At 38.7% G+C, this 60,948-nt stretch overlaps 1 protein-coding gene across 1 annotated transcript; it reads right to left on the bottom strand.

Moving 5' to 3' along the window:
• Positions 1–401: 401 nt before the first annotated feature.
• Hey2 (hes related family bHLH transcription factor with YRPW motif 2) lies at positions 402–11,204 on the bottom strand. The gene is made up of 5 exons (XM_048354027.1): positions 11,050–11,204; positions 9,065–9,143; positions 8,850–8,933; positions 6,434–6,515; positions 402–1,266 (listed from the first exon to the last, which is right to left on the bottom strand). Exons 1-5 carry the CDS (start codon positions 11,130–11,132, stop codon positions 578–580), a joined length of 1,017 nt encoding a protein of 338 aa, XP_048209984.1. The 5' UTR covers positions 11,133–11,204; the 3' UTR covers positions 402–577.
• Between the last annotated feature and the right edge of the window lie 49,744 nt (positions 11,205–60,948).

Genomic DNA, 60,948 nt, shown 5'->3' with positions numbered 1-60,948 from the left:
TTCAACTTGGGAATTATTTCAGCACTCTTCTTGACCAACATAGTCTGTTGGTTTCAACAGAGTCTTCTATCCTGGCATCCTATTATGTGTGGTCAAATCTAAGACATCTGCCACTTTCCTTTCTTCATCTAAAGTCTACGCTCTTTTTGACTTGCTCAGTGACACATATCCAGAAGAAAACCTTCTTTAGCTCAGCACTTAGAAAACACAATTTCCTCCCCTTCTAGTTGTAATAGACTTCAGTCACAGCCTTTTTTCTTTCCCAACTTAGATATATGGATGTTCTACTGGATTGTACAGTCTACACATTCCCAGGAAACTTAGATGGAAACAATTGTTAATTTTTTCTTAAAAAAGCAGAGAGAGAGAGAGAGAGAGAGAGAGAGAGAGAGAGAGAGAGAGAGAGAGAGAGAGAGAGAGAAAGAGACACATTTCCATGTGTGAGGGTTTGCATCTCAGCTTTATTGTTCCTTTGTGGATCTGTAGGCATCGGCATGGCTATCTTGAGGGCGTAGAGGTTTGCAGCTGACTCTGAAATGAAGGACATTCAGTTACTATTTGCAAGTTCAAAGATAACTTAAAAGGCTCCGACTTCTGTCCCCCAGGGTCGGTAGGGTTTACTGTTTGTTCCGCTGCTGGTCTGCTGAGGACTGGAGGCGGCTGACACGGTTAAGGGTGGGCTGATGGCTGTGGCTGCTGCCACGGCTGCCGCGGCGTTGGGGGGCAACATGGGGAAGGCCCCCGCGAAGGACAGAGGGAAAGTGTGTGCGGCTGCGGTGGCCGCTGCGGCTGCGGCGTGCACGGTGGCAGAGAGGGACAAGAGGGAAGTGGACAGAGGTGGCACGCAAGGGGCGACGCTGCCCGTTGATGGCATCCTGAGGGCAGAATCTGCATGGGCGAATGTGGCCGTGAGAAGAGCAGAGCCATGGGCAGGAGGCACTTCTGAAGTTGTGGAGAGGCGACAAGGCGTTGACTCCGATGCATGTAGTCCGTTGGGTTGGAGCAGGGCTGCAGGAAGATGGTGGAAGGCAGCGGCCCAGTGGTGAGGATGCAGTGGGTGATGATGGTGATGGGCCATGGAGGCTGTCATTGCGGCGGCTTCCCGCTGGGAGGCGCAAGTGCTGAGATGAGAGACGAGGCGCACGCGCAGTGGGTCAGAGGAGTCCAGGCCCTCCACTGAGCTCAGGTACCTGGCCACTTCCGTTAAGCACTCCCGGAATCCAATGCTCATGAAGTCCATGGCCAGAGCATGCGCGTCAAAGTAGCCTAAAGAGAGTTTGAGAAGAGTGGAGGAAAGCAGAAAAGAGTGAAAGGGAGAAACTTACACAGTTTTGAAGAATAATGACTCACGGAAGTTTCATGCTTCAGGAAACATAAGGAGAATAATAATCTTTTTTGGAAATATTGCCAGTGACTATAGGTTTAATTTTTGCAGATGAAGGTGTACTTGTAACTTAATGTGTATATTTGTAACTTGAATGTGTAACAATTTGGCAACACATTATTTTACAATTGTTCTTGCAACTAAGTATCACAATAGGGAAAATGACAATCCTATAGCAAATGTTTGCAGGGAAAAAGAAAAGTAGCTTGACTTGAGTATTGTGGGATAATGACTTTCCCAGTAAACACTTTCACTAAAATAGAAAAACTCTCACAGATACGGGTGTTACACAGCTTACTCAAAGTATTTTAAACTCTTTTGGAATTATAAAGTATAATTTAGCAGCTGGAAGAGTTTTCCCAGATATATGCTAGAATCTGAATATACATATATGTGTGTTTCTTGATTCACAATGTTTTTTCTTTAGCAACAAAGTGAAAACATCTTGCCATTACTTTATAAATAATAAAAGTATATATAAGTAGAAGTATATATACATAGTATATTACACAATATTATAACATATGTTACATATGTATATATGTATGTATATATATATATATAATCCCTCATTAGCTAGTTTATATTTTTATGGCATCCAACCAAGGGACAAAAAGTATATCAATTGTATCTGTATGTAGGAATGAAAATCATCCATTTACGATTACCATAAAAATGACTAGATCTGGATCGCCTTTATCAGGGTTTCATTTTGTTCAGAGATAACATATTGGAATAGAAAATAATAATAGCTGATACTTATAGTATCAATAAAGTACGTACTAATAGATAATTGGGGACAAGCACCCTCCTTGAATGGGGACCTTGTGTAAGTACAAATATGTCCTTTCCAGCTTTTAAAAAATTCCATTTAAAATTTTTTATCGTTAAATAGAAAGTAGAAAGTGCTTGCCACATAACAAAGCAATTTATGAATACAATACATCTTGATCAATGTCACTGCCTTCAGCCCCTTCTTCTTCTTCCTTTTTTCTTTTTTTCCCTGTTGGCTTGAACTCAGGTCCCAGGTTCTGTCCCTGAGCTTTTTCACTCAAAGCTAGTGTTCTACCACTTTAAGCCACAGCTCCAGTTGCAGTTTTCAGGTAGTTAATTGGAGATAAGAATTTTATGGACATTCCTGCCCAGGCTGTCTTTAAACTGCCATTCTCAGATCTCAGCCTCCTCAGTAGCTACAATTACAGATGTGAGCCACTAGTACTTGACAACAGTAAGTTCTTTATAAGTAATATTCTTTTTTTTTCAAGTTGTGGGATTTGAACTCAGGACCTCATATTTTCTAAGCAGGCATTAAGTCACTAAGTGACATCCTCTTCCCTTTTTAAACTGTAATAATAATCATTATTATAAAGGTATTGAGCAGAGAAGTTATCATTTCATAAGTCAAGTAATGAGTACATTTTTTTTTCACTTTCCCCCAGTTTCTACCTCAACTAGCTATTTTTGAGATAGGATCTCGGTTCCTGCCTGGGGGTGTGCATGGACTACAGTCTGCTTTGCTATGTGGCTGGAATGACAGGTGTGGACCATCCCAGATTCTTTCTATTTAGATGAAACCTCACAGAGCTTTGTGCCCTGGCTGTCCTGGAACCACAATTCTTCTGATTTCTACCTCCGCTATAGGATGACAAGTATGCACTATCACATCCAGCTAACAGTACAGAACTTGTGCCTGATCTTGCCTTGACATGTCATTTTCCATTCTCAGATTGCTGAGTAGTTAGAGTTATAAGTGTGAGCCACTGACTGGTGCCTGGATTAAGTAATCTTTAATTAAAAAAATATTTCCCAGATCTGTATGTACGTGAATGAGAAATAACACATTCATTATTTTTTATGTAAGGCATTTACTATACTTTTTTATTTGTCTTTTTTGCCAGTTGTGGAGCTTGAACTCAAGGCCTGAGCACTGTCCCTGGCTTCTTTTTGTTCAAGGCTAGCATTCTACCTCTTGAGCCACAGGACCACTTCTGGGTTTTTTCTGTGTAAGTGGTGCTGAGGAATCAAACCCAGGGCTTCATGTATATGAGGCAAGCACTTTTACCATGAGACCATATTCCCAACCCTACTTTTTATTTTTTGCATATCAAAATATTACCTATTTTCTTTATTATCTACTAAAAATTAGATAATTTTAATCTATGATCAAAGCTCAATGAAAAAAACACACATGACATAAATTTAAAATACTAAAACTAAAACTCTAACAGAATTCTAGATGTTGAGAAAAAGATGTTTAGGGAAAATATATCCACCACTAAAACAGAAACAACAACACAAAGTTGATTCAAGGAAACATCCTAAAAGGTAGAAGATGAAAGGAAAGCTAAGGAATCCTCCCAGGACTTGGGTATGGTGAGCAAGTCCCCTGGAGTTGGGAGGAAATGCTGTTCCTGAAGATGATGAAATGATGATGAAGATCATGAATCATGAAATGATCTTCATCATGGAATGATTTTGATTCTTAGGGTTCTGGGTAGGGGCTTTACAAGCCTCTCTTCTGACTTCTATAAGTAGAGGAGGGTCTGGGTGGTTGTAGCTCATGCTTATAATTCTAGCTACTAAGGAGGCTGAGATCTGAGGATTGCAGTGGAAGCTAGCCCAGGCAGGAAAGTTCAATGTGCTCTAATCTTCAATTAATCACCACAAAAACGCAAATGGAAATGGCGCTGTGGATCAAAGTGATAGTGTGCTATCCCTGAACAAAAAGAGCTCAAGGACAGTGCCCATGCTCTAAGTTCAAGCTATAAGCAACAACAACAAAAGAGCAAGAAGGAGGGAGTTGATAATCAAAGAAGACAGCAGAAATCCAGAGAGGTTTGAAAATTTACATTACTCTACTAAATCTCCTTTACAAATGACTGTAGTATTAAAATAAGACTGTAAGGAATTAATCAACAGAATTGGCTCACCAGGAGATGCTACATATTTTCATTGTTGGTCATGAGATAAATAACTTTGGTAGTTTGCCAGCCAATTTACTAAACATGGAAGAGAATTCTGATCCATCTGATGGGATATAAATTATGTAATGCCCAGCCCATTGTTGAATGTAGAAGGGATATGGTGAGCAGCTGTCTCCTGTGAATGGATCTGGGGTCAACAATAACATTGTCCATAGCCACTTCTTCTGTTCCAGCGTGCTTTGATGAGCTTTACATTAAGTAACCCACAACAACCTGTGAGGTGGATGCTATAATTTCCCTCATGTTGCAGATGATGAGGCAGGTCCAGAGAGGGCTACTAGTTTAGTCCAGGTTACAGAGCTAATAAATGATACAGCCAAAAGTCACAGTCAACCATTCAGAGTTCATAGCTCATGCTGCTAGATTAGGCAGCAGTTGAGATTCTGAAATCTTATCAGCCCAAATCGCCAAGCCCCTTCTTCAAAGCCTCCATATTCTTCTGTGTGATGACCTGGCGCATGCTAGGGAATGTCTGCTCACAATTCTGAGATGAATTTGGGGGATGTTCAAGAAGCCAAGAATAGCAACCAAGATGAAATCCAGTTTTTATTATAAAGCCAAAGAACAATATTTACTCTTTGGAAATACAACTCACATCAAATGTTTGAAACCCTGATAACAATTCTCAGCCTCATATTTTACAGTGTTAAGGGTAATAGTGCTGGCACACAACTTTTTGCTTTAGCACAGTTATTCATTTTCTCACACTCTCAGGAAGCAGATGCTGAGATAGATTCACCAAGTTGAAAGGGCTTTAGGGGGTCATTCTACTAGTTTAATCCTCAGGCTGTTTCTGTAGGTGGTCAAAGATAGTGGCCAGGCTGGGAAGGGCAGAAGGTTTGTATTCTGTGCTACTATTTGTTTTCAGGAAGATATGACTTGAGGTACATTAGACCAAATGAGCTTCCTGCTCAGTGATTACCCAATCACTTGACATAGAGAGAAAATTGTTAAAGTCAAGGCTGTGGTCCCAAGAGCCTTCATTTTTCTCAAAAGTGACTTCTTTCCAATGCCCTGCTCCCCTCTGATCTAAGGATCCATCAGTGGGTAGTAAAAGGCTCATGCTGAGCAGAGGAAGCCTCAGCGATTCAGTTGTACACTTCTTGGCATAGCCTCTCTTTATTCAGTTGCTAAATATACTGAGTAGCACTCTTGGATGAACTGAATATCAATAGTTGTCTTGCAGAGTGAGAAAGATATAAAAGGGGAAAAAAATCAAGTGAGATGGGAGGCAACGTAGTATAATGTAATATGAATAAATGAATGAATATTATGCCTTTTACTATCTTAAGTATATTCTTAGTATGAGATGAGAGTCCCTTCCTGTCCTGTTGGACAATTCTTCCCTAGAGTACTACTGAGTAGAGATGACAACTTCTCTAAGGCCCTGGAGCCATGGCACCTGTCCTGTCTCCTCTGGTGAACAGTCAGTCTGTTCAGTTCAGAGATTCACTATTCGAACTTCATGTGTTCTATTTGGTCTAAAGCCAAAACCACTGAAACTCTGACAACAACTATAAACATCATTCTGAAGTTACTTCCTTTAATGGTTGCTAAATTATTTGAGGCCCAGCTTTATTTGATGAGAGAGAGAAAGAGTAAGTAAAAGAGACAGGCAGACAGACAGACAGAAAAAGAGACATACAGAGAGAGACAGAAAAGAGAGACAGAGTTAGAGGTGGGGCATGGAGAGTCTAAAAACCTGTTTATGTTTGGATGTTTGTGTATTTGTTTTGTCTTTCTGTACAGATTCCAGCATGAGCTTCTCAAATCCCAAACAAATCTCTGACCATGCTGTAGTGAATGAAGCCTCACTCCCACAGTATTATGAAAGCAAACACAAGCCCAGGGTCAAGTGCTTCTTTTGTTCCAGAAGTTCTTTCCCACGAGTTCAATCCTGCCATTAGCATTGATTTCCAAGGCTTTAATCTGGGGCCGCCTATTTTAGCTTGTTAGAGAACTGTTCAACTATGACTTCCATACAAAATTAGAAGGAAAAGATAAAAAGAGAAAGGTAGAAAGGGGTAAAAACAAAAACCCACACAAAATGAAGCTACCTACTTACCTTTACCTCCTGTTGCTTGAAGCATTTTCAAATGATCCACAGTCATTTGCAGTATTTCAGCTTTTTCTAACTTTGCAGAACCCTTCAGAAACAAATAATAAAGTCTCATAAATTCTATTCAAACTACCTTGGAACCTTATAACTAGTATTTAGAATTTAGTATTATGGTTTTCATTTTTTCTCTCATTAGAAGACTCTAAGGTTAATTCCTTCATAGAAAAATCTAAATTCTGTCCAGACTTATATGAGCTTACTAAGCATTGCTATATTACAATGACTGAGGTACTTCTCATCTGAACTGAAACACTAAAAATAAGTTATTTGTAAAATAATAATTGTATTTCTAGTATCACTTCACAAAACCCATTCTAGCTGTAAATTCTCAAATTCTATGTTCAGTCTGTCTTAGCGATAAAGGGATATTTAGTAGTCACAATGTTTAAGTCTAGAACAGTTGAATAGTTTCATTACTCTGAAAAATAGGAACCAATTTTAGCAAATTATAATTAAAAGTAGATTATTCAAAAATAGTAAATTCTAATACACCTTTAGAGTAATTCATAAAGTACTACTACAAACCAGAACCCAAAAGAAAAAAGGAAAAAAAAATTCTTTCAAGGTTACCAGCAGGTGTCACTGTGAATGCCAAGATCACACTCAATGAAAAAAAAATAAGGAAATGATTTACAGCTTATTTAATAAGCAGCCTCAATTCTTAAGCATTTCTGAAGCATTACAAATAGTTCTTAATAAAATGGTCTAGCAAATATACTTTTATTGTAACTCTAAAACTATTTGAAACACAAATCCAACACTTGCTATGTCTGTAGGCCTGTGGGTGGCTTCTAATATCCTGAAAGAGCTAAATAATTACTGCCCCTCCCCCATAAAAGAAAGTTTTAGAAAAAGATCCAAAAGTTTATTCCAGGTCTCTATGCTTTGTTTGCCTTTTGAAAATTACTAGCACCCAGGACATGGCAAGAGTGTCAGCTATTTAACTGTGCTTAAAAAACACTCTCCTAATCATATTGTAAATGGGCCAGCTAGCTAAGGTAGGTAGCCAAACTCTGCAAAAGGGAACACTTGTGTTTATGGTAAGTGACTGCCAAAAAACTCAAGTTTGCCCTTAAGATTTGTTTTAAGTCAGTATTTAAGGAAAAAAAAGGCTACCAAAACAAGAAATAAAAAAATGCCAAAATACCAAGCTTACTGCTTCCCCTAACTGCAGACATTTCATGACACAGATTTTTTAAAAAACAACACATAAAACATACATTATTGACATTTTCATCAGGAACGAATTGTCATTGAAGCTTCTACAAATCAAAAGGATAATTTCCAATGTATTTAGCTTATCAGACACAGTCTCAGCATATCAACTGGGTATCCTTTTTATCTTAAAAATACATAATTAAAAGCATATTGCATCCTGTGCTTTTGTCGCTGTTCAGCATTTCCGTGAAAATGTGTGAGTTAGTTCCAGTGAAAGTGACTAGTAACTAAATCTGCAGTTTCTGGACAATCTCCAGGGGCTTTGTAGGGCTTGTTTTATACTGTTTTCAGATTCACAAAGTAGAAAAAAAAAAGGTGGAATATATGAACAACTGAGGTCTTGTACCCTATGTGGAGTTCAATTGGAAATACTTTTAACAAGCACATGCTACTGTATCCTCTGAAAGATACTTTTAGAGATCTCTATCATTAGCCATTTGGGCAGGACTAGAGAACAAATTTCCTAAAACTCCAAGGCAGATTAAAAAATGTATCCTTTACTTTTCTTAAATGCGCAGAATCAACTCCTGCATCCTATAAACAAGTACCTGAACTCTGAAAATTGCCATATGACTTTTTTATGTGGTTCAATTCTTTTATTTTTTTTTACCAAACTTCTCAAATATGCCCCAAATGTAATATTTTTCTATTACAATCCAGAGCTTAAAAATGAAAGTAAGTAGTTTGGTAAATACATTGCATTAATACTATCATTTAGGAAAGGGAACAAGAGATGTCATTTCGTTGGATTTGACTTATTTTTTAAATCAAAGAGTACTTTTTAAAATCAGTGAGAAAAATATTTTTCATATATGATACATATTTTTTGAAGACTGCTACATACAGAACAGTTTTAAATAAAACCACTACTGGTATTCATAGAAAGAACAGAGAAAGCATGAACATTGTTACCCTTAAGGGGGAAATAAGCTAAAGAATGGAAATGTTTTTCAGCTCCATGATGGATTATGTTTTTAATAGTTTTGCCACAACAAAGCATTTTATTGAAATAGCTGCTCTGTGCCAGATCAGGGCACATACACCATTATTTTAATGAGCTCTAACAAGAAACCACATTCCCAGATGAGAGAATCAGATTCTTTGAGCTTTTTAGGGGGTAGGGAAAGAGGGGGGAGAAGCTTACTTGTTTTTCAAAAGCCGTTGGCACCAGGCGTCTCAACTCAGATAAACTGTTATTTATCCGATCCCGACGCCTTTTCTCTATGATCTATCCCAAAGAAAGCAAAACAACAGAAGTTTATGGATACATAAATGAAGAAATTACATACAAGAGCAAAACACAACAATTACACATTAGGCTCGATTGCCATGAAATAGAAAGGGAGAAAAAGCACATACCCCTCTCCTCTTCTTTCTTGCCATAATTTGAGATGTTGTTGTTGGAGAATTTGATCGAATCACAGAGCTTGTACTCTGCCTATAAAATAGGAAGAGTTGTTGGTCAAGTGTTGTACTAATATAATGACTGTTTCTTTTCAGTGTTTCATTGAACTCATTAAATATCCAGCGTGATTTCACCCTTCATGTCTGTAATCTTATTCTTAATTTCTATCCTTTGGTTTTAACATAGTTCACTGCCTGTCAGTCTTCTTCAAGCAGGAGTTGTGGTGGTTAGAAGATAAACCTATTGGGCATCTAGATATCCATTCTGTTGCCATGAGTTTCCCTAAAGGTTTATGAGTATTACAGTGAAGTTAATTATGGGCAGTTGGGGTGGGAGGTCAGCTATTAATATTTCCTATTTCCACTCATATATATTTCTTAAAAGTCACCGAATCTCTAATAGCATCCATGCTCCTCCTGCTGTTAGACATCAACATCACTAAAAAAGTAAATATAAAACACCAGCAACAAATAGTCACCCTATGTTGAATTATAGTCCTGAGATTCAGCCTTTAAAAAGAACAGAAATGAGCACACCATTTTGAAACTTCAGTTAGTTATACATTACAGAAGGGGGAAAGGACTTTTTGTACACTAAGGGACTATCCTAAGATTCTGTCAATGGTACAGAAGTTTAATTTCTGTCATCGGTACAGATATTAAAATTACTGGTACCATGTACATGCTTTACGTTGAAAACGAAACTGTGGTGTCTCTGCCTTCACACTCAACTTATATTTCTAGAAGCAGAAAGGTACCTTGAATTTCCTTGATGGAAATGGTACTTTAATATTAAAAGTCCCATCAAATTATTATTTGGTCACATACGTTGACACTTCTTTCTAGTTTGGATATATTTCCCTTGGTAATTCAAGGATAATATGCCTCCTTATGGTTTCAAATTCTCCAGGTCGTGTTATTTGTTCCCTTTCATTGTAGAAATGTTGCCCACACCAGGTTCCTATTACCTCACCTTCTCACTTCTGGATCTTGTTTCTGAACCAACTATCCCCTCCATTCTCACCCCTTCCCTACTGGTTTCACCTTTCAACTGAGATCTTGCGTTCTTCAGACCTCCTTTTTTTTTTTTTAAGATGACACAACAGTTTAATAATTCTTTATAAGTAGACTTTCATGACTTTGCTCTTGATGTTTCTGGATGGTTTGTACATGCTAGATTTAAGAATATGTAAGAAAACTAGTTTTCCAAACGCAGGAAGAATTTCGCTCTTTGAATGACAGCTGCAGATAAATAATTAAGGTGCTTCTGGGATACCAATTAGAAGCAATTATCATTTGACCCGCCTTGCCTCTAAAATGCCTCCGTAATCTCCCTGTCACCAAGGGTCTGGCGTCTGTGATCACGACGCCGATCTTTTCCAGACTTAAGAATAGACCAGTCAGAGAAACGATGCTCGACTTGATCCTCACATCTGTCACTCACGCGCGCGCAGCTGAGCCCGAATCACAGACGCTGAGACCTGCACAGCTCAATCTACTAAGCGCAGATCACTCCAACGTCTCGAAATTTCAGGTCGTGTTCTTAGCCTCGCTACAAAGAAAAGCTCAACTCGTTTCTTTTCTTTTCTTCTGCCCTATTCTGGAAGTGCCCCCAAATACAGGGTCCCCAGCCTACGAGATGCACCTCCTATCCTCGAGTCACTAGCTGACAGCCGGGACTCTACGGCGCCAACTCCCGCACTCTCCCTTTCAATCAGTCCCCGTTCCTCTCCGCCCCACCCCGACGGCGAGCACCCACCATTGTCGCCAAACCCCAACTCTTTCTTCCTCCCTCCAAACACCCTCAACTCAAAGCTTCTCCAGTCAAACTTTCTTCTCTTCATCCGGAAGTTGCAAAAATAAACGGGGACCCCGGGGATGTCCTAGGAGCTCCCGGATACCTTCCAGCGCCAGGCATTTCCAACCCAACCCGCGCTCACCCCGAATAATTGTTCTCGCTTCCCACGTCGATCGTCTCGTCCATGTCGCTTTCGGAGGTCGTCTCCTCGCAAGGGCGCTTCATCGCGGCGGACACGGCTGGAGGTGCAGCCTGGAGGCGAGCCGTCGACGCCGAGGCTGAGCGGGGCGCCGTGCCCTCCCCGCCCGCCCCCTCCCTGGCAGGCGCGGCTCCGCCGGCGGCGCGGTCGGCTCCCCCAAGCTCTTTCCCACGCCGCGACCCAGCTCCGGGGCCAGAGCAGGCGCCGGCCACGCCCCCCTGCGCGGGCGGGGCTCCCTCTCCGGACCTCCGCGAGCTGGTCTGAGCCATCCGCCTGGTACCGCCTCCTCAGGGGCCGGCGTGGCCGGTGATAGGCTGGAGTAGAGAGGCGGGGCAGAGTTCACCAATGTTCGCGCGAGGCTCTGGGAGAGGCGTGGGAAACGGTGCGGGGCACCAGGGACTAGGGAGCCGCTCACTGGCGTGGAGAGACAGCGGCGAGCCGTTGTCGCGGGTTTTCCCGCACCAGCTAGTGGGGCGCGGGGCGCGAACGGGAGCTGGTGGGAGAGGGGCGGGCTCTGGACTTGGGGTTCCGTCTCTTCTGCACACCCGGTGGTCTCGCCCCGAGAGTTTCAGTCCTGTGTTTAAAGAACAACCCCAGGCGCGTGGCTGAGCGCGATCGGGCGCATGTGACGTCGGGAGGCACTGAGGCTTAACTGAGCCGCCCAGCTCGGTTGTCCTGCGTCCCGACCCAAACCCACTGACCTGCTGGCCCCAGTAGTCACATTTATTCTCCGTTTTTGTTTTTTAAATAAACCTTAAATCAAATTTGCTTTCCACACTAACAACTCGAAGTTACTTCATGTAGTTTCTGAGTTGTGCACAGGGTTTAAATAATTGTAGTTCTCCCACGAGGTCTTGAATTGGATGGCGATCGTCGGGTCTGCAAGATCGGCCAGATGAGATCTGTCACTTGCTACAGCTCATTTAGTCCTTGAGGGTAGGAGTGCGTCCCCTCTAATGCTAGGAGGGGCTTAGAGGAAGGCAGCCGGGATTTCAGAACATACTTCCACCAGGTATTCCACTCCGCATTTATCGGGCTTGGATTATCCGAATAAATGTCTCAGTTCTCCCTCATCCCGGGGTCTTGGCAACCACCACCGCCTGGGACATGGAGGTGTCGTGCATGAAAACTGAATTTGTAAAGTACGGATTCCTGCCGGGTTCTCGGTGCGCTGGGGACGCTGTGGGGTGGCTTCCACGTCTAGCGGGGTTTACATACCGACGTCGGAGCTGCTCTTTCCATGTTCTCTGGGATTTCTGGAGAGGCCTCGCCGCTGTGTCTCCACCGGGACAGGAATTGAGCGAAGTCGAGCCCGGGAAGCCCGGGGGGGGGGGGCGGGGGGGGAAGGAAGGGGGGAGCCGGGGTCCGCGCGTTGCTGTATTGGCGCGTTGATTGGAGTCGTGTTGCACGTGGACAGCTCCGGGCTTGGGATGAAAAAGAGGTGTCCATCGATCGCAGTGACGCCCCGCCGCGGGCAGATGCGTACCTTCCTGGGGAATGAGCCTACAGCATCCCTTTGAAACTGGTTCTCTCCCCCACAGAAAAGAGGCGACTGGGAAAGACCGAACCCGGGCGCGGATTGAGCCAAGGGAGAGCGCGAAGGAGTCGGGACCACACCGGGGCTAAGCTCTCAAAAACAAAAACAAAAACAAAAAACACCAGCAAACCCCTTTCCTGTACGGCCTGGTCTCCCTTTTTTTTCCATCTGCACCGCGATGCCTTTAATTGCCCTGTGAACAGAGATCCGAAACCTTCTGTCCTCACTTCTGAAACTTAACCCCAGGCAAATCAAACAGTTGGCCAGGACCAGGCGGGGTCTGGCGGGGCCTGGTGGGTCAGGATGGGGTCAGTACTGGACCGCCAAGCTGCAGGTGGCTGCGGCTCTCCATCTTCGGGGTCAGCCTCCGAGCCGGTGCCTCGCCAGCCCTGGACTCCCAGCCTATGGCCCGGCCGCTGCGCTGTGGCCCGAGAGCTCGGCGCGGGCAAAGCTCTTGGCCGCCGCGCTGCTCATCTCGGCTCCTGGTACCCTCAGTCTGGCTGGGGGTGGGCTTTGAGTCCTTGGGTTCCATGCCAGACTTCCCCGTCGCGAGTTCAGCCTTCAGAACTCAGCGAGGGCTGGCAGGTCCCCTCCTCCCCCCAAAAGCCAAAGTCCACACGTGCAATTAACGTGTGCCACACGAGCAAATTAGCGGGTGCTTCCATATGCCCTAGGCAAAACCTGAAATCATCATTGGAAAAAACCAACACCTAAGGCCCACCCTCCCCCATCACTGTACTTGTGTATTTAATTATAACGTTTGCGAAAATTTGCAGCGGGAAATGGTGTGCTTGTAATAAAGTAGCAACTGGTTGAAGTTTTTCCATATTTGTCTTTGAAGATTTAACCGCTGTACAGTGTCATAAAGAAAAATGCAGCAGGGCGTTCGAAAGCACACAGGAGCTTAATGTCAGTTAAAATGTATTTTTTTTTCTAAAGTAAATGTGTGTGTGTGTGTGTGTGTGTGTGTGTGCTTAGAACAGTGGCACGTTTTAGGTCTGTTAAAGAACGCATATGGCAATACATACCATTGTGAACAGTTTCAAAAGAATATGTTCATTTATCTTTAAAATATTTAATCTCAATTCGAGTTTTTTTTCTTTCTTTCTTTCATTTGATCGTTTAGTTTCATTAAGTATTCCGTTTGTCTACCCGGTGGCTAGGCATGCTGCCCGTCTTGGGTCTGTGACTGGGTTAGGAAGCAAAAGGGAAACATTTTTAAATCTCTCCCATTTCTCCCTCCGCATACTTGAAAAATGGTTACTGACGAGAGGCGGGTGGTGGAGGGAAGTTGTAAAGGTTCCTAAGGCTGGGAGACAAAAAGAGAGGGGAGTGGACGGGAATTAAGGAATTAGAGGACCAAGGGATTTGAAGACTCATTCCCCTTGGGCCCCTCTGCAACAATCAGGGAAAGTTGATGGAAAGTTTAACCTAGGACCAGAGCAAAAGTAAAGATGTCCACACGCAAAGCAAACGGCTGTTCTTTGTTTTTGGGAGATTTGAACAATGAAACAATTAGGCCGGTAGACTCAGTGGAGTGGAGTGGAGTGGAGTGGAGTGGGGTGGAGTGGGGGAGACCGACTTAAAAAGGAAAGCCCCCTGAGAAAGGCCAAGAGGACTGATCTAAAAGGCAGAGAGGAGGGAAAACCCAGTCTAAATTATCTTCTCTGTTTTGTGCTTGTGTGCTTTAGCTCCCTTAGCGGGTTGTGATATGGATATGACATTCAATGGTTCGGATATTTTCCCCACAGGACTCTTTCTCTATCTGCTTGTTACAGTTTGCTTTCCTGCCTATAGTGGCCACCTTGACCAAATCTTGTCCCACAGAATTTTGAGTTTTGTTACACAAACTAATGCAGTGATTGCTTGGCTGAGATTCTAAAAATGTTGTAGCATTTTGGAAATGAATGGAGATACTTTAAAAAAATTCTTGATCTGTTTCTTCCTGCATGTTCTAGAACCTTCTAGTTTGCTTACCATCTGTTGGCACACTTTGGCTTATTGCTTCTGTGTCTTCAAAATTATTTAGAAAATATGTGCTACTCTAGCTTAGAAAGTAATCAAACCAGGACAATACTACTTTTAAGCATTTAAACTTATTTTCTCAGTGAAATAAGTGCAATGCTATTACTTAGAGACCTTCATGTTCTGAGTAGTCTAAATGAACATACTGCAAATTGAGAAGGAAGTCTAATATTTTGCCCCTTTTGAGATCTAACTATTTACCCTGGCTTTTTTTCTGGCAAAGGGAAGACAATCTGATTGCTCTGACAAGTGCTAGTCTATTTTCAATTGCAGGTGATAAGCACATGTGTATGTGTGGGCGGGCTTAGACTGTCTTCCATGAGTAAGAGGCTAAGGAGCCCTAGAAGCATTAAGATGTGAGACTGCTGCTGTCTGGGAGAGGAGGCCAAAGGCAAAATCCCTGTAAATTTCAATACCTTTCTCCAAATCAGGCTGGTTGCAGGCAGGCTAATCTAGGGTAACTCTATGAAACAAATGTGCATGCCAGTAATGTAAAACAAAGCTGACACACAGGGAAGATTTAGGCCTACCAACCTTAATCTGAAAGAGAGTAGCTGTTCAGTTCACAAATTATTCTTGCCTGGTCAGCCATACAATGTGCATATTTCTAGGCTGGTCTTCATAGGAACGGCTTATGTGTTACATCATTAACTCCAAAGGAGGAAACCTTAACATTCAAAACTTCTTTTTCAGGAAGTAGCACTGTCTAAGTTGATCTCTGGGGCAGTTTATTTCAATGCTTTTATTTTGGCATTATTAATGTTCTTAGTACTTAACACATGCCCAAGGATGAAGTCTGGTTTTATTGCAGGACCCGGGAGAAGAGGGTTGTGCCACAAGGAACTAGTTTTCCATACCCAAGTAAGCAACAGCCATAGATATCAGCACTCACTGAATTAACTGAAGTCTTCATGGGGGGTTAAATTGATGTTGACAGGCTTTCTTTTAAGGAAAGTTCTTAAATTTCCATATTTTTGAAGTTGGTTTGAATGGCAGTTCCCCCCGCCCCCTTCTTTTAAGGATACAGTGAAACACATTCACCACTTTCATGAAAATGATCTTTTATCTAACTATATCTTATGATGCCTGGCATAAATGGTGGTTTAGAATGAATTTTGTGCTAAAATGAATGAACACTCTGCTCATTTACATAAATATAGTTTAGATACATTGTCGAAAAAAATAAAACTAAGTAACCTAAATGAAAAAGTCATGAAACTATGCAAATAATTTATTTAAAGACGAACAGGAAAGCATTTATTTTGATTGGGCCTTTAGTTCAGCTCCGATCTTCCTGAAGGCCAGCTAAAAAGAGAAACATTGTAAAATGTCTGGTTTTTGTAGTATGAAAAGTGAAAGCATGTAGTTCTCAAAAATAAATAAATAAAAGAAAAAATCTTTACTCAGTCACTAAATTCCACAAGGCCTACATTGACTTGGTCACAGATTTTTAAAAGTTTATTTTAATTATCTGAAACAATTACTTTCTTTGTGTAAAACGCTCTCCCAACCATTGTGATTAATTATAACAGGAGAAAGTAACGTTGCTGAATGCATAAATGAAGACAATAGTTTATCTCCTTATAGCTAAATAAGCCATCCCCTAAGCTGTCAAGATTAATTAAGTGACATTAATGGGACTAGAGTTTCACTGTGTTCCAAAATGTAGATTCTCTATTAAAACGTTTCTGCTTTCAGTTTCAGAGAGAAGAAAATTTAAATCAAAGGATCCAGAATCTGCTTGGCTCTCATTACTTGATGAAAGTGAAAAACAGAGAGGGTCTTGATATGTTTGAAATATCAAATGCTGTGGAAAGCTTTAAGACTAAAAGTATTTGCCTAGAGGATGCAAGTGAACATGTATAGCTGTTTAACTCTTTTATTAGAATATTTTAGAGCTATAGACACATTTATGCCTAATTCTTTGAATTTTTAATTGTTAGAGATTTTTTTTTAAAAACCCCAAACTTTAAACGTTGTAAATAAGAACTTGCTAATTTTAGATTTACTCTGGAAAAAATACAAGCTATATTTGGACCTTTATGTTTTATAAACCTATCCTGATATATACAGTACAAAATAGAAAAATAGCAAGTTTTTTTTTTTTTGCCTCTTAGACAGTGCTAACTTTATTCTGCCACATAAAATTTTGACTAGTTCTTGGTACCTATTGGTTGAAAGGCAAAGCACAGAAGTTATGTTTCTTTCTAGGTTTATTTAGCCTTCAAAATAATTTAATGACAATGTGTTGGGAACATTGGAATAACCATTTTTTTTACTTAGTTTTTGGTCTTAGGTAATAGCTCATCTTATTTCTATAGAATAAATCAAAAGCACACTGGTTTGCTGAAGAATCATAATATCCATCTGATCAATGTACTCTTTGGAAACAGAATGTCATGCAGTTTCATAGAGAGCAACAACCTCGGCTGCAGTACAGAGAAGGCCAAGGTACTATGTCTTATGTAAGAAAGGCACATTGGTGTCTCCATGACACTTTCAATCTAGGTCATTTTTTGAATTATGAATCAAAACACAGAGCAGTGCAGGATTAACTTGTCAAGGCTGGCTATGAGGACTTTCTGAGAATAACATTTAAGAAGCATAGAAATAGAACAGAAAATATGAATAAAAATAAAGTACAAATATAAATGATGCATGTAGACACATACGTATAAATCTATCTGCAACTAGAAGCATCAATATATGGATGCATACAAAAGGCACAGAATGAATATAGATTATGATATTGACATGACTTGGATGTTAATCTAGAAAGGTTCTGTTGAAGCAGCGGCCCAAAGATTTTCATCTGAAAGTTCCATTGATGTAACTAACACACGAATTTACTTGGATATTATATTTACTGAGATATCCTTATGTGCTTATCCTAAGCACAATAGGAAGTGCATATCTAGCTCATTACCTATCTCCCAGTGCTATTATGTGATTACAGGGAAAAGTGGCATTTAAGCAGAACCTTAGAAGATATATAGAATAGCTACAACATCACATAGATCTTCTTAGAGAGCAACTCGCAAATACTGGACCCTCTTCACCAGGCCTGACGAGTACATATTAATTCTTAGGGAAAGATGGGATCCTTGGCTGCAGTTAAGGAAAAGAAAAAAAAGTGGGTGGAGGGCAGAGACCTTCCTTAAAAAAATGAGTTGGGCTCTAGGTGAATCATGAAGAATTGTCATCTGAGATGAGCATCTTCTTAAAGTCATTTGAGAGCCACCCAAGATTTAAGAGTGAAGTAACAAGCTCAGAGCTAAAATTCTTTAAGTATACTTGACCAGTAAGTCAATTGTCTTTCTTGTTCTAGTTTGTTCTTATATCAAATTGAAATCATTGTAGTAGGAGGAGAATGTTTGGATAAATCTTGGGAAATAAAGTTTTTGACATTGTTTCTTTCTCAGTGCAAGGCTTTCAGCTAGTAGAAGAATCTATAATTTGGATCTTGAATATCAGAGGCCCATGTTTTGAAAGCATGGCTCCCAGCTTGTGGTGCTCTTGGGAGGCTGTGGTTACTTTAAGAGGTGGGTGGAGCCTTGGGAAGAAAGTTAGGTCTTGAGGGTGGGTGGGGTGGGGATATGAGAACCATGCCTTAAGTAGGGAATATTGAACTGTAGCCTTCCTGGCATTTTAAGGTTACCTGGTCTCCATTGTACTCTCATACTAAGGTGAACTCTGCCACCACAGAAAGTTCAGGGTTAAGCCACCACAGAGGGAACCATCTAAAACTGAGCTAGAATAAACCTTTCCATCTTAAAAGTTGTTAATGTCAGTGATTTGTTCCAGTGAGGGAAAGATGAGAGACTCAAAAGAGCATTATCAGGTAGGACTGTGAGTGCAACTTTGTGTGTGTGTGTGTGTAAGTTTGTTGTTTTTAGGTCTTTGGGTTTACTTAATAGGAACCGTTTTTTTTTTAACAAACAAACAAAAAAAAAAGGTTTACTGCCTATTAGTACTGGGGTACTAACATAGCTATGCCAGGACTTGCCCATCAGGTTTTACAGATTTGTTTTGTCATGTCATAATTAAAACCAGAAAGCAGTTATACTCCCAATGATTAAGAGAACTTTCTGAAGTGGGATTTTCAGCTTCATTGACTTCAAAGTAACACATAGTAATAGAACATTGCTAGCTATCTCTGGATTTGTTCAGATTAAATACTTTTTCAATGGAAGATTGGGCCATGACTGTTTCTTGCTACTTTCTTGCTGAAAGAGAGGTCACTGTTATCTTTCTATGGGGTCTTATAAATAATTGTTCAGGGGGGCTGGGAATATGGCCTAGTGGTAAAAGTGCTCGGCCTCAAATATGTGAAGCCCTGGGTTTGATTCCTCAGCACTACATATGTAGAAAAAAAAAGAGAAAAAGAAGTAATGGTTCAACAAGATTCAAATTTCTCTTTTGATATTTCCTGACAAATTACTTGTCATTTTAATTAGGTCAATTTATATACCTGTTAACAATATGGTAAGTACTCATTTCACTGAGTCCCTTGCTAGTCTAATCATTGACAGTCAGGTCAATAATTTTTATCTTGATTTTCAGAATTAATAAGGTTAAACATCTTTTTCATAGTCTTATTGCTGATTTGTGATCTGTACGCTACTGATACATGTAATTTTTCTCTTGCAGATATTGTGTTTTTTTAAGAAAACACAATTGAGATATATATGCTTAACTTAAACCAGGAACTTAATCTTTGTTATATATCATGACTATAGATAAACGTTTAGTTTAGTGATAATTTTTATTATTAATTTTCTTTTCCAAATTTTCCAATTTTGTAAATTGGAGTGATTTTCAATCCATTCTTTCAACGAAATATTAACTATATATCTACAAAGTACCATGCAACATGCTTTTTCCTGGTGAATGATCAGTATATAAGGCAGAATTCCTGCCTTCAGGAAGCAGCTGCTGATTCAAAGGGTTCATTAAGTGGTTCCTGAATTAATTATTTTATCAGTCCTAATATATTTTCACAGGCTGAATTAAGTGTTTGCTCTGTTGCATACCAAATACAGGTGCATAATTGAATCTGCCTATAGACTTTCTATTTGAGTCTGTTTTCTTGTTAGAACCAAGTTCTTATGTTGACTGCAGTACAAGTCATCTTAAAAGATTCTTGCTCTCTGCCCCCCCCCCCCCAAAATAGATTCTCTATTTCCATTGGGGAACCTATTGGTTTTCTTTCCTTTGGGAATTGCTTATATGTTAATGATATCAGTTGCCCCAGTAATGGGAGAAGGAGAAAAATGCTGACTTGTTTGTATGATTTGCAGAGGGTAGGTGTGAATCACGCACTACTTGAAAAAGATATTTCCTGTGAATAGCCACGGTTCCAAGATGGAAAAGAAAAATACAGTCTGGCATGAATGTAATAGTATTTCAAGAATAATTTATTTGGGAAAATCAGTTATGTCCCTGGGTTTTTGTAAAAAGTAGTGATGAAATTGTAGAAGAAAGAAGCTTTTTCTTCTAGTCTGTATGTATAGCAGATAGAGGATTAACTCAGGTTAAACCCTTGAGTCTATTAGTTAGTAAGTCTATGCTACCTAAGCTATATAATAGTTTTTCTCTGTTAGTTTCTTCAACCCAAAATTATATCTCATGGTGTTGTTTTTAAGTTCTAGTAAGTTAAATGTGAAACTTCTAGCACTATATGCACTATATAGTTTTACTGTATATACCCAAAAAGGTTATAGTAGATCCATCTGATACCCTTCTCCTTTCCTTTCTAAATAACAACAAAAGTCATCTGTTGGTAAGAAAGAGTTTGTAATGACAAATCCCAATTTTGCCTGAAATAATGATTTAATAAAGATACTGTCTTAATTTTTTCATAATGCCTATAGAACACACTGTAAGCAGGATGCAATGTATATTATCTGTGTTCTATAAAGTACTGTAGGTACATTCTCCGTGGTTGATAGGACACATGTGCATATAGTCCACATTGCCCAGTGCTAAATAAAATGGTCTTATCTGTCATGTCTTTAGCTTTCCCTAAGTGAAAGGAAGCCAGGGCAATGTAATATCAACAATCTTTTCTCTTTAAAGGAATCTTTCAGATGAGGTTATAATGACCCCTTACAAATATTCATTATATAAACTCAGTACGCTCTTTTTTGTGAGGGTCAAATGATCATTTGAGCTGAGGTTGGCTGTGGCAGAATGGAAATGTGACAAGTGGGCAGTGGATCGCAACCTGCTTTCATTGTTAACACAAAGTCAGCTGTGCTGCTGGCTGGTCCTGTGAGTACTTTTGCTAGGGTTTCTCACATGCATGCTATTCTTTGTTATACAAAAAGCTGTGATTCTTAAGATATTATTTTTTTTCATCATGGTCAAACATTCTTTTTAAAATTAGTGTACTTTATTATTATCATAAAGGTGATATACAGAGGGATTACAATTATGAGTCAGGTAATGGGATATTAATTTTTATAATTAAAAATAAATTTTATAGTTATGCATACTGTATATTTGGTTCCACTCAGAAGGTTGAGCTTGAGGAGCTCACTATAATGAAATGAAGAAATAATCCTTACTTAAGCTTAGCCTGATACCTATATTAAATACGAATCACCTAAGATTTATATGACATTATTTATTGCTAACCTATGTACATAAATGTCAAAATTTTATTTCATTTTATATTAATCATAGTTCCTAATCGAAATTCCTATTTCACTAGTGATCAGAAAGGTAGTAATATTTTGGGTAATATCAATTACTTCTAAAAAGTCTAAGAGAAATTATATGCATGTTATTTATCCAAATCTTTACTGATGCTCTTGGGACAATTGTAAATAACATATGTATTTATTTATATCATAATGATACTAAACACATTGATTAAAAAATGTCAGCTATCTTCAATGGTTTAGCTCTAGTCATTTTTTTATTTTGTAGGATTTAAAAAATTGTATGTATTTAACAGTCTTTAAGATGGGGGAACAAAGTGAAACAATTTTGTTCTTTGACTAATAGGCATCTATTTACAAGTAGAATTAGTGTAGAGAAATAAAAACGAGGTCTTTGGTAAGTCCAAGTCTTATCATCATACCTGGCACATATAAGTGCTCAATTAATATTTGTTAAATGATCCAGAACCATTATCAAGAACTATTTTCCTTGGCTAAAATCCTTGCCCATATGCTCCATGGACTGTTTTTGATAAATTCATGGCTTATTTATGTATTTAGGCTTTTTCTGTAATTTTAATTGGATGGATTCTTTCTTTCAATTCTTATTTCATAGTTACACTTGTCTATCCTAAGAGCTGCAATGAATAAAATGAATGCTGTAGATACTATCTTCCTATTACTGTTTATTCATTATCTTTCTCTCTTTGCAGTGCTCATATTTTTTGTTTATTTTTGTTCTTGGAATTCTAAGGATGGACCCATGCCTTTTGCATACTGAGCAAATGCTTTGTCACAGAGCTACATCCCTGGCCCACAGTTTCTTTTGAAGCAACACCCCTCCCCATTGTAGTAGCCATTAGTGTAGGTGGGATTGGCCTGACCCCACCCTTGGAGTAGATGGAGAACTGGTTCTAACCTGACAATCAAAACATTCCCCTCCTGCTTATTATTGGCTCATGATCACACATGTGGCAGTTCCTAGGCCATGAGAATTGTCTCACCAATAAGCAGATGAAGAGCTTGGTGGAAGAACATATGAAACCCACCTTCCTGGGAGATTCCTTTTGGAGACAGGAGGAAAGACTGAGGGTGACATTTACCAATGAGAAAAATGCAGAAAACTAGGAAAACAATAACAGATCCCTGCACTGAAACCAAGACCTACCTGGGGAATTTATTGGTATGTGAGCCCTAATGTGAGCTTGTATTTGACTACCTGTTCATGAGGAAAAAAATTTTTTTAACTGATTTTAAAGATCTCTAGAGTCTCTAAAGAATTTTTTTGTTAGATTTTCATTTTTACAGAGGGGCAACAGCTAGTTCTAAAAGTATATTGAATTCTCAGTCTAAAGGCAATATATATTAAGTAACGAAGTCACTAGAAATCCAGGTGGATATGAAAGGTAAATTTGTAAATGCTACCTTTTTTTGTTGTTTTTTTTCAAGAGCATTCAAGACATACCATAACAACTTCCTCTATATTTACACACACCTAATAGTCATAATCATACTCTATAAACACAGTTTCTCTGGAAAAATTCTCAATCACTATGGACGTTAGAAAAATGTCATTACATTAACAAAATCCATTTAGGAAATTTCTGCAAAGCTAGTTTTTTGAAAATTCCCACCAACAAGTCTATTGCTTTGTTTTCTGCCTTGACTCCTATCATTGTTCATTTCCAAACCTTCCCAGCTCAAACTTTCTGTGAAGAGTCATCTAAAACTGAGAGTACATTGGGAATTCTGCTTCTCATGGCCAGTTCTATCATGAGAGGGATCAAAGGGGGTTTTGTTCTGTTTCTGTAATCAGCTATTTATTTGAGAGGGCAGATTCATAAGGGTTGGAATTATGATTAGAAGTGCATACAAGGCAAGCAGCTACATGGCATTTTAATTACCTCTCCACTCCAGTGGAAAACAACTCGAGGCACAAACAGATGTCTAAGGTTAAAGTCAGTGATTCTGATTCTTTTTACATAGCAAATAATTTGACTATTGCCTTTCTTCACAGGCTTTTTCGTCTCCTCTCTGTCCCACCCCTGGATTTAATCTGTCTCCTTTGTCATTTCATTTACTTCCCAAATATATACTTTCTGCTCATGTTAAGACAACTTCTATTTGACAAACTGTTCTTGCTGGATTCGTTATGACATAACACTAATAATACATAGGGAGTGGACTCCTACCTTTGGAATCAACCAGTTGTAATATTTTAATTTGAATTGGTTTATTAAAACCTTCAATTTACTGACATTAATAATTCCAAATATTTTCCCCCATAATTATTTCATGATATAGTGAGTTTGCAAATGAGCTATTAGAATATTTTTCTCCCCCCCCTTGTTGTGGGGTGACAACCACTAAAAGAAGGGAAATGGACACACCTAGGGATTTATTGAAACTCTTCAAAAACTCAACCTTTAATGTCTAGGATTAATGCATATTAGACTTAAGTTCCTGTATTTTCAATATATGCATCTCTAATTTTGAAAGCTAAGCAAAAAGCCCAGAGGTTAAACCTTAGAACCAGCTCATGTATGCATGCATGCACGCATGCACACACAGCATGAAAGATTGGAAGACTATATAAGTCTGCAGAAATCTTTTAGCTTTCAAGAGTGGATAAAAGACTTTCAGTTCTTAGGAAGAGAAAGATAATTGGAAAAGAAGAAGGACTTCAGGCAGTTAACATTGCATTTTCCTAAAAATTAGAAAAATATAAGATTTAAAAAATACTTATTTTTATTGTGAAGACTTTGTACAGAGGGGTTTTGATTACATAAGTCAGGTAATGAATACATTTCTTTTTGAACAGTGACACCACTTCCCTTGTTCTCTCCCTCTTGAGCCCCTCCTGCACAAGGTATATAGTTCATTTTCAACATAGTGTCTAGTGAGTATCTTTGCATTTGTTCACCCTTTGTCCCACCATTTCTGTGCTTGCCCATACTCTGCTCCAAACAGATAAACTTACATACAAGACAAAAGGAATGGACATAGCTATTGAGGTTAACACATAAGACGATTCTAACTCCAAGTTATGGAAACGGTGGTTTATCACTGTTGTTATTTTCAACATACCATGTGAAATTATGCCCTTTTTCTTTTGTCTTTCTTCCCCATGGTTTTAATCCTGATATCACTGGATATAGAATATACAAGTATTGGAACTAGGGAAGGAAAAGGGAATACCAAAATCAGAGACAAAGGATAAAAAAACAAGCAAATGAAACAGCAATACTTATAAAACTATATGGTATAAACTAATGGTACAACTCATGACGGGGAGGGAAGTGGGGAGAGGGAGGCAGGGGAAAATGAAGGAGGAGGTAACAAGTTGGATAAGAAATGTACTCACTACCTTATGTATGAAACTGTAACCCCTCTGTACATCACTTTAACAATAAAGAAATGAAAAAAAAAGACAAAAGGTACAGGAATCAAACAATAACAAAGGTGAAAAAATACCAAAGCTAAAACCTAAACAAAAAAAAAAAAAACAAAAAAAAAAGCATGCCTCATTTCCGTTTCTTGGAATTTGTTTCAATAAATAAAAGGTCAGATTTTAGTGGCTGAATTAAAATAAGGTGTTTTCCTGATTGACTCTTTCACAGGAATAGTGACCACACATTTGTACAAAGGCAAAGGTCCCTCCTTCATCCAGTAGTGTTGGTATTCTGCCAAGGGTCTTGACTTTTCCTCATTCCAGCCTTTCATTTTTTCAAGCAGTGTTCAAACCACAACACTGTATGAGGCATGCTTCCTTGTGCATTCCTAAGAAACAAGGTCCTCTGTCTACCTCTCCAGTGTAGGTGAACTTGGTAGGGCAGAGACATAACTCTAGGAGGTAGCAAGATTGTGACTACTTTCCTAGTACATCCTCAAGAAGTCATATTGGCAAGATGCAGAAGAGATGCCAGTGATACGGCTCACTGGACCTTTGGCTCTATCTCAGGATTTCCTCTATCTTGGTTTGAGTAGGATGACTGGAGAAGGGCAAAGAGGAAGAAGTGAAGGCCATACTTTGGAAAGGGAGGGCATAGCAAGGACCCTAACATAACGAATGGGTTGTGAGACACCAGCATTGGTAGGGACAAAAACAAGAAAGGTTGTCTCCTTGAGACAATCTTATACTGAAACTCATTTGCAACTCCAGGGATTAACCTTTATTCATCACAGAAAAATGGAGATTAAACAGGAAACAACTTCATTATTTTATAAAGGTCATATTTCTCGCATATATAAGTTATAAATCAAGATTCAAACTACATGACTATTGTATCATTAAAATAGTATGCTGATGCAACATGATATATTGAAAACACTCCCATTTCAGTACAAACAAACCTATCTTCTTTCAAAGAATCCATCATATGACACAATATAGTATTCTGTTTTTAGGCTGGATGTTTAAGTTGTAAGTGTTTAATTCTTACGAATGTTGCTACAGCAAAAAGTATTCTTTTACTGAAACAACGGTTATTACCAACATTTCTTTGTGCCTAGATGCCAGATACCAAAAGATTTACACTCCATTCATGCACACACACATTCATACACACATATACACACACAAATAAACACACTTCAACACAACAAATCACATGCTAGGATTCATGCCCAATATTTTAGTGCTATTTTCATGATGAAATGATGTATGACAAATCTCAATGTTGAGAAAGTGGAGACTACGTGGAAATAAAGAAAGAATGGGTAAGAGTTCTGCTTTCTTGGTCTGCTTTCTCTCCACCTAGTGCTCACCTTTCCCCAGCCTCTGCTTGAACGGGTTCCAAGGCCCAGGGCTGGTCAGGAAAAACACAGGCAAGATTTAAGACTGGGGTCTGGCAAAGGCAGTTGGTTTAGGTGTACTTTATGGCTGTTTTTTGATTTGTGCTTCTGTGATTTATTGCCAACTACTGGAAGGTAAGTTGCATTCTCCTTTGTTTTTCCCTGATAGGGTATATAACTCAATTAGAGCACTTACCACATTGTTCTTCTCTGGAGATACTGTTGCAAGGGAGAAACATTTCCTTATTTAGCTTTGAAATATACAGAATTTACCTATAAAACTGGGCAAAGGAAAATGTTTGCCAAGACATTTCACTTTTCTCCCTTTGAAAGGAACATCATTTTCATAATTATTTGAACCACTGATAGATGAGTATTGGACACAGACAAAGTTTAATAGAGTCTCCTCTGACTAATCAGTCAGTGCTAGTCAGTTTTTCACTCTTCACAAAGTTCTTTCCCTTCACTTGAGTTTTACTGGCCTGTGACAATCTTCCTGCTCCTACATCTGATGTGCATGTAGTGGCCATTGAACAGGAAGATGGCCAACATGTTGGAATGCAACAATTTGGTGATCTCATGATCCATGACTTAAAGGAAAAAAAATAGTTTGTCAATAATGGAAGAAGCATTTGGGTGGAGGGAAAGTTGGAAAAGTTCTCGCTTCTGGAAGAATGTTAATTTGCCATAAGGATTTTCCAAACCAATCACCGACTGGTGAAAACAAGGTAGATCAAATTTTTGAACAAGAATATTGAAATAATCACGGGTTTAAAACTTCACTCTTCAATCAGAATAGACAGCATATTTGAACCTGGGGATCTTGGAGCTCCCTATATGAATGAATCATTCCCACAGTTTCATAGCTGCAACTGTTCTTCATGACCACATATAATTATAGTGCTCTCAAGAGACTTTTTTGTCATTATTTGAAGGACAAATTACAAATTACTATAAGCATAGTAAATAAGTTATACAATAAAATGTGAATGTCTTTCAACTTTCATGATCATGTTCCTGTTTCACTATACCCACTAAGCAAATATAAGAGGTAAGAAATGTATGGATTTCAAGAGGACAGAGCATTATCTGTTTGGTGAGTTTCTTTGTTTTGTTTTGTTTTTGTTTTTGGTAAGAGGTTTGGAAAGCACACTCAATTTTTTTCATACTCTACTATAAAGATACAACTTTGAAAACACCACTAAAATACCCATTTATTACAAAGCACACAAACCCTCATAGCTCTTTGACCCACTCTGTATTTCCAAGAGAATTACAAGGTTTATACTTCTAATTCTGCCAAAAATAATTAAACAAAAATAAAAATTATAAAAAAAACTGGGCAAATACTACTTCCATAACTTCTTTGAACACATGACTCACACAAATGTCTACAAAACTTACATAGAGAGAAGATGAGCTCACCTTCAAGTATATAGATATTTTAAAATGCATGTGCATCTTTTTTTCTTGTATAGCCCTTTTTATACTGAGTATGTAGATCTCTAAGTGTCCTTCTTTGATTTGGTCAGTTCTCCTTATTTATGTTTATACTAGAAATTTTAAATTGTTCCAAATGTCCATAACGTATTCCTGTAGCTCCCCTTGGTAGATGAGATAAGGAAACTACCTGCTACTGTGTATAAAGATAGGGTTGGTAAATCTTGACTAAAAATGAAAATGTGTCTGCCTTTTATGTCTGAAAGTTAGGAGAATCAAAATTCCAACATTTCAAATAGAACTTGTCAGGTTAAGTATATGCACAACCCTACAAAATGGAACACAAAATGAAGTAAATGGAGATCATGTGGTAACTGTCCCCCACCCCAAAATGGGGAGATCAACCACATGAGGGTAATACATTTTTTTCTCATAAGGTTTTTAATTTGGCATAATTTCAAACTTAAAATTGAAAGAATTTAGAGGAGGCTCACATACTTTTCTCCCCAATCCTCATAAAAAAGCAACCCCAAACGGAAAGCTGACATGATGCTACCTACCCTTAAATATTTCAAGTGTGTATACTAAAATCCAGAACCTTAAAAAGGTAATGCTATGTGAAAAGTTTACAAATACTGATGCATCAATGTGACACGTAATTATTATCTAACATAATAGTTATCTAACATACCAATGTATTTTAAATTGTTTCAACGACTTTATTTATAGAAAATAAACAAAAAGCAACCAAAGCTGTTTTGAGTTTCAAGTTTTTTGAATACTAACACTTAGAATTTGGAAATATTGTGTTGAGTCATCCTCAGCCTGAGCTTCCTGGGATATGAGCTATGCATGTGGGTAGGAATGGCACAGGAGTACCTTTTGGGCCTCACGTGAGAAGCCAAACGATGCTAGTGTGGACTGTCACTGATGACGGCTGACCATTGGCCAAGGTGGTATGTGCCAGTCTTTTTCCACTGAAAATTTGTTACTAATTTTTTCATTGGAACTAGTAAGTATCTTTCAGGTAATAAATTTTGAAGCTATATATATATCTTATTGGTCATCAAACTAGATTACAGTAGATTAGTGTCCATTACTGATTTTTCTTAAGCGTATTAACATGGTTCCATAAGCCAAGATGATACAAAAAGAAGTGTTGTCTCCTTCTGATGCAATTTCATTTGACTATTTTGTGTTTTTCTTTATGCATAAATGAGTAGATACCAGTTTTTATTTCTCAAGTGAAAATAGCTTTCTGTATATATGCTTTAATTTTTCCCCTTTATATCCTAGAAGTTACTCTATATTCATGGAGAAAGTTCTTACTCATTCTTTGTTTCAGCTATGTAGTTATCCATTGTACAAACATTATTTAATTACACTTCTATAAATCAGTATTTGGTGGTGACCAATTTTAAAGCTATCACCAATTATCTAGTGCGAAAGTTTAATTATTATGTGCAGGTATATTTTATGTATTGTTAGAAGTATATTTTCTGGATAAAATTAAATGAATGATTGTCAAATATTAAAATTAAGAGTCTCTATCCATGAAATTTTGTACATACCTACCAGGAATTTATGAAAGTTCCTATTTTATACTTTTGCCAAATGAAAGATAGAAAGTATCATTTCATTATGATTTTAACTAACATTTATATATCTTGTTATGAATGAAATTGGTTACATTTTCATGTTTATAAAGGGATCTTTATATTTTCTGTCCTTGACTATATGTGTGTTTACATATGTGTATATGTACAGATATTTGAAAAGCATAAGTTGAGAATATTGTGTCCTAATTCATTGATTGTCTTGATCTAGATTTTCAGTATGTTTTGTTATTGTGCTGTGCTATTTTTAAAATCACATTATGATGTTCTTCAATAATTTATTGTGTCTGGATTTTGAGACATAGGTAGGAAGCCTTTGCCTACATTCATGTTAAGAAGGATTCAAAATTTCTTTTAGTACTTTCATAATTCCATTAGTTACATCTAGATGACCAATTAAGTTGAAATTTATTTTCATTGCATCATGTACATATTTGATTCATTATTTTTCTAAATAGACAGTTGTCCTATTTATTCAAGTTTAAAGTTGCTCCAGATTTTTGAGATGTACTTGCATATATACTATTTTTTCAGCTCATCTCTAGTGACTGTGTTTTACTAGAACAATACTTCATTGTTCATGGAAAGCATGGAATAAATGGAAGCGTAACCAATTCTATGCTGAGATGATTATAGATCTTAGCGCCATTGATTCTTTCCTTGGAAGAAAGGAAAGATGGAGAGGAGAGGAAAGGAGAATCTCGACTTTGGTTAAGTGATATCCACATCAGGAAGTCTCATAAAAAAACTGTTCGTATGTTTAGAGTGAGGTTTGGGAAGGCAGTGAGGAGAATGAAAATAAGAGCTGGTTTTTCCACTTAAAGGGGTGGATGAATTAGCTGACCTTTAAAGTCTCCTCCATGGAGTTTTATGGTTCTATGAATCATCCTCTGACTCAGGCCAAATTAGTGATGAAATAGTGGGGAGGTGTGGAGGTCAGAGGTGAGTTGGAGATGTAGTGAGTGGGTGAGAACAAGGGCTACAGAGGAGATATTTCAAATGACAAAACACAAAATCAGGAAATAAATTTGTTCTCTTTCAAAACCTAGCTTCACAGACAGGAAAGCAAAAATGAGTGTGAATGTAAAGAAATGTGGAGTGCATAGGCAATGGCAAGAGAATGTAGGATTGTTACAGTGGAGGCTGAGTTCAAGGAGCTATATAGAATTTGGGGAACAAGTAAGATGGCAGCTAGTATGGGCCACTGTTACAGTATTAAGGGCATTGACATTAAGTGAGTGCATTTGCCCTTTCCGAGTTCATCTGCTTTGTATACATACTGAAAAAAGAAACACTACCTTGAACTAGACACTATAATATAAAAGTTGTAAAATTTTCTGAGGAGAAAAAACCCACTATTTTTTGTCAATTGTGTGTCTTGAACTCAGGGTCTGGGGTACTGTCCCAAGGCTAGCACTCTAGCACTTGAGCCACAGCACCACTTTCAGTTTTTCAGTGGTAAATTGGAAACAAGTCTCACCTATCAGTTTTTCCCCACTTTGGAACAAGCATTTAGGACAATGTTACTTCCAAATTTTATATCCAGAAATCCATTCTTGATTTTTTCAACAATGCAACAGTGAAATTCACAAGACAATATGTGGAAATTAACTATATAACTTGGAGAGGGAGTGGGGGGCAGGAGAAGTTGGAGAAAAATGAGGGAGGGGGTAAAAAGTTTGATACTACTTTATGTATGTAACTGTAACCCCTCTGTACATCACCTTGACAATAAAATTACATTTAAACAACAACAACAAAACAGTCTTATGGGGACTTTTCTGCCTGGCTGGCTTTGAACTGTGATTCTCAGATCTCAGCCTCCTGAGTAGGATTACAGACATGAGCCACTGGTACCTGGCAGCACTATGCTGTGAAATGATTTTTGAAGGCAGTCTTAAGAGACAAATGTTAAAGGAGAAATAAATTTCTCTATGGGAAGATGTTTGTGCTAACAGATTTAACAGTATTTTGAAGTAAATTGCTATTATTTATAGAGGGAGGTTGAGTTTGCTAATCCTTGCATTTGACAAAGGATGTACAGTGTTGATTTTGTCTTAAACAAGCAAATATTCTAAACTATGACGTAGATGAACAAGAAGCTCTAACAATGAAAATATAAGGGGCACCTTAAAGGGGAGATGTCCCAGTTTGCCATTGTAAAAATGATTGATAAAAAGATTCACTTCAGAGTCTGAGCTTCCTTGCTGCCCTGATGAGGTCTTCCTGTCACTAAACAGGTGGGAGAAAATCGGATTGGGAAAAATTCATGTGCAAGTAGATCCATGAAAAAAGAAATCATGTTCACCTTCAGATGAGCTCTGTGATTTCCTTGCCCTCCTGTGTTATGTGAACTTGGCTTCATTTTACTGAATTTTTGAATGACTGAACTATAGAAAGCAAGATAACCAGCTACTGTTCCAACCTTCTATGCCCCACAGAGCTCTTCCATTCTGAACGGAGCCAAGAGAAATGTCCTTTATTCACTACTGACACTTAGTTTTCATGTCTGTTTGGTAAATACACTAATTTATTGAAAATCCACACTGAACCTAGCACTTGGGGAATTCTTTTGGGCTTGGATGGAGCTTAGTGGTTAAGTGTATTCCTGGCATGCATGAAGTCTTGGGTTCCATCAGAAATAATTTTAAAAGATCAGTAGACACTATAAAGTCTATTTGTATATTTAGCACTGAGACATGGGTAGTCCTGTTCAATAGTAAAAGTGCTAATGTATTAATAGAAAAATTATGAAGAGCTCCACTTCGTGGTATTCAATATTCTGAACATTTTCTCAGTTAAATGCATGTGATACTCAGAAAATCTTCTGAAGTAATTATAGTTATTGTTCCCTTCTTACAGGTTCAGAAGCTGAGGCACTCAATTGATTTGCTGGTGACACACTGCTAGGAACAGATGGGACTATAACTGAATCCAGGCATTTGTTCTTAGTGCTGTCTGATCAGTGTTCTAATGTTTTCCCTCCATTCTCCAGCAGAATATGCTCTCAGGACTTTCTTAACATAGATACTAGTATGCATGTCTATTAAATTTAACATGCAATTTACCTAGCAATATTTATAAGATCAGAAACATTAAGACAGAAGAATATATATCTAAGGCAGATGCTTTTGGCTCATGACCGCAATCTATTTGGTAGGCTGAAATCAGGAGGATCACAGTTCTAGGTCAGTTCAGGGATAAAAGTCCATGAGACTTCCTCACATCAGAAGAAGCTGGGTGTGGTGGTATATACTTGACATCTCAGCTCTGGTAGGAAGACTAAAACAGAAGAATTATGGTCCAGACATGAGCTTCAGAGGGAAGTGAGACTCAATCTCAATATTAACCAGTGCCAATAAGGGTTGGAAGGCATGGCTCAGTAGTAGAACACCAGTTGAGCAAGCAAGGGCCGCTGTGTTCAAACCTCAGTACTGTTTGTTAAGTTAGTTAACCTAGAATGCAGGAAGATAGGCAGTCTTGAGCACAAAACCCAGGGATGGCACAACACAAACAAGGCTTTCTCTGTAAGACAAGATGTCAGCCTTTGCTCAGCCTCAGATTCTCACTGACTTGCAACCCTAGATTAAAAAATATCTATTACATTTGACTTTGTTGTAAGATGAGGGCACACCCCTCATTGCAAATCGCAGAGCAGATGTGGGGCTAAATAAACCCTGTAGGTTCACTTAGTGCTTCCAAGTGCCTCAAGGGAATTATCATTCAAGCCTCAATGAAGAAAGGGAAATGAGTTCAGTTTTCTCCTCATCAGGAAGTTTTCTCTGGGCTTTGATGAATATAGTTTAATAATGTGAGTCATCTTTGTTGCTTTTTCCCTAAAACAACTCACAGAACCAGTGAGTTCAGATGCTGTGGGGCTTTTACTTTATTCAAGCTCAAGGTCACAATGATATTTGCTGACAGTTTAATGTATAATCAGAAAATTTTCTTGGTCCACTTCCAAACCACAGATCTTTTTTTTTCTCTCTTTCATTTCTGTCCACTCTACTGTATCCTCTCTGGGAATTACAGGGAAGACAAGATGATTGGTAGACAAAAAGATTCTGTTTATTCATCATAATGATTAATTGGCCAGGTTTGGGAAGGTTACCACTCAGTCAAAAAATACATCACAGAGACCTCCTAAGTGAGAAATCATAGAGGATGCCAGGTGTTTCTGAATGGTGTCATTTGGTTTTATAAAACATCTTATGAGTAACACAACAAGTTCAAGTCAGTTGTTTTTGGTTTTGTTTTGTTTTTGTTGCCAGTCCTGGGGCATGGACTCAGGGCCTGAGCACTGTCCCTGGCTTCTTTTTGCTCAAGGCTAGTACTCTACTTCTTGAACCACAGCGCCCCTTCTGGCTTTTCTTCTATATATATGGTGTATATATGAGGAATCAAACCCAGGGCTTCATGTATACGAGGCGAGCACTTTACCACTAGGCCATATTCCCATCCCCTCAGGTGTTTTTTTGTACGTAATATTTTTCAGAAAAAAGTCATTTTCTTTCCTTTGTAGAGTCTGAAGATCAGGAAGCATCTTGTTTTTGCTGTTGTATGAAACCTAAGCACCGTTAACTGAATAATAACATGGTATATATCATTCAGAGATTATTAAGACTTTAATGTTCAAAGATACAGAATTTTAAGAGACCACTCTATAGTTCTTAGCAAAGAAGAAGCCACTGTAGTGTTTATCCCTTTTGTAAACATCTGCTTGCCATGTTGAAGTGGTAGTGAAGGAAGAACTGTCCTTGTCAGCAAGGAACCTAAGTCTGGAGAGAACTCAGACACTAAACAGGTAAGGATGCATCAGTTAGTATAGAAGAATTTTATTTAATAGTACTACAATTATTAGTAGTGGCCAAGGATATAAAGGCAGAGAGGAAAATTTTAATCTGTGTTGAAACCAATTGTGATCTGAAAGCAACCCCCAAGGGGGTTAGAGGAAAAAAAACACAGTACTTATTATGAAGATTTCTCTTAGTTTTGAGCTTGTGGTTCTTTCTTCTCAAAAGGAAACAATGGCTTTGGGCTTTGGTTCAGAGCACAACTATTTAATCTGGTTGCTACTGTAATGGCCTAAAGACTCACAGTAGGCAGGGAGAGAATGTTGGCACAGTTTATTTTTGTTTACACAGATGAAAACACTGACTTCTTTTTAATGTCTCTTTGCAGGTATTTTGTTTAAAAACATTAATAAATAAGATAGAAATGTCAAGAAAAGAGGTACTCACTTTTTGAATATCAAGAAGCTCATATCAGTTAGAATTGCCAGGGTCTGGAATAGCATATGAAAGGGGCTATAAGAAATTCTGTTTCGTTTCTTTTAAAAAAAAATTTTATTGACAAGATGTTGTGCAAAGGAGTTTTATTGACAAGGTGTTATGCTATAAGAAATTCTGTTTCTTGATATCATTTCAAACTGGAGTGACAGATCTGATGGTGAAATGAAAGAAGACAGAACTTTGCCTAACAAAAGCAGTGAAGAAAAGACTTGAAGATTTTCTATCTCTAAATTTCTTTGTCTATTCCTTTTTGCTTATACTTTTCATACTTGACTATTGCCAACATCGTAAGGATTAAAACAACTAATTTAGTTGTTTCTGTTGAATATATTCTCATAAACCCTAGTACATTAGTAAAAAACAAGAAATTCTAAAATTATTACAGAACCATAAAATTATAGTGAGACATACTTACCCTGTACATATGGAACAGATTCCCTAGCATAAAGGACAATATTGGGTAAGTTTTCAGAATGTCTTAACTTGAGAAGTTGTTGACTGGACAAGGGTCTGGCTTTGCTCCTAATAGAAATACTCACAGGTAACCCTATGACTCTACCTATAAAATTGAAGGTGAACTCTTTCCTTATTCCCCTAACCTTATCCATTGCCAGCATTTGATAACATTTTAGAAATTCAGGTGGGGATACAAAACACAGATTTTACATTTATAGCCAAATGAGTAGATTGTTCTGTGTTTTCTTCTGTGTGTTCTGTGTGTTCTGTGTAACTTACATGTGAGATAAACATAGGTCTTTTCTTGCAGGAAAGATCTTGATGAGCTTTAAGAAATTTAGTCATCGTTATCAATATTATGAATGTAAGAACGCATTTGATTCTTTATAGTGAATGTTGAATAAAAACAATTTGGTTTTGTTCTTAGAATTCTTTACTGGAAGGGAAAGTAAAAACACGACAAACGCCTGAAAAATGTGTGTGTGGAGTATGGTCCCATTAATAAGAGGAAGTTTTAACATTTAAGCAAGTTAGGAAAGATCTAATTTTCCTAATTAATCAGGAGATGTTTCTGAGATGTGTAGGTCAGAGAGTGGACTACAGCAAGCTAGGGCAGATGGGAAGGAGAGAGGGAGAGACGGAGGAAGAGAGAGAAAGAAAGAGAGAAAGAAAAAGAGAGATTTCTATCTCTTCCTGACTCTCAGGTTGGAGGCTTAGTGAAGTGAACAGATGGCACCTAGGCAATAATAATAATACCTAGCAAGTCTTTCCGGCAGAGGTCAGTAGGCTCAGCTTCTAGGATCGGAAGACACCCAAGGTGAGTCATGCAAAGAAGACAGAAATGATTTGTTCTCCAAATCCTTTTGAACTCTTGCTCTGTGGGTGGGCCAGGGCTTGCAGGTGTCTGCAGCCAGGAGAGACAGGGCCTCACTGAGATCAGCTTTCAGTTAGCTGCTATCCTCACCCCTTGTCTCAAACTATTCAATCAATATTGCATCTTTAATGGTTAAGCTCTGGGGCAGGTGGCTATTGTAAGGCTACTAATTAGATAAAGGGACTGATTTGTGCCAGGATGCAGATAATGCATGGAATGGTGCCAAGACCCAGAGCTCAGGAGTTTATGACCCCCAGCTACCATGACGACCATGCCTATTCAGTAAGAGAAGGGTTTTTGTTGTGGGGTAGGAAGCAGCACATAGGCAGGGCATCAGTTTCTGTACGGCTTGAAACTAAAACTCAAAATGGAAGTGAAAGGGTAAGAAGGCAGACACTCACTAAGCTTTCTATTTATAGAAACAAGTAGATTGTGCAGTAAGTTCCCTCTACTTACATGCTAGTCAAAACAGGGCCCAATTCAAGAAGATTCACATGTACATGTTTCTTTCCACAGGAAGGCTGTAAGGTGTTGGTAGGGAAACCTAATAATACTTGGAGCTTAGACTGGCTGTGAAGACTTTGTGTTCTCATCAACCATTGTGGAAAGATTGCATAACACAGAGACAATAGACAGAGTCCTTAGAAAAGGCCAAATAAGCTGCATACTAAGTGTTGTTTTTTTTTTTTTTTTTTTTTTTTGCCAGTCCTGGGCCTTGGACTCAGGGCCTGAGCACTGTTCCTGGCTTCTTTTTGCTCAAGGCTAGCACTCTGCCACTTGAGCCACAGCACCACTTCTGGCCATTTTCTGTATATGTGGTGCTGGGGAATCGAACCCAGGGCCTCATGTATATGAGGCAGGCACTCTTGCCACTAGGCCATATCCCCAGCCCCACTAAGTGTTGTTCTTATTTGCTCTAACACAGTATAAAAGCAAACACTGATAGAATCAATACTGTCCTTGAAAAAACTCCACAATATTTTTTCTAATAGTCATGTAAAGGGTAAAAATATACAATTAGCTTAATAATTTAAAATAATTTAATAGTCTGCCTAATTTAACCCCAGACACCTAAAACATAGTAAATATAACAATTAGAATTGATCTCTTTTTAAAAATATGTAAGACTAAGTGCATTTTATACTTACAGTATATTATATTTTAGAATAGTTACATTCCAAGCACTCAATAGCCACTTGGAGCTAGAGACCACTAAATTTTACAGTGCCAATTTAAATATTACCTTTGCTAGTCAGTATGTTATGTTGTATTTTGCAAAAAATCCCTTAAATATATTCTAATTATAAGAAGCCCACTTTAAATAGGACACAGCTGTAAAAGATATTCTATGCAGACTCTCATTGTAAGAATTTTGAAGTTGTTATATGAATACCAAAGTAGAGTTCAGTAGGAATATGCTAGAGTATACCAGGAATAATCAAGGACATTCCATAATGATAACATAACTTTATTAAGACAATTTAAGCTTAAAAGTTAATGAACCCTGAGTTTCAAAATAAATGAAGAGAAACCTAATAGAAATGAAAGAAGTAGACAAACCAACTATTGTAGTTGGATATTTTTCACAGCCGTCTTTGTTGGTAAAGTAGACAGAAACATCATTGAGAGAAAGAAGACTAAATAACACCATTTGCTCAATTTTCTGGAGTTTCTCAGAACTGTTCATTCAACAACATATGGATACATCTCTAGCCCTTTTTTATTTTGAGCTCATTTTTCAGCAAGGGTTTCAGAATTTTTGCTTAAGCCAACCTTGAACTATAATCCTACATAAGTTTTGAATGAGATTACAGATGTGAACCACCATATCCAGTTTTCTTGTTGACTTAGGGTTTTGCTAACTTTTTTCCAGGGCAGTTCTTGAACTGCAGTCCTCTTAATCTCTACCTTTCAAGTAGCTTGGAATAATGGCATGAGCTATTAATGCTGGAACATGTCTACATATTCTTCTTGAATGGATTATTCTAACTCATTTAGCCTTTCTTCTAGTGCTAGATTTTCAGGTTTCATTCAGGCTTTGCTAGAATAAAAAATATTGTAATGTATTCTTCCAGGCATATATATCGTTATATCTTCTGCTTGTTCATGTGTATAATAAATTCTTCACAATATGCTGTGGGGCCACTGTTTGTATGTAAATTAAAATGTTGATGATACATATGTATGTGTGCATAAAGTTTTTCTAAAAACATACATATTGATTTTTATAGTCATATTTCCTATTTCCACTGACTCTAGGAATTACAAATCTAATCTCCACCTATGTGAAAGGTAAAAACAATACAGCCTTCCTGTTTCTGCAAAGCGGTGACATTTCCCCTGCAACTAAACAGAACATTGGACATTAGACCTGAACTATCTGTGATAATTGGTAGACTTTAGAATCAATGTCTCTCACACCCCTAACAACTAGTGAAGATGTGTTAGGCTGCTGAGTGAGTGAAATGAACTGTTCTTTTTTTTAATCATTCTCTTTTCTTTCAGGATCATATGGTAGTATGTTTCCTATATAGCTCTCCACATTAGATCTTACAGAAGTAGAATATATCCACGTGCCTCTTGGAGTTCATGCATTTAGTCTCTTCTTTTAAATGCTTGTGCTCTCCCAGTGTTCCCTTCCCCCTTGGGTATTTAATCATGTATACGACAAACCAGCATTACATATGATTCTCCTAGTAAGCCCATATGGTTTCCCTGAATGGGGATAGATGGAGGAATTTATTGACTTTGATCATTGCACTATAACAAATACAATTATGGCATGGGAAATTTCCTACTAGAGTTCAAGAGAAAATGGAGTAAGTCCCTTTCTTGGATTTTTTGTGTGTCTGAATGAATCAGGAGCTTTCCCCATACCCATCCTCTTCCATATGTAATCACTGAGATGATATGCCATATGCATCTCTGGTGAAATATGCCCTCTTCCCCACTGTCAATCAAACAACCACTCCTTTATAACAGAGGGGATGATCTAGCAGTTGAAGTGTTGGCTTTGAAACACTTCGACTTGGTGGCATCTTTCAAAGTTTCATCAGGATTGACTTAGTCCTTCATTCTGGAAGTATCACAACCACATGGGACCCTAAGCTATTACAGAGGGCTGCTCTTGTAAGAAACCCCAAAAGTGGGGGCCCCTTTTCTCTAAGATTGCTGATCATGATCACATAGCCTAAGAATCTACAATTCTGAACTTAGTTATGCCTGGCATAGTTTAGAACTTTAAACAGGGAATAGAAGCTGAATATGAAGTTCAATTTGTTAGAATTATACTTCTACATGAATTTTCATATAATCAGTGCTTTTATTCTATAAAAAGTTGTCCTATAGTAGTAGTATCTATGAACCAATAAGTCTCTGTTTAACTACCAATTGAGTATTACTTTCTGAAACCCTAGAAGAAGAAACCCTTTAAAGAACTTTTCAAAGAGAGAAGACACATCTGCTTCAAGGCAGGACACTCACATTTGGTTGGAATTCCTTCTTGATGCAATGTTTCCAGTGGAGGGAATTGTCATAGTTTGATGAGCTCAGAGAGCTCATGCTCTCTGAGGAAGCCACTATCCTTATGCTGACCCCTAGCTTTGGTTAAATAATAATAAAATAATGGAAGAAATCTCCTGAGCTAACAAAGCAATGTGCTAGGTAGCAACCGGTCTGAGGCAGATGCTTAGATGTAGGAGCAAAGGACCTCAGAAGAGTCCCTGGTGAACAGGAAAAGCCTTTGGATGGAGACACAGACTACTGTATTCACCTCTTGGTGGCAAATACATCAAGCTCATTCTCACACTTGAAGGGATGGAAGATGTCCATGGATATGCTGTTGGCCAATGCCCAGAGATTAACATGTTCTCTTTTGTACAGGCCTGAACTAAAAATCCCTTTAAAACAAACAAGCAAACAAACAAAAGGACAGCAGCAAAGTCCTTTCCTTCAGGCTTGATGGGAATGGCAGCAGTTTTGTGGCTCATAGCAGCTCTGAAGCTTAAGTCTTCATTGTCCCCGGAGCTGGGCACCTCACAAAGCTGGTGAGTTGTTCCATCACTCGTGTGCAGTCCTTCTTGGAGGTGTATACTATCTGAGCCTTCTGGATTCTAGAAAGTTTGTCATGTGTTTTCCATTGTGTGCTCCTGTCTGGCGAGTCTATAGCAGTATCTCCCAGCCTTGGGAACAGAGGGGGCTTTGATAAGTGTCTCTTCAGCAGCTGATGTCTATTAAACAATACATGCTTTTTCCTTTTATTATTTTTTCCCTAACATTTTGCTGGTTACCAGTGGTGCTGGTCCCTTTCATTCTAACTCCATTAAGGAATGGGATCCGTGTGAGTTTTCCTTCTATCATAGCCAATAGGTCTCAAGAAGGGCCCTTTCTCCACATCAATCACCATCTGTTGAGAGTCCTGGGCAGACCATTTTAATTGACCAGAACCAAATCTACTTGTTCGATCATGGAAAAATTAAAGCTATTAGATTAGTTTTTCTTTGCTCACTTTGCAGAATTAAAGATCAAACATGCAAGCACACTGTTACTAAAATATAATAAGCCAAGTAATTTCAAGAGCTTTCTGGATGGAACTTCAGACATCATGACGAAAATGTTTTCAGTGGTAATGGAGGGGTCTATGAAATTTTTACTTTTCCCCTCACATTACTGACATTGACAAAGCATGAACAGATGGCCAAGGACCTTATTTAACTGAATTTATATAGATAGACAAATTTTGAAGGTAGTTTGAGCAAGCAATCTTCTTATCTGTGAAATGGGGTTAAAATGACCTATCTCCTAGACACCTTGTAAAGCTTTAATGGTCCATACACTAGGAGCATTGTGTCAAGAAAGTACATGTTAGCCAAAGTAGTCTCCTTAGTATAAAATACACAAGATGTATCATTAGTTAAATGCACAATAGTAAAATAATTAAATAGGAACTGGGAGTGCAGATCACTAGCAGAGTGGTTGGCTCTGAGTTCAATCTTCAGTATCATAACAAAGAACAACAACATCAACTCCCCCACCCCCACAAAAAAAACTACAGAAAATTAAAACTCAGGGAAGGATGAATGAGAATGTTGAAAGGAGTGACATTGATCAAGATTCACTGTATTCATAAACTGCTTTGGTGAATAGCAACTTCTTTGTACAACCATATAAAGATAATGAAACCCTAAGTGTGGATAAATCAAGTAGCTAAAGAAAAAAAAGCTGTGTCTTACTGCAGCTAGAATAAACATTCTTCTCTTTCCCTTCCCTTACTCTTCCCCAGGCTTGATGCAATGTGTCCAGTGTTAGACTTGTCAAGGAGAATCAGAGGAACATGTGTGACTGGTTTAGCCTTTCATTCCTTCATGTATGTCCTCCCTCTGCATACATAACTCCCAGAGTCCTACTACGTACTGATGAGATTTTTCCTTCTACTTCTCTGGATTATTTACTAAAATAAGAGCTTTTAAGGGGCAGAGACTGTGTTTTTTTATGTTGTTATTATTATCAATCATTATTATTATAGTCATATTACACTGGTCTTGGGCATTGAACTCAGGGCCTGGGTGCTGTCCCTGAGCTTTTGTGCTCAAAGCTTGTATTCTGTAACTTGAGCCATAGCTCTACATATGACTTTCCTGCATGAGCTGGCTTCAAACCACAAGCCTCGAATCTCAGACTCTTGATTATAGGCATGACCCACCAGTGCTTGACTTTTTGTATTATTTTTAAGTGCTGAGAATGTGATCTTTATATCATGAGTACTTTCCGTAGCAGTGCAATGAGATGTCTTAAATAAATGTATACAAATGAGTGGGTGTGTTTTTCAGGATATTATGCCAGCTTATAGTTGTGTCTAGCTGTTTTTCAGTGTCAATGCACTGATAATAAATACTGAAATACTGAAAAAAGACTACAAAACTAAAAGAACTAAAAATAAACCTCACTAAGGACATGAAAGACCTCTATAAAGAAAAAAAGTTGAAGAAAATAAGTTGAAAAAGACACTAGAAGGGGAGAAAAATGAGGGAGGGGTAACAAGTTTGACAAGAAATGTACTCGCTTCCTTACATATGTAACTTTTCTTATATCACATTGAAAATAAAATCAAATTAAAAAAAACACTGGATGATGGTAAAGGTCTCCCATGTTCATGGATCAGCAGAGTTAATATTGTAAGAATGGCTATGCTACCAAAACTAGCCTACCCATTACTTATAATCCCCATCAAAATTCCAGTGTAATTTTTCAGGGGAAGAAAAATGAATGCTAAATTTCATCTGGTAAAATAAAAGACCCTGCGTAGCCAAAGCAAATCTGAGCAAAAAGAGCAATACTGAAGGATATCACAATAACTGACTTTTAAATTATACTACAGTGTCATGAGCTCATGCCTGTAATCCTCATTTCTCAGGAGGGTGAGATCTGAGGATCACCATTCAAAGCCCGCCCAGGCAGGAAATTCTGTGGGAATCTTATCTTCAATTAACCACCAGAAAACTGAAAGTGGTGCTGTGGCTCAAAGTATAGAGTGATAGCCTTGAGAGAAAAAGCTTAGGGGCAAGCCCCACCATCCGAGTTTAAGCCACAGGACCAACAAAAGAACAAAATATCATTAATTCCTCTCTGTCTCCCAAATAGACATAGAGTGATAGAGAGGATAGGAGATTCAGAATAACTCCACACTGCCACACTCATTTCATTTTTGACAAAAGGTGTGATTCAGAATAACTCCACACTACCACACTCATTTCATTTTTGACAAAAGGTGCCAAAAATATATGTTGGGAAATAGACATCCTCATTAATAAATTGCATTGGGAAGATTAACTATCCACAAGTGGAAGATTGAAAATATACCCCATCTATCTATAACATCTCAATTTTAAAATGGATCAGAGATCTAAAAGTAAGTACAGAAACTTGTGAACTACTACTGGAAATCACTGGGAAAACTCTTAAAAGATAGAAGTAAGTAATGCATTTCTGCATGAGATCTCAGTTGCTCAGGAAAAATAGGATTGTTTATAAAATGAAAAAGCTTCTGTCCCACAAAGGAATCAATCCCCAGAACTAAGTTACAGCCTTCAGACTGGGTGAAATCTTTGCTAGTTCTTCACTGACTATATGATAAATATCCAGAATATGTAAAGGGCTAAAAAATTTAGTAGTAAAAGAACATTTCAATTAACAATTAGGCAAAGAAATTAAAAGACAAATTTGAAAAGACTAAGTACTAATGGCTGATAAATACATGAAGAAATGTTTGATATCTTCAGCCACAAAAGGCATTCCATCTTAAACTACACTAAGATTCTGTTTTATTATCAGAATTATCAGAACATTAAACACCACAAATGCTGGAAAAGATGAGACGAAAAGAGTATCTCCATATATTGTTGGTGGGACTGTAAATTAATACAGTCGCTATGGAAATGAGTATGGGCTTTCCTCAAAAAATCTAAATACAGAGCTTCTACAGGGTCCTGATAAGGAGTATTGGTATTAGCTCCTCACTCAAGATTTTATAGAATTCGTTGGTGAATTCATCTGGGCCTGAGCTTTTCTTTGTTGAGAGGTTCTTGATTACCCCCAGTATCTCACTGTAAGTTATTGTTTTATTTAGTTGTTTTATTTTTCTTGGTTCAGTTTGGGCAGTTTATACTTCTCTAAGAATTGATCCATTTCTGTAAAATTATTGTTTTTTAGTGAATAGAGGTTCTGGAAATAGTTCCTTATGATAGTTTGAATATCGTGTGTACTTGTTGTAATTTTTCCGGTGGAGTCCCTGATTTTACGTATATGAGTCTCTTCTCTTCTTTTTTTTGTAAATCTTGCGAGGGGTCTGTCAATTTTATTTTCTCAAAGAACAAGCTTTTAGTCTTATTTATTTGTTGAATGGTCTATTTTCAATCATATTTATCTCTTCTTTAATCTTTGTGATCTCTCTCCTCCTAGTCATTTTAGATTCAATCATTTCTTGTTTCTCCAGTTGTTTTAGTTTCATCGTGAGGTTATTCACCTGCTCTACTTCCATTCTTTTAATGTGAGTGCTGAGGGCAATGATCTTGCCCCTCAGTACTGCCTTAGCTGTGTCCCATAGGTTTCTTTGTGATGTATTTTCATAGTCATTGTGGCTTATGAATTCGTTGATTTCATCTTTAATTAGGTCTGTGGCCCAAGTGTTGGATAACAGTGTGGGGTTTAGCCTCCAAGAATGTGTATAGCCTCTGTGGTAACCGTTGTTATTGAGGGTTACCTTTTTTTTTTTTTTTGGCCAGTCCTGGGCCTTGGACTCAGGGCCTGAGCACTGTCCCTGGCTTCTTCCTGCTCAAGGCTACCACTCCGCCACTTGAGCCACAGCGCCGCTTCTGGCCGTTTTCTGTATATGTGGTGCTGGGGAATCGAACCTAGGGCCTCGTGTATCCGAGGCAGGCACTCTTGCCACTAGGCTATATCCCCAGCCCCTGAGGGTTACCTTTAATCCACTGTGGTCAGATATAATACATGAGATGACATCAATACTTTTGTATTTGCTGAGGTTCTTTGTGTGGGCTATGACATGGTCTATTTTGGAGTATGATCCATGGGCTGCTGAGAAGAAGGTGTACTGGGTCTCTATAGGGTGGAAGATTCTGTATAGATCTGCCAGATCAATTTGAGATATGATGTTACTTAGGTCCTCACCTCCCTTGCTAATCCTCTGGGTGTTGGATCTGTCTCTTGGAGAGAGTGGGGTATTAAAGTCACCCACTATGACTGTGTTTGGGTCTATCTTGTTCTGTATTTCTGTGAGAATTTGCTTGGCCTCTTTTGTTCAGTGAGTATACATTTATCACCATGATGTCTTGATTCTGGATTTTTCCTTGTATTAAAATGTAGTGACCTTCTTTGTCTTTTTGAGTTGATTTTATTGAGAAGTCCAGCTTGTCTGAGATCAGGTTGGCTACTCCTGCCATTTTGGTAGGTGTGTTTGCTTGGAAGATCTTGCTCCATCCTTTCATTCGGAGCCTGTTTTTATCCCTTGCTGCAAGGTGGGTCTCTTGTAGACAACAGATGGCAACTTTTTGTTTGCGGATCCATTCTGCCAGTCTGCTCCTCTTTATTGGAGAGTTTATAGCATTTATATTCAAAGAGATCAAGGATAAGAGTGTTTTTTCTCCTTCTATTTTCTTGTTGGGCTGTTTTTTCCTCTTTTTTTTTTTCTTGTCTTCAGTGAGCTGCTCTTTCTTTTTTTTTTTTAATTTTTTTTATTATTAATTAAGCAAAAAAAATTTTTTTTACAAGGTGTTGTGCAACGAGGGTACAGTTACATAGTAGGGCAGTGTGTACATTTCTTGTGATATCTTACAACCTCTTTTTCCATCCCTTGTCTAGGTCAGGTAGACCCATATGCAATTTACAATGTATCAAGCACATATACAGTGTTCACAGACTTGGTCTCTACTGTCTCTCCATCTCCCTTTGTTAACAGTCATATATCAGGGAGATCATGCCCCTTTGTTTTCTGTGTTCTAGGCTTGTCTCGCTCAACATTATTTGTTCGAGTTCTGACCATTTCCCTGCGAATAACAATATTTCACCATTCCTAATCGCTATGTAGTATTCCATTGTGTATAAGTACCATATTTTTTGGATCCATTCATCTGTGGAGGGGCATCTGGGTTGTTTCCAAATTTTGGCTATTGTGAATTGTGCCGCAATAAACATGGAAGTACAAATGTCCTTTTGATATCTTGGGTTTTGCTGTTTAGGATAGATGCCTAGGAGTGGTATGGCTGGATCATAGGGTAGGACTATATTGAGCTTTTTGAGAAACCTCCATACTGTTCTCCAAAGTGGTTGTACTAATTTGCACTCCCACCAACAATGGAGAAGGGTTCCTCTTTCCCCACAGCCCCTCCAGCATTTGTTGTTTCCTGAGTTCAGAGTATAGGCCATTCTAACTGGGGTGAGGTGGTATCTCAGGGTTGTTTTTATTTGCATTTCCTTTACTAGCAGGGATGTTGAGCATTTCCTCATGTGTTTCTTTGCCATTTTTATATCTTCTCTTGTGAAGTCTCTCTTTAGCTCTTTTGCCCATTTCCTAATAGGTTTATTGGGCTTGGAGGGGCTTAGTTTTTTGAGTTCTCTGTAGATGACAGATATCAGGCCTTTGTCTGTTGCTGTGCTGGTAAATATCCTTTCCCATATCGTTGGCTGTCTTTCTATTTTGGTGGCTATGACCTTAGCTGTGCAGAAACTTTTTAATTTGTAGTAGTCCCATTTGTCGAGTCTTTCCCCTATTTGTTGTGCCCCTGGGACTCTATTCAGGAAGTTCCTTCCTGTGCCTATAAGTTCTAGTGTCTTTCCTACTCTGTCCTTCAGTAGTTTCAAGGATTCAGGTCTGATGTTGAGGTCCTTGATCCATTTTGAGTTGATCTTGGTGCATGGTGATAGGCTTGGGTCTACTTTGAGTTTTCTGCATATGGCTGCCCAGTTCTCCCAGCACCAGTAGTTGAAGAGGCTATGTTTATTCCATTGTATGTCTTTAGCTCCTTTGTCGAATATCAGTTGGCTGTAAGAGTGCGGTTTTATTTCTGGGTCTGCAATTCTAATCCACTGGTCTTCCGATCTGTTTTTATACCAATACCATGCTGTTTTTGTTATGATGGCCTTGTAGTAGAGCTTGAAGTCTGGTATGGTGATACCTCCTGCACTATGTTTTTTGCCTAGAATTGCTTTGGCTATTCTAGGTTTTTTGCTGTTCCATATGAATTTATGGACTGGTTTCTCTATTTCAGTGAAGAATGTGGCTGGGATTTTGATTGGTATTGCATTGAATTTGTATAACAATTTGGGTAATATGGCCATTTTCACTATATTGATTCTGCCTACCCATGAGCATGGGAGGTCTTTCCATCTCCTTGTGTCTTCTTTGATTTCCCTTATTAGATTTTTGTAGTTTTCATTGAATAGGTCCGTCACGTCCTTGGTTAAGTTGATCCCTAGGTACTTTATTCTTTTTTTGGCTACTGTAAATGGAATTGTTTCCATAATTTCCTTTTCTGTTTGTCTATTGCTGGTGTACAGAAAAGCTGCTGACTTTTGTGGATTGATTTTGTATCCTGCTACTTTGCCAAATTGGTTTATTAGATGTAGGAGTTTGGGTACTGAGTTTTTTGGGTCCTTGAGATATAAGATCATGTCGTCTGCGAATAGGGATAACTTGATTTCTTCCTTGCCGACGTGGATCCCTTTGATGTCCTCCTCTTGCCTTATTGCTATGGCTAGGGATTCCAGCACTATGTTGAACAGAAGTGGGGAGAGTGGGCATCCTTGTCTTGTTCCTGTGTTTAGGGGGAATGATTTAAGTTTCTCTCCATTTAATATGATATTAGCAGTTGGTCTGTTGTATATGGCTTTTATTGTTTTGAGGAATGTTCCATCTATTCCTGTTCTCTCCAAAGCTTTTAATAGGTATGGATGTTGTATTTTGTCGAAGGCTTTTTGGGCATCAACTGAGATAACAATGTGATTCTTGATTTTAGTTCTGTTTATGTGGTGAATTACATTGATTGATTTACGGATGTTGAACCATCCTTGTGACTGAGGGATGAAGCCTACTTGGTCATGATGTATGATATTCTTAATCAGTTTCTGGATCCTGTTAGCTAATATTTTATTGAGAAGCTTTGCATCTGTGTTCATTAGTGATATTGGTCTGTAGTTCTCTTTTTTTGTTGGATCTTTGCCTGGTTTGGGGATGAGTATGATATTAGCTTCATAGAATGAGTTTGGGATTTCTCCCTCCGTTTCTATTTCGCGGAAGAGTTTGAGAGTATTGGAATTAGCTCCTCACTAAAGGTTTTGTAGAATTCATTGGTGAATCCATCTGGGCCTGGGCTTTTCTTAATAGGGAGGTTCTTGATTACCTCTTGTATCTCACTGTAAGTTATTGGTTTATTTAGTTGATTTATTTCTTCTTGGTTCAGTTTGGGCAGTTTGTACTTCTCTAAGAATTGATCCATTTCTGTAAAATTATTGTTTTTTGCTGAGTAGAGGTTTTGGAAATGAGCTGCTCTTTCTGTTGGGCTCTGGCTATTGTAGTTTCTTTCTGTTTCTGTCTGTGTGTCCTGTACAATTTCTGTTGGGTGGGATTTCCTCTCTTAGAATTTGCCGTAGGACTGTTTTTTTATTCACATGCTCCCTTAGATCCTCTTTGCTATGGAAAGATCTGGTTTTCCCCTCGAATATGAACTCCAGCTTCGCTGGACATTTTATTTTAGGTTGGCACTTGTTTGCCTATAGAACTTGGATGGTGTTCTTCCATTCTCTTCGCGCATGGTAGGTTTCTGTGGAGAGGTCTGCTGTTATTCGGATCCTCTTCCCATTGTAGTAAATTTCTTTCTTCGCTTTGGCTGCATTCAAAATTTGCTCTTCATTCTTGAGATCTGAAGTCTTGAATATTATGTGCCTTGGCGTGGCTTTTCTGGGGTCTGGTCTGCCAGGTGTCCTATAGGCTTCTGTTACCTGGATAGGGCCCCTTGTGAGATTGGGGAAGTTTTCTGCAATAACTTTATTGAAAATATTTTGAAGCCCTCTGCTCTGGTATTCGGCTCCTTCTTCTATCCCAATTATGTGCAGGTTATATCTCTTGTTTTTATCCACTAGCTCCTGGATTAGTCTGCCTTGGAGCTTTACCGTTTCTTGGAGTGTGGTAATTTTCTGGTTCTTATTGGCTGCATCATCATCCAAGAGAGACATTCTGGCTTCAATATGGTCAATTCTTTGTGCTGTGGATTTAATTGCAGAGTTTATGGATGTCAGAAAGCTATTTATGGTTGCCAGATCAGCTCTGATCGTGGAAATTTCTTCCTTTAAAGAGTTGTATTTTTTTTTCAAATTTTTATTATCAAACTGATGTACAGAGAGGTTACAGTTTCATACATTAGGCATTGGATACATTACTTGTACTGTTTGTTACCTCATCCCTCATACTCCCCTCCTCCCACCCCCTTTCCCTTTCCCCCCATGAGGTGTTCCATTCACTTAGACCAAACAGTTTTGCAAGTATTGCTTTTGTAGTTGTTTTTCTTTTTTTACCTTGAGTCTCTCAATTTTGGTATTCCCTTTCAATTTCCTAGTTCTAATACCAGTATACATGATTTTCAATATACTCAGATAATGTTACAGAGAAAGTGTAGGTACAACCACAGGAAGGTGATACAAGAACATCATCTATAATAGATTCTACAGATACACATGGTACTTTGAAAGAAATTACAACTGTGATATAACAATCATTTCCATAACATGGAGTTCATTTCACTTAGCATCATCTTATGTGTTCATAAGGGTATAGCTAATGGGCTCTTGTGATCCTCTGCTGTAACTTGCCTAAACCTGTACTAATTACTCCCAATAAGGGAGACCATAGAGTCCATGTTTCTTTGGGTCTGGCTCACTTCACTTAGTATAATTTTTTCCAAGTTCTTCCATTTCCTTACAAATGGGGCAATGTCATTCTTTCTGATAGAGGCATAAAATTCCATTGTGTGTATGTACCACATTTTCCTGATCCATTCTTCTACTGAGGGGCATCTGGGTTGGTTCCAGATTCTAGCTATGACAAATTGCACTGCGATGAACATTGTTGTGCTGGTGGCTTTACTGTGAATTTGTTTGTGGTCTTTTGGATAGATACCCAAAAGTGGGGCTGCTGGGTCATAGGGGAGTTCTATATTTAGCCTTCTGAGGAATCTCCATACTGCTTGCCAGAGTGGCTGAACCAGTTTACATTCCTACCAACAATGAAGTAGGGTTCCCTTTTGGCCACATCCCCTCCAACAATTGTTATTGTTAGTTTTCTTGATATATGACATTCTTACCGGGGTAAGATGGAATCTCAATGTTGTTTTGATTTACATTTCTTTTATGGCCAGTGATGTCGAGCACTTTTTCATATGTTTTTTGGCCATTCTCAATTCCTCATCGGAGAAGTCTCTTTGTAAGTCTTTAGCCCACTTGATGAGGGGGCTATTGGTTCTTTGCGGTTTTGTTTTGGAAGGAGGTAATTTTTTTAGTTCTGCATATATTTTAGATATGAGGTCTTTGTCCGTTGAAAGCCCAGTAAAGATCTTCTCCCAGTCTGTGGGCTTTCTGTTTATCTTGCAAGCTATGTCCTTTGCAGTGCAGAAGCTCTGTAGTTTGATGCAGTCCCATTTATCCAACCTTTCTTTGATTTGTATCCTTTCTGGGTCTTTGTTAAGGAATTTCCGTCCTGCGCCTAGGAGCCCAAGTGTTTCTCCTACTCCTTCCTTTAGTGTTTTCAGGGTGTCTGTTTTGATTTCGAGGTCTTTAATCCATTTGGAATTGATTTTGGTGCAAGGTGATATATAAGGATCTAGTTTTAGTTTGTTGCATGTGTTGAACCAGCTTTGCCAGCACCAGTTGTTAAAGAGGCTATCTTTCTTCCAAGCTATTGTTTTAGCTCCTTTATCAAAGATTAAGTAGGCATAGTTCTGTGGGTTCATTTCTGGGTCTTCAATTCTGTTCCATTGGTCTTCAGGTCTGTTCTGGTGCCAATACCAGGCTGTTTTTATTACTATAGCTTTATAATACAGCTTGAAGTTGGGTCTTGTAATTCCTCCAGCACTGTTCTTTCTGCTTAGGATTGTTTTTGCTATTCTAGGTCTTTTATTGTTCCATATGAATTTCTGGATTGCTTCCTCTATTTCATTAAAAAATGGTGTTGGGATATTAATGGGTATTGCATTGAATTTGTAGATAGCCTTTGGCAATATTGCCATTTTAATTATATTAATCCTCCCAATCCAGGAGCATGGGAGGTTTTTCCATTTCCTTAGTTCTGCCTTAATTTCATTTTTCAAGCTTTTAAAGTTCTCCTCAAAGAGGTCTTTCACTTCTTTGGTTAAGGTTATTCCTAGGTATTTTATGTTTTGGGGGGCTATTGCAAAAGGAGTTGCTTTCCTGATTTCCACCTCGGTCTTCGGGTCATTAGCATAGAGAAAGGCCGTTGATTTTTGAGGGTTTATTTTATATCCTGCAACTTTGCCAAATTTTAGTATCAGCTCTAGTAGCTTGGGGGTAGAGTCTATGGGATTCTTTAGGTATAGGATCATGTCATCTGCAAAGAGAGAAAGTTTAACTTCATCTTTTCCTGTTTGGATCCCCTTTATATTTTCTTCTTGCCTATTTGGTCTGGCTAGGGATTCTAGTACTATGTTGTAGAGTAGGGGAGAGAGGGACATCCCTGCCTTGTTCCTGATTTTAAAAGGAATGGCTTTAGTTTTTCACCATTTAGAGTTATACTTGCTGTTGGTTTGTCATAAAATGCCTTGATTATATTCTAAAGAGTTGTATTTTAAATCTATTTTTTTCATGCATTTCACTTCTCAGGATGTTAAGGTCTTCTTTAACGGAGGTTTGCACTGTATCCATTTTTGCTTCCATTTCTTTCTTGGCTTCCTGGATGTCCTTTGAGAGTTCTACTCTAAACTACTGGAATTGTTTTCTGATTTCATTTCTGAAGCTTTCTATGGTTTCTGCTAACATAGCCTCAGTTGATTTTTTATTCTCCATCTCCTCTTCAGTCGTGATGCTTTTTGGAGCTGTCGAGTTAGCTTGCCCTTTGATGAACTGTGTTATATTTCTTTGTGATTTGCACATCTGAAGATCTGTGGGTGGCTTCCCTGGTTTGGTTTTGTGCTGGTTCCCACTGATCTGTCAGTGGGAGCCTTGTGTCCTGGTGTCCTGGCTCTGGGTTTGAGTTTGGCTGTTGAACCTTGCTGCCCAATGGGTGAGCATGACCTTCTCGGTTGTTGCTGAGGTGGTTACTCTCCCTGCACTTGGGGGCTGGTAGGTTCTGTGTCTTTCTCTGTGGGACAGTGTCCTGCCGCTGTGTTGTGCTGGCCCTAGAGTGCCCCTGGTGGGGGTTTGCTGGTCGCTGATTCAGCGTGGCATGGAGGCTTATCTCTTCTTTGTTTCTTTTTTTCACTCTGTATCTTGGTCAGAGGAGCTCACCTCTCAGGCGGTTCACCCTCCTGTGTGGACCACTCCGGGGCTGATGTTTTTGAGGCGCGGCCCACCCACTTGTGCGAAATGCGCCAAACTGAGTGGGTATCGCCGCTGGGGAGCTCTGTCCTCCTGTGCGGACATGCCTATCAGAGTGGGCGCTGTTGCGGGGGGGGGGGGCGCCCACCTGTGCAATGTGCGCCCACTACAGGGGGTGCTGCCGCTGTGGCCCTGCCCACCTGTGCGGGGTACGCCTACCAGAGCGTGCCCCGGGTTGTTGGGGTGTGCTTGTGCCCTCCCATGAGTCCGCTGTGGGGGGTGGTATGTGTGGGCCCCAGTGGGATCAAGTGTCTGGGCGTGGGTTAGCGCCCACAGACTGCACCTCCGCTGCAAGGGGGGGGGCACGTGATTGGGCCCAGGTGTCCCTGCTGGGCTGGTATTGCCCACCAGCGCCTGTGACTTTAGTTGAAAAAGTCCGAGAGGAGCCTCAGGCGGGGCTTGCAATGCCTGCTGTCCCCGGGCCCCTGTTGGGTAGGGGGAGGGGCCGGTGTGGCCGGTTCAGGCTCCTCTGCTGCCTTGGCACTGCTCCGCCCTTCCCCTGCTAGCTCCTGTGTCTTCCCAGAGCCTGATGGGACCTTGCCGACTGATTTTGGGGTTCTTTGTTCCCTTGGGGTGGGGAGGGGGAGGGAGGGAGATTTAGCTTCTTTGTAGGGTTTGGGTCTCTGATAGCTGGTCTCCCATTGGGGGAGGGGGCAATGGGGGACTCACTGGTCCTGGATTGTGTGTATGTCCTGTGCCGCCATTGGTCCTTTGTCGGTGGGGTGCTGGGGTGTGGCAAACGGTCGTGGTGGTGGCCCCGGCTTTCCCCTTCTGCACCACTCGGTTCCACTGCTGCTCACGTCCGATCCCGGCGTGCGATCCTGAACTTCCCGTCGCCGCTGTGTGTCTTGGTCTGCGCTCTCCCTGGGGTCCGTGGAGTCCTGCTGTCTGGACTCCGCGCTCCCGATGTGAGTTTTCGGCAGTCGGTCTGTCGTTCCCTGGGTCCCCTTTCCCATCCTGGCCCTGTTCGGGCAAGGGTCGGCTGCTGGGGGGAGGGTACCCCGGAGATTTTCTGGCTCCGTGCAGGTTATAGGCTCTTCTTTTTTTGCTCCTTTTTGTTTCCTGTGTTTCTCCACTGCTTCTGGCTGCTGGTTTTGCTGGGTTCTTGATGGGGTGTTGGGTGCTGGAGTTCCCAGCTCGCTATTCAGTTGGAGCGAGTTGGGGTGCCTCCCTACTGTGGCGGCGCCATCTTCCTCTCCTTCCAGGCTGGCTTTGAGCTACAATCCTTAGATCTCAGACTCAGTCAGAAGAAATCAACAGGCAACAAAGGATGGGCATGCTGGAAGTACTATGCAGGGAAGTGGGATCCTCCTGTCCTCCGTCCTCACACCCGTGGGCCTGCAGGTCATGCCTGTCAAACTTTGCAGTTTAAGATAAGGTTAATCTTGCCTCTATGAACTTGAAGCTTCATTTTGAGGGAGGTGTGAACAGAACAGTGTGGCCACAATCTACCTTTAGCTTCTCTGAACGTTTGCAAAGTCCCCACCTAGGAAGTGGTCTAGATTAAATTTTGGGAAATATTTGATATACTTGAGTTGGGCCAGCAAGTTAGACTGAATTATAGGCTAGACTTTAGAGCCCAGCAAAAAATAGTAGAAGAGTGAATTGCTCTTTATCTTTTGCTTCTTAATTTACTTTTGCCATGAATTTGCTACACCTATTTCTATCTCTCAGGAGCAGGTCAGAACAGATACGTACAAGATAGGAACTGCATGTCTACTGCTGACACAAAGTGAAGAATAGCAGCTTGTTCAGAAAGTAGTCAAGGGACCCAAATGCAGATGAAAGTCTGGGCTGACTCAGCGAGGCATCGTCAACTTTTGATGAAAGATTATCATCTTTGATAGCTATGGTAGCTATCATTCAAAGATAATTGAGTCCTCCATGTGAATTTGTATCTTGAGTCTTGTCCTATTCTTAGCTTGCTTGCTGGTTTGGGTACAGCTATCATTCTGAGATTTTTCCATTCACCATTTTCTTTTGTGGGAGTTCCTTCAATTTTATCCTATTCCTTTCATTCCACAGATTTTGAAGTTTGGCTTTCAGTATACAATTATCGTTCTTTTTGTCTCATTAACAATCATTTGGGTGAACCCACATATTTCTCACCTCTGATGATCTTTATTCCTTTCTGATTCATCTTTCCTTCGGGTATGAACATCTTTTGTGTGAAGAGCAGTCTTTAGAACTCCTTAAGCTCATATTTTCTAGTGGTGAATTCTTCTGGATTTCTTATGATTAAAACACTGTCATTCTTTTATCAAATTCTTTTATTCAAATTATGAACAAAAAATAACAAAAGCTTTTCATGTGAACACTTATTAACCATCACCCAACTTTCTTCCAGTTTTGTTTGTTTGAATGTTTGGTCTTGTATAAGTGAGTCTTTTGTGCCTCTTAGTTAATTCCTATTCAGCTACCTGGCTACAATGAACTTGAGAGCGTCAGCATCTTCTCACTTCCTTATTATGAACTCCCTTTCTCCCTTGGTTTTCCCAGTTTTATATACATATAAAGCCAGCCTTTTGACCCCCAGATGTTCTTGGGTTTTTTTTTTTTTTTGCCTACTGATAGTATCATATATTCTCATCTTTATTGGCCATCCATTACTTCTTCAAGTTGTAGTTGGAATGTTTTTTGTTTTGCTTTTGGTGAGGTACTTGGCTCCTTCCTTGACTGTTACCCAAGTACTCTTCTAGCTATGTTGCATTGTCATTCTGTATAAAACTTTCTCCACATTTGAGCGGAAACCCAACTCCAAATGCATTGTCCCAACATATACATATTCAAGCCTTGTTTAAGTAGATAAGAATTTTGTCTGAAATATTTAAGCAATTTCCTGTATCTTGGAATGCAATAAAATATTTTATGATTTAGAAGTCTCACTAAAGGGAAATAAAAATAATCAGATAATCAGATATAATGAAATCTTGAAATTATATTAAGCCACTCAATAGGAGAGTGGGTTAGGAGAAAGAAGTGTCACTGAGAATTTTTCATTAGTACAAATGAAATAAAATACAGCTTAAAAATGGATTTTGTTCAGAGTACTTTTATAAGAGCATTTTTGTTATATATATATATATGTTTGACCAAATGCTTTTAAATAAAAGCAATTTTTCTCTGAGAAAAGCATGCCATAAAGAAATCCACTTTAAACTTATTTATTTGTACTATAATGATGATGTATAGAGGGGTTACAGTTCGATATGTCAGGTAATTAGTACTTTCTTTTTGAATAATGTCATCTCTTCCCTTGCTCTCTCCCTTCCTATCCCCACCCACAAATTGTACAGTTCATTTTCAACATAGTGTGTAGTGAGTAGAAAATGACTTTTACAACAGGTTGGTGATAAATGATTCAAAATCAATTCATGGCTCAGATTTTCTGTGTGTTTGAAGAAATTATTTTATTGGGCAGGATCTCATTTTGACCAAGTATGAAATGGGGAGACTAATGATTACAAAGTTTTGAGATAATTTGCTATAGATAGAGCTAATAAAGTACAAAGAATAACCAAACATTTGACTTGTGTAAATATGATCTGGAATTTTATACTCCTTTCTTGGTCCAGTAAAGGAAATAACATCTGCATACGTCATCCTGTTGTGATGAGCTATAAGAAGGGATGTGGAAGTTGGCTCTGAATTTCCTGTTCTTTTGGTGTGTTTAAATCAGACTTGAGTGTTATTGCCCCGTTGTCATTGTGGTTTCCTTTCCCCTATGTCACCAGTATTCATGTGTAGGGTTTTCTCCAACACTAAACATTTGCCTCACTGCTGGAATTTGTGACTTTTCATCAAACTGTTCCCAGATGGACTACATAGAGAGATTCTTCTTTCCAGCTAGAAAAAAGACTATGGCCTAGCACATCATCCTGTCCAACTCTTGACTGAGATTTAGGAAGCTGTTGTAAAGTATGAGGATGAAATTTTGATATGGAGAAGTAGATGACACAGAACAGTATTGGTATGAAAGAAGAATACTTTTGATTCAACATTGTCCAGTCAGACAGAAAAATGTCCAGTGAGACAGAAAAATGGCGACAGTGGTTGTTAAGTGTAGAGTTGTTGAGGCAAGTGGGTGTCTTGGGTTATTTCTCTAGTCAGGAAAGCTACTCTACTTGCAGAAACCGGAGATGGTCTATGCATTTGTGAGGTTAGTACTGCAGCTGGGAGCTGGATCTGTGGGCTCAGAGGAATGTGCAGAATGCGTTTGATCAGTTTCCCCACTTAGGGTCGAAGAAAGGGGCATAAAAAGAATGCGGTTAGAATAGGCTGAAAGGAGTAGTTAAGTTCTGGGGAATAAATCAGCTTGAATTTAGAATTCTAGAGACTTGCCCTGTTGAAATCCTGTAGAAAAAGATGTGACTTTTTAATAATTTTTTAAAATGAAAAAGTGCCCAACATATATTAGTTACCTCTGCAAGCATTTGTAAATTGATTATTTATCTCCCTCACAATCCCTCTAAGAATTGCATACTAGCTCCCAACGCTATTTGGGAATATTATATGGACATAAATATAATGATGGTATTAATGATCTTATTGCATTCTTGGTAATCCAAGAGATGTTAATAAAAAAAAGAGACTGGAAACAAGGGTTGGAAACCTTACTTATTCTTTGGGAAAACATTAGTAAGAGCCTATTTATAGAGTTTATTGCTTTTATCCCTCATTCCTCATAAGTTCAAGAACTCTACAGACATTTCCTCTCACAATATTCCCAGGCAATAACACAGCCTGATGCCAAGAGTATCTTAGGTTCATTAGTCTAAAGTCACTTTGTGTGTTGGTGAAAAGACAGACAAAATCAGCCCTGATTTCAAACACGGTGAAAATAACTATCACAGTCCTTCTATAACACAGGGCAATGATGCAAGATATTCTTACAAATAATATAAGGGAAAAGATATAGATGGTAGTTTTATTTCTTAAGGGTGCTCAAGTAGAGAGCTTCTTTTGTTGGACAATGTAAACTCAAATTCTTTAACTGTTTCTGTTCTAGCTGTGCTGGTGCTGAGTAAGTCATTGAGTTTTTCTGTTGCTTGGTTTACTTGTTCAAAAATTATCTTGGCTCTGATTCATCTGTCTATCTGGGAAAGATTATTTATGGAATGAAAGGAGATGGTCTAGAAACCGAAGTCATACATACACACAAAGTATTTGGCATTGTGGTCACACCAAACAGCAACAACATGAATGATCTCCTCAAAATAAATATGTATGATAATAGGCTCTAAGTGAAGTTTGTCAAGTAAATAAGAAATCAGAATTCTGGGGCAGTTTTTTATATATTGAGAAACTGAGCTCAGAGTAGATAAATGGCTTGGCCGTCTATGATTTGTTCATGAGACATACACTGATGGTACCATTTACTTTCCTGCGCTAAATTCTTAGGCATAGCAGAAGCAGAGTGAAACAGGAATGCTATAGGTATATTGTGCCTCTCTGGAATAATTTTGAAAGGTTTTGAAATTATCTTCAAATCTGATTTTGAAGTTTTGTTCTCAGAGAAATACATCACACACAAATATGAACAAACAAGTCTTTATTGTAAATGATTATTTCCATGTCATGTTAAGCACTGTGGAAAGTTCATAGAGGGCCCCAAGCTCCATCTAATTTTGTTTTCCATTGAAATATTTCCCTAGAATTCTAAAATATTTTCCTAAAATTGTCAATGCAATTACAGAATAATTGCAAAGATAGGTTATTTCAAACTTTCCCATTCTAGTTTCTTCCTAACTAGAGAATGTTTACAGAATGAGTAGTCTATATCAAGCAAATAAATATCCCTGTCACTATGCAAAAAAAAATCATGGGCATAGAATTAATGCAACAATACAATGTTCATTGTTTTAAAAATATTGATGTAGCATTAAAAATAGTAGCATAAAGTTAAAACATACATCTTGTAAATGCAATTAATTCATATTCATTAAGATCAAGATGACACAATATTCCTTTAATTTTCAATGGCATAAAATACATACAATTTTGAGAGAAGTCAATGAACAATTTTCTACCTACTTTTGGACAAACTAGAAATCAAATGTAATTGAATGTAAGAAATGTTCACTGTCAGGCTCATTCTAAAATTAAAAGAACCATTTACAGATTAAACCTATCATTTATACATATTCCTTGTTAAATTGTTAAATTTATATTTCATTTAGCATAATTTATCAAATGTCAGCTTTGACTTTTAGCCATGAGGCAATTTAAACACACTGAAAGAATGACTCCTTCCTATTCCAAATACTTTAAGGAATTGTTTTTTCCCCCAAGACTTAACATCATGTAACACTGAAAAATTTAGACAATACTAAAGAGACCAAAAATACTTACCTAAATTGAGGAGAGGTCATAATGTGTACACACAAGAAAATTAATGCCCTATTCAGTTAAGTATAATTAGGGTTTGTGTTTTTTTGCTACTGATGGAAATAATAACCAAAAATCTTGACCTTGTAAGAAATTGAAGGGGGAAGGAGAGGAAGGGAGAAAGAGAGAGGAATACACACACACAGAGAGAGGGAGAGAGAGAGAGAGATGGAGAGAGAGAGAGAGAACAGAACACAATTAAGCTAGTAATATAGGATTCCTTTATTTAAAATATGAGGGAAGATATGCAATATGACATGAATAGCCATCTCTACACTGTTCAAGGCATTATTTCTTGGATGCCTCTGACTTAATCATGTAGTGACTTTCACAGAACAATACCCTTTGGTGTGATATAAACAAAAAAAGAAGAGTTCACTAATATTTTTGTCTATTCTGTCATTAAACTCATTATGACCTTAGTCTGTGACCCATGGCATATATAGACCTTATGTGCTAAGTTGAGTAATCAGTGGGCACATTTTTTTTCTTTATAATAGGCCTTCACCTTGATCTAGACAATCAGGGCTGGGCCATAATATAGTCAGCTGGTCAGTAGTTGTGGCAGTTGCTGTAGGGTGCCTAGGTAGGCACTATCCACTATTCTGTAGTTAATAATGTCATGCTAGTTTTTAGAAATGTAGAAACATGTGCTGGGGATATGGCCTAGTGGTAAAGTGCTCACCTCGTATACATGAAGCCCTGGGTTCGATTCCTCAGCACCACATATATAGAAAACGACCAGAAGTGGTGCTGTGGCTCAAGTGGCAGAATGCTAGCCTTGAGCAAAAAAGAAGCCAGGGACAGTGCCCAGGCCCTGAGTCCAAGGCCCAGGACTGGCAAAAAAATAAAAAAGGAAAAAAAATAAAGAAATGTAGAAACAATGGTAAAGTGGATAGTAGCAATAGCTTAGCTTTAAGACACACCCTTGGCTTTCTTAGGTAGTTGACAGGATCCCATTCTATAACAGTTATATACTAACAATAAAATGGGAAGATATAATATCTTGGGCTAAACACAGCTCCCAATACTCCATTTCCAAGCTAGTGAGCTTTACATATGATTAAGGAGTTCTTTGATGTTTACTTAAGAAAAATGAACTTGTACTCAGTGTTTGCGGCACTTGTTCCTTGAGCCAATTTAAGTCAGACTTGAAGTTTTCTCTTTTCTCTGTCTTAGGTAATTCTCTATCAGGTCAGGGTAGAGGTGATTTTGAAATAAGATGGACTATGACTTACTGAACTTGCATGAGAAATAAAGCCAAAGCCAGGCATGCAACCCATCCTTGTAGGTAACAATATATCAAGATCTCTTTACATTGGATGATTTGCATATTTGGAAGATAGGAATGTCCACATCACTTAGAAAAATGAATCAAATGTTAAGAAAAAACAAGCAGTTGAAATTGCTTCTATTAAGTAATGACCACCAGTCTATATCATATACTGTCACATCACTTTGAGCTACAGTTTCTCATAAAGATTCCAGAACAGAGAATACTGAAGAACCCAGAAGCTAGGTCACTGTGGTTTCTTGTGTATCTTGGTTTGTTGGTCTCTAGAAGGTACGCCTAGGACCACAAACATCTGAGCCATTCATACATTTTCTATCTTCTATAGAAGACAGGTGTCAGCAGTTTGTATACTGTAGGTATGTTGAGTAGCACTCTTGGCAATTGTCTTTGAGGAATAGGAGAGCAGGATTATGCAAAGAAACCAAAGTATGTTTGTGCAAAGCAAGTCTTGACTACTTCCTCTGTGATTTCGGGAGTTAGGGTGATGCTTCAGATCAGTTCTAAATTGGGGCAAGGGATTCAGCTACAAACAAGTGTTTTTTAATCCCTATTCGGTAGATAGAAAAACAGGCTGAAGGTAGTGATGTAACTACCCAAATTCACATAGCATCTAAGTAGAACAGCTGGGGCTATTTCTGCTGTGGGCTGACTCCCAACCATGACCTGCTAGTTTATGCATCACTCCTGGCAGGGGGATGTGGCATCTGGTTTCGCACTGAACACTGACATAAATGCAAAATAAATAAGCCTCTGAGGTTCTTTAGTACTAAGCTGTGCTTATCATTGGGTTTTAATAGAATAGAAACTAGCATACACTTGGTTCAATTTTTTTTTACCCATACAATTTTCCATTTTGTCATTTTGTTTTTTCATTTACAGCATAATGGTAATCTTAAAATCACTCTTCTTAGTGCATTTGTTAGTTAACTTTTTCTTAAATGTAAATCAGGAAAACATCTGAATGTACTGAACACCCTCCCTTGAATTAATTTATGCCAAATAACAAATGTTACTTTTTTTTCTTACAGTACTGAGAGTTCTCCACCGAATCCATGGAAAGAGCTTTGTGGCTTCAGGTAATGTAGCTAAAGTATGAATATGAAGCCTTTGCCTCTAACACGTTATGAGATTTGCCTAAGGTAGCAGTAAATGTAGATAAACCTAGATGTGCATTCACCTTTCCCTACCTGCCATTCTGTGTGTGCCTTTCAGAGGATACTGCTCTATCTCAATGTCCACTCCACCTTGGTGCCGTACTTGGGAAATAACATAGTGAACTGTGTAAACCAAAGGAAGAACTAGGTCCTATGTGTTTTTATTGTGAAAATAGGTTAAGTCACTGAAAAGGAT

This window comes from Perognathus longimembris, chromosome 9, assembly GCF_023159225.1.
Source record: "Perognathus longimembris pacificus isolate PPM17 chromosome 9, ASM2315922v1, whole genome shotgun sequence".
Lineage (NCBI taxonomy): Eukaryota > Metazoa > Chordata > Mammalia > Rodentia > Heteromyidae > Perognathus > Perognathus longimembris.
The sequence above is the reverse complement of the archived record's forward strand: the minus strand, read 5'-3'. Positions and strand labels throughout refer to the sequence as shown.

Coding starts and splice junctions, on each gene's coding strand:
- Hey2 (XM_048354027.1), bottom strand. CDS start 11,132: ATGAAGCGCCCTTGCGAGGAGACGACCTCCGAAAGCGACATGGACGAG. Junction 9,144..11,049: donor AGCGAGAACAATTATTCGGG/GTGAGCGCGGGT, acceptor CCTATTTTATAG/GCAGAGTACAAGCTCTGTGA. Junction 6,516..8,849: donor CAACGGCTTTTGAAAAACAA/GTAAGCTTCTCC, acceptor TTGTTTCTGAAG/GGTTCTGCAAAGTTAGAAAA.